We start from the raw sequence: 72,089 nt of genomic DNA on the forward strand, positions 1-72,089 counted from the left end.
TATAGTCAAGGTTATGGTTTTTCCAGTAGTCATGTATGGATGTGAGAGTTGGACTATAAAGAAAGCTGAGTGCCAAAGAATTGATGCTTTTGAACTGTGGTGTTGGAGAAGACTCTTGAGAGTCCCTTGGACTGCAAGGAGATCCAACCAGTCCATCCTAAAGGAAATCAGTCCTGAATATTCATTGGAAGGACTGATACTGAAGCTGAAACTCCAATACTTTGGCCACCTGATGTGAAGAGCTGACTCATTTGAAAATACCCTGATGCTGGGAAAGATTGAGGGCAGGAGGAGAAGGGGACAATAGAGGATGAGATGGTTGGATGGCATCACTGACTCAATGGACATGAGTTTGGGTAAACTCTGGGAGTTGGTGATGGACAGGGAGGCCTGGCTTGCTATGGCTCATGGGATCACAAAAAGCTGGACGGGACTGAGTGACTGAACTGAACTGAATAAACAGTATCTTTTCATGTGCCTATTGGACACCTGTGCACGCGTGCTCAGTTGCTTCAGTCTTACTATTTTTTGCAACTCTATAGACTGTAGCCAGGCTCCTCTGACCCTGGGATTCTCCAGGCAAGAATACTGGAGTGGGTTGTTGTTTCCTCTTCCAGGGGACAGTTGGTCTATCTCTTGACTAATTGTTCCCTTTCATTATATAATGATCTTCTTTCTCTCATGTAACAGCTTTGGCCAGTGAATTTTCCTGATATAGTGTAGCTAACCTGGTTTTTGGTTTCCTTTTCCATTAAATATATTTGGTCGTCATTTCACAAGCCTACTTGTGTCCTGAAGTCTTAAACATGAATCATATTATGATTTTTAAAACTCTGTGGGACAATATCTATGTAGGGGTGGTGGGATATTTTTACATTCATCTAGATTCCCACATCCACTGATAGGATGGCATAGGAAGAGTTTTCATTTTAGAAATATTACTCTGACTGTCTTGAAGGTTACATAAGATGGAGTCCTCTGATTTACAGAGGCCAATGAAGAGACAATTGCAGGCTTTGGGATAGACTAAAATTGGATCAATAGGAAGGGAGAAGCATGAACATGGAACTGGGATTTGAGCTAGGTAGGGTACATGACGGAGAAGGCAATGGCACCCCACTCCAGTACTCTTGCCTAGAAAATCCCATGGATGGAGGAGCCTGCTAGGCTGCAGTCCATGGGGTCACAAACAGTTGGACACGACTGAGCGACTTCCCTTTCACTTTTCACTTTCATGCATTGGAGAAGGAAATGGCAACCCACTCCAGTGTTCTTGCCTGGAGAATCCCAGGGACGGGGGAGCCTGGTGGGCTGCTGTCTATGGGGTCGCACAGAATCAGACACGACTGAAGCCACTTAGCAGCAGCAGCAGCAGGGTACATGAACTTTTTTTTTTTTTTCAGGACTCCACAACTGAAGCTCAGCTATCAGGCAATAGCCAAGAGGCTTCAGGAGACTCTTACCCTGACGCAATGGAAGAGCTTGAGGCATTTTTCCAGGAACTCAATGACACATATGGGACAGAAACCTCAGCAGCACCAGAGGCAGAACTCTGTGTACCCCTGACTGCTCATGAAGAGGACAACCAAAAGGAGCCCATGCAGAACCAGGTGAAGAGGCTTTGGACTCACAGTGGTGATTTATATGTGTCCTAACATCCCTCAGACGCTTCTTGTGCAGAACTAACATCAACCCACGTTAAAGCCTGTGATTTGCCCCGTGGAAACTTAGGCAAGATCCTTTTTGACCCAAGGTGACCTCTTTTGAGGACAGTAGACCAGCAGTAACATCCCAGATGTCAGATGTCACTGACACCCCAAACACATCCTGAGCTTTTAGAGGCTGGATGCAGACCTAGAGCTGGGGGAGTGAAAATCAGAAATCTTTCATTGAGTCCATTTTCTCTGAGGTCCTCACAGTTATATCTGTCAGAACTCACTATGGAGTTCTCTATTCTTGAGGAGCTTTCAGTTAAGTAATGGAGGAAGGGAAGCAGACTGGCATGACACTATTTCAAGAGTGAGAATGGGAGGAAAGGAAGTGCCAGATTAAGGTGTCATTAGAAGTTGACTTTCCACGAGGCCTTCATCTCTGAAAATCCATAAGTTTCCATGGTCCTTCTTGGTGGAGTGTCTCCATGGTGACATTGGCCTCATGAGCATATCCTATTTCTACACCTCCAAGTGACAGTGGCCTTTGCTCCACTGTGGCTGGGAAATTTTCACTTAGGTTCAAGCATGATTATACATAAAAGTTAAATTTAAGGCCATCTCTCATTTCTATGGATTTTGTTCAGAAGAAGACTTGAGAATGTCCTCAGCTTACTTATTCAATGGATGTATCATGATAAGTTTTGATTATAGTCCCTGGGCGAATCAGCATAGCTGTCTCTCTGCTCTGAGAGTCAGGACAAGGTGGAAGAGTCTGGGCTTTCTTGGCAGGGATGAGAATGGGAGATCATATTTAGTAATACAGGCTACAGTCACTGAGACAGTTTGCTGAGAGAGGCAAACTGAGAAAGGGACCAGACGGGGATATGGCAAAACTGAGCAGACTGATCAGAGTACGACAAGAGCTGCAAGGAGGCACACAGGGTGAAAAGGTGTGAGACTACTGACATTGTGGCTTTTGGCAGTCAGTTGTAAACCTTCTACCAGATGTTTAGGAAACCTATATGCCCAGTGATGGTGGGTGTGTAGAATTAGAATTTGAACTGGGTACAACATCTGACAGGTGGCTCATTCGGTAAAGAATCCGCCTGCAATGTAGGAGACCTGGGTTTGATCCCTGGGTCAGGAAGATCCCCTGGAGAAGGAAATGGCTACCCACTCCAGGATTCTTGCCTAGAAAAATCCCATGGACAGAGGAGCCTGGCAAGTTATAGTCCATGGGTTTGCAAATATTGGACATGACTTAGTGACTAAACTACCACCACCACAACATCTGAACTTCTAATTCTTTTTTGCAGAAACCCACAACTGAGGATCTAGTTCAGTTATCAGGCAACAGCAAAGAGGCTTCTATGACATCTTACTTTCTGACACTTGAGGACATTGAGGAGTTTCTCCAGGAGGTCAATGAGACACATAAAACAAGAAGCCCGGCTGCACCAGAGTCAGACGTCTGTGTACCTCTGACTGCCCATGATGACGTCAGCCAAAAGGAGTCCCTGCAGAAGCAGGTGATGAATTTTTTGAGGCCCACAATGATGATTTATGCATGTTCTGTCATCCCTGGGACAGTTTTTGTCCATGTTAAAGCCTTACTTTGCCCCTTGGAAACCTAAACTGACTTTCTTTTTGACCCCAAGGTGACGTCCTTTGATGAGAGAAACCCTGCAGCAGCATCCCAGTTGATGGATGTCACTGACACTCTCAAGACATTCATCACTGATTGTCAAGCAACAGCCGTTAATGCAAACAAGTTGACAGTCCCCAGTGAGAATAGCCAGATGAAGACCCTCAGTGATGACCAGAGCCTCTATGGAGGCCAGATGACCTTCAGTGGGGTCCAAACTGCCTATCTGGGTGAGATGAAGAAACTCAGTGATGAAGACACTCCCCACCGAGTCTATATGATGCCACTTTCCTCAGCATCACTGCTATATCCTAGAATTCTGTATGTTGCCAGTTCTCATTTGATCCAAGGACAACCTGTAGAAACGCAGAAGTGGAATCCCAAGATTCAACGGTGTCCATTGCAGAAGAGGCCTGACATTTTGAGGCCCTACATCTGCACCTATAAGAACTGTGGGAAAGCGTATGCCAAATCTTCCCACCTGCGGATCCATGAGTGTGTGCACACAGGTGGGTACAGACTGAAGGATGGGGGTGTCAGGAAAATAACTAAAGGCCTCTGCCTTTACAAAATGTTGGGATCATTTGAGATCATTGCCACCTCCCTCTAAGTCTGGGACCCAGAAGACTCTAGAAAAGGTTGGCCAATCTGAAAGGGTATAAAAAGCAGTCCTAAGAACAGACTCTAGTTCTGCTCCAGAGGCAACCTGGCTGCAGCATTTTGTGGTGTTGACTGCCTGGGATGATGGAAGAAGTGGAGGGCTTTGTTTGAGCTCTTAGGATGGTCCTGACCCTACCTCTTCTGGGACTGTCTCTTTATGCACTCCCATAGTCCCAACAGATGACCCCCACTCAACCTTCTCTACCCACCACTACCTTCCTGCTTTCCCTCCTACTTTTCTTTTTCTCTTCCTCTTCCTCCTTCAGCCCTCTAGCCTATCCTGCCCTCCTCCTCTTCCTTTCCTGTACATACCTTCCAGTCCTGTCTTCTGTCTCTCTCTGTCCCACCCCAACATGCCCAATGTTTTTCTTCTCCATTCTTTTCCAACTTCCCTGTCCCATGCTACCTTGAATCATGACAAGTCTCCCTTTCTTTCTTGGTTCCAGGAGAGAAGCCCTATAAATGTAACGTGAATGGATGCACATGGGCATTCTCCCGTTCGGATGAGCTCAACAGACACAAGAAAAGGCACACCAGGGAGCGGCCCTATCTGTGTACTATATGCGACAAAGCCTTTGCCCGATCTGATCACTTAAAGCAGCATCAGAGAGTCCACAGATGAATTTCTCCCATGATGACGAACCCAGCAGCCTTTGAGGAAAGGACTTGAACTGAAAGAATCTCCCTGATAAGACTTTGCTAGGCACCTAGCACTGTGCCAGCACATAATAGATGCTTAATATTAGTCGTAAATTTTAAGGTTTTCATTAATTTTTGTATAAATGTAATGTATAAAGAATATGTGTACGCATTTCAGTAGAATCAGAAGCACTCTACATTTACTTTTCTGTACATAGTGAATGTTTTCATCAGTGTGTTATGAATCCTTGTGTAAATCCTTTATTTCTTTATTCCTTGTTCAGTTCAGTTCAGTTCAGTCGCTCAGTCGTGTCCGACTCTTTGCAACCCCATGAATCGCAGCACGCCAGGCCTCCCTGTCCATCACCAACTCCCAGAGTTCACTCAGACTCACATCCATCGAGTCAGTGATCCCATCCAGCCATCTCATCCTCTGTCGTCCCCTTCTCCTCCTGCCCCTAATCCCTCCCAGCATCAGAGTCTTTTCCAATGAGTCAACTCTTCGCATGAGGTGGCCAAAGTACTGGAGTTTCAGCTTTAGCATCATTCCTTCCAAAGAACTCCCAGGGCTGATCTCTTTCAGAATGGACTAGTTGGTTCTCCTTGCAGTCCAAGGGACTCTCAAGAGTCTTCTCCAACACCACAGTTCAAAAGCATCAATTCTTCGGTGCTCAGCCTTCTTCACAGTCCAACTCTCACATCCATACATGACCACAGGAAAACCATAGCCTTGACTAGATGGACCTTTGTTGGCAAAGTAATGTTTCTGCTTTTGAATATGCTATCTAGGTTGGTCATAACTTTACTTCCAAGGAGTAAGCATCTTTTAATTTTATGGCTGCAGTCACCATCTGCAGTGATTTTGGAGCCCCAAAAAATAAAGTCTGACACTGTTTCCACTGTTTCCCCATCTATTTCCCATGAAGTGATGGGACCAGATGCCATGATCTTCATTTTCTGAATGTTGAGCTTTAAGCCAACTTTTTCACTCTCCACTTTCACTTTCATCAAGAGGCTTTTTAGTTCCTCTTCACTTTCTGCCATAAGGGTGGTGTCATCTGCATATGTGAAGTTATTGATCTTTCTCCTGGAAATCTTGATTCCAGCTTGTGTTTCTTCCAGCCCAGCGTTTCTCATGATGTACTCTGCATATAAGTTAAATAAGCAGGGTGACAATATACAGCCTTGACGTACTCCTTTTCCTATTTGGAACCAGTCTGTTGTTCCATGTCCAGTTCTAACTGTTGCTTCCTGACCTGCATACAGATTTCTCAAGAGGCAGGTCAGGTGGTCTGGTATTCTCATCTCTTTCAGAATTTTCCACAGTTTATTGTGATCCACACAGTCAAAGGCTTTGGCATAGTCAATAAAGCAGAAGTAGATGTTTTTCTGGAACTCTCTTGCTTTCTCCATGATCCAGCAGATGTTGGCAATTTGATCTCTGGTTCCTCTGCCTTTTCTAAAACCAGCTTGAACATCAGAAAGTTCACGGCTCACGTATTGTTGAAGCCTGGCTTGGAGAATTTTGAGCATTACTTTACCAGCATGTGAGATGAGTGCAATTGTAGAAATCCTTTATTCCTTTAATAGAAATCCTCTATTTCTATTTGTACATGTAAAGATGTCTTATGTAGATAATTGTAATGCATGCATAGTTGAAATGTGTTAAGAAATTAGCATTTCAGTGGGAGGTGGGAAGGAGGTTCATATGTCCACCTATGGCTTGTATGGCAATGTATGGCAGATATCAAACCAATACCTTCAATTAAAAAGAAAGAAAGAAAAAAAGAAGAAAGAACGTAGCATTTCATATCTGAGCACCTCATTTCTTTCTTTGGAGGTCTATTTCTACGGAGTTACAAGGAAAGGGACGCTTGGTCACTTCCAGTGTCAAGTGGTCTCGTTGAATGAAACTCATTTGGATGAACTTCATTAAAGAGTTGAACTTCCTGTCTTGGCTGTTTTTCTCTAAGGCAAAGTGTCTCTTTTCCCCTACTGCTTTCTCAGGATACAGCAGGTGGGGGTGTTGGAGGAGGAGGACTGCTCAAGTGCTGGCTGCCAGGGGAAAGATGTTTCCTTTCCATGGGGCCTCAGGCTTCTGCTGACATGTCTGCAGCTGCAGTGACCTGGGGTCTGTTGCTCTTGTCCTGGGCATGACTGAACACCTGCTCCTGAGGAGCTTAGCCATCTTCATCTGCTGTTTAGGTCCTTCTCCCACCTCTTGCAGGCCCTGTCCTCTTAGGTCTGACTTGAACCCTCATCCAAGTACCAGTTTGAATAATATTCCTTTGAGAAAGTGTCTGGGTAAGCCCTCCATTTATTTCCAAGTTTGGGACCACTCAGAAAGGCACTTTCTACTGCAAGACTTCAAAAAGCAAACTGAAAATCCCAGGGCTTCAGTTTGCCCTGCAGCATTTAAAGTTCTATTTGACCCACCCACTCTCACTCCAGAGGCCCCAGGAGCTAGATTCCTGGGTCTTTGAGGTCTCACATTAATTATCTCATGGTATTAAATATGATATGAATTAATATAAGTAGAAAAGTAAACATCTGTGAGAGCCCATCACCCAATGGCCTGCACTCAGGTACTGAGATGATCAATCAGGACAATGAGCCAACCTGAAAGTAGAGATCAAGCCTTTATTCACTTACTGCTGGAAAGTGAGCAGGGAGCCAAAAGAAGAGGTGGCAGCTCTCCAACGTTCCTTCTTTACTTGTGAAACACCAGGCAAGGGTTACATTACATACAGTTATGGGGGAGTTCTCTCACTGCCTCCAACAAAAGACCCCTACCATTTTGTGGAAGGGAGAGAGAGGTGGGAAAGGGGAATTCTAGGAGTGGAAACATATTGAGTCAGATGGGAAAAGAATGCTTCAGCCAAGACCCCTAGTAAGGAGGTGTGGGTGTCCTTGCAGCCACTTGCTTCAGAGATTTGCACTGCAGGGATCTTCCCCAGGTCTGGTGTAGGGAGGGGAGCTTCCAGCATGAAGCCATCCATAGTCTTGTAATGACCTGGCCCAAAAGATCACAAATAGGTATTGACCTCCTGGAATTGCACTCCTTAATTCAACCCCTGGGTCCTTTAGGATCTGAATGAGAAGCAGAGGTTACACCATCAGGTCCTCTGTGAGCCAGACATTGAGGGGGTGTGACCATGCTGACTGGTGAGTACGAGGGCCATGATCTAAGCCACTCCAAGTCGAATGATTAGGCCTGCCTGGAGGAGTGAGTGAGGCCATGAGCCCCCATGTTTGTTAAGCAAGATAAAGATGGCCTATAACCCATTAGGGTCTATTCCAGAGGGCCAGAAGGACTTCTGTCTCAGCCTCCTAATGGACTGGTCTAATTTGCCAGTTTTCTTGATCCAAGTGTTGGCAATGGCACAGATCCCCTCCTTGACTGGGCAGCTGGAAGCCAAGGACTAAGCAGTTAGCCAACACTACTCAGGCCAAGGAGTGGGGGCTGTTCTGTTGTGCCTCCAGTGCTCAGAAAGTATCACTAATAACTTCAACAAGGGCCGAGGGCAGGTTGCATAGAACTTTTTAATAATTAGAGGCTTCCAGCAGGGAGAGAAACTACCAGTCTGGGCAGAGTAGGAGAGTAGGAAGCAGGCCACCACTAGTGTGGCCAAAATTCTCTGGTGGTGGGTCTTCCACTGCTCTCCCAGATGTTCCAGTGGCCTCCTTCTCTGACAGGAGTGAGCTCACATTTAGGGAGGCGTTTTGCTCCTGCAGAATCCAGTTGCATCAACAAAGAATGTCACACTGATGGTGCTGGTGCACTTGAGGTACTAGAAAGGCCCTAATTGCCTATCAAAGGAGATGCACTTTTCAAACAAATCAGAGTTGATGAATCCAAAGCCAACTAACACAACTGGCCTATGACACTGTTCTCCTGCCCTAGATTCCAACTGGTGATCTTGAAGATTGTGGAGACATGTAAGACAAGAGTAAATGTGAATAAAGGGGTCCCAGGAAAAGGGTGACTGGGTGGGCCATTGGATGGCTTCCTCGCATTTCATTGGTAGAGTCCCACTCTAAGGAAGCAGCCTTTCTGGTAACCCAGTAGACAAATACCACCAAGATCCCCAAATGGGTCAGTGGGAGGGCACCAGTTCCAAAGCCTCCCACCAAATACTGGCCCCTCTCCTCTCCTTTTGTCTCTTCCTTCCCAACCAAAGTGTACTGTGTCAGGGCACTTTGAAAGAGGGGGCCTGTGGCAATGCACCCCATTTTTAGATGCTCCATCACAAGGTGTACGAAAATAATCTTTGTCATGGTAGAGGCAAACTAACCAAGTCTCTATCTAGGTCTCTTTGAATTACTATAGAAAGTGATCCTGAAGGACTTTACCTTCTTTTCTGGAAACCATGAGCCTCAATAACACATGAGTTGCAGAAAGTCTACCAACACCAGGGACCTGCTCACAGTCACCAACAGTCACTGCCTGCAACTAGAAAGCTTGGCTTTGGCTTCTCCAACATCCACCGTGCACCTGCTTTAACCATAGGTGAAGAAAATGCATCGTCCTGAAGTAAAAAGAACATCTGCTTTGAGGGTAGGGATCAATGCCACCTTCCTATGACACCGATGCTAGAGCTCCCTGAAAGAGTCCCTTCCCAGATGCCAAGGCCATACTGACTTACCATATGCATGCTAATTTCTTTCTTTTGAAAACTTGAAGGAATATTTGTCATGTTTGATGTATGCTTTTGTTCTGAGAGATATAAAACTGTGCTGAATGCCACGTACCTCCGGAGCACTGTCTTCCTTGGTAGAGACTGAACTCCCAGACTAGTCCTCAGTATGGCTGAAATAACACTCTCTTCTACTCCTTATGTCAGACTATGTAGTGATTATCTGGGTTGACAACCACTCGAATAGTACCAGTCAAGGGTCAGATGTTTGCAGGTAGACAGTGATGTTTTTACTGTTGTGCTTTTGTGTGATCAGACATATATGACTCTTTGTGACCCCCATGGACTATAGCCCACCAGGCTCTGTCCATGGGATGATCCTGGAAAGAATACTGGAGTGGGTTGTTATTCTTCCTCCAGGGGATCTTCCTGACCCAAAAATGGAAACCACAGCTCCTGAATCTACCACTGAGCCACCTCGGGCCCCAGACAAAAGTCTTCTACTTTCTTATGGACCTGGGAGACCCAGAGAGGAAGAGGAAAAAGGGCTAGATATGGAGAGATATGAGTCATAATGAAGAAATGTGCCTCACCAATGCCTCTAGTTAAAGAGGCTTATGGATGGAAGTGAGCAGGCAAGAAACAAATCTTTCATCAGCCTGTCTGATCTTAGGGGCCATGGGTCAGCTTCAGAAAGTGCAATGCCCTGCTATGCACCACATCCCATGTGGGGAGGGTAGCTTCCCCCAGGAAACCAGCCAAGGACAGCCTTAGGGTCAGCCCTGAAAAAAAATCATGCATAGGGCTTGGACTTGAGCCAGAATCCTCACCTAATTTAAGAATTGGAATATTACTGACACTTTTTGTATCTACTCATGTGCTTTTCCCATCTAACCCTCTGTCTATCATCTAGGAATAACTACTACTCTGAATTTTGCATATATATATATATATATATACACACACACACACCTCCCCTTGATTTACCTTCTATGGATTTAGTACAAATGTATGTATTTTAAAAATGTATAGCTTTGGGAACTGGCTATCTAGTGGTTAAGACTCCAGGCAGCACAGATTTTATCCCTGGTCAGGGAACTAATGGAGAAGGAAATGGAAACCCACTCCAGTATTCTTGCTGAGAGAATCCCGTGGACAGAGGAGCCTGGTGGGCTGCTGTCAATAGGTTTGCACAGAGTCGGACATGACTGAAGCGACTTAGCAGCAGCAGCAGCAGCAGCAGCAGGGAACTAAGATTCTGAGTGCTGTGAGGTGTGGCCAAACAAACAAATAAACAAAAGACCCTCGATAACAACCACCAAAAAAAAATTTAATGCGTTATCAACACACTGGGGTGGGAAGGAGACCAAAGAAATATGAGCATGCACTTGAGTCTTTTATCAAGTGCAACCACCATAAAGAGAAAAGATAATACACCATTCTTCATTATCCAAATTTAATCTGCTGGACAGTGAATTTTTAGACATTAACCTAAATATGAAAAACAGTAACACATTCCCACCCCATTAAAAACCCCAGCCATTTTCTTGAAATTTCACTACAACTAAAATCCATTAAGGATTTTACATTATGTCAAGCAGTGGAATGCGAAGTCAAGTGGGCCTTAGGAAGCATCACTATGAACAAAGCTAGTGGAGGTGATGGAATTCCAGTTGAGCTATTTCAAATCCTGAAAGATGATGCTGTGAAAGTGCTGCACTCAATATGCCAGCAAATTTGGAAAACTCAGCAGTGGCCACAGGACTGGAAAAGGGCAGTTTTCATTCCAATCCCAAAGAAAGGCAATGCCAGAGAATGCTCACGCTACTGCATAATTGCACCCATCTCACATGCTAGCAAAGTAATGCTCAAAATTCTCCAAGCCAGGCTTCAACAGTATGTGAATCGTGAACTTCCAGATGTTTAAGCTGGATTTAGAAAAGGCAGAGGAAACAGAGATCAAATTGCCAACATCCGTTGGATCATCGAAAAAGCAAGAGAGTTCCAAAAAAACATCTACTTCTGCTTTATTGACTATGCCAAAGCCTTTGACTGTGTGGATCACAATAAACTGTGGAAAATTCTGAAAGAGATGAGAATACCAGACTACCTGACCTGCCTCTTGAGAAACCTGTATGCAGGTCAGGAAGCAACAGTTAGAACTGGACATGGAACAACAGACTGGTTCCAAAACAGGAAAGCAGTATGTCAAGGCTCTATATTGTCACCCTGCTTATTTAATTTATATGCAGAGTACATCATGAGAAATGCTGGGCTGGATGAAGCACAAACTGGAATCAAGATTGCCAGGAGAAATATCAATAACCTCAGATATGCAGATGACACCACCCTTATGGCAGAAAGTGCAGAGAAACTAAAGAGCCTCTTGATGAAAGTGAAAGAGTAGAGTGAAAAAGTTGGCTTAAAACTGAACATTCAAAAAACTAAGATCATGGCATCTGGTCCCAACACTTCATGGCAAATAGATGGGGAAGCAGTGGAAACAGTGACAGACTTTATTTTTTTGGGCTCCAAAATCACTGCAGATGGTGACTGCAGCCATGAAGTTAAAAGACACTTGCTTGCTCCTTGGAAGAAAAGTTATGACCAACCTAGACAGCATATTAAAAAACAGAGACATTACTTTGCCAACAAAGGTGCATATAGTCAAGGCTATGGTTTTTCCAGTGGTCATGTATGGATGTGAGAGTTGGACTATAAAGAAAGCTGAGCGCCAAAAAATTGATGCTTTTGAAGTGTGGTTTGGTGAAGACTCTTGAGAGTCCCTTGGATTGCAAGGAGATCCAACCAGTCCATCCTAAAGGAAATCAGTCCTGAATATTCATTGGAAGGGCTGATACTGAAGCTGAAACTCCAATACTTTGGCCACCTGATGTGAAGAGCTGACTCATCTGAAAAGACCCTGATGCTGGGAAAGATTGAGGGCAGGAGGAGAAGGAGAAAACAGAGGATGAGATGGTTGGATGGCATCACTGACTCAATGGACATGAGTTTGGGTAAACTCTGGGAGTTGGTGATGGACAGGGAAGCCTGGCGTGCTGCAGTCCATGGGTCGCAAAGAGTCGGACAAGACTGAGCGACTGAACTGAAAGCAATGGAAGAATAAAATACAGAATGTAATAAAAGAGTAACTCTAAGATATAAGCGAACACTATATGGGACTCAAGGGCTGAAAGAGGACAAGCTAAGGAGTAAAGGCAAGCTTGGAAGATGAGCCCTCTCTCTGAGATTGGGGTTCAGATCTCATTGAAGAAGGTATAGCTGCAGAAGGTGGATGGCAGACAAGTTTGCAGGTTTGTAGTCATTGCAAAAGCAGAGCTGGTCCATAGTCACTGATCAAGCAGGAAGGAACCCTCCAGGATTCAGGTGAGCTGTAGAAAGGGGCTGGGTGCCTGAGAGGGAATAGAGGCGCTAGTGTGGGCTGAGGCACAGAATACAGTGTCCATGGTGGGAGGGCTGTGGTGTTGGGGGAGTCAGAGGAGACAACCCTGGGAGTTAGCAGAGGGCCTGAAGGCGGTGATGTGGGTGGGAGGCCTGCGGTGTGCAGCGTCTGCATTGACAGGGCTGCGGGAGGGTGATCACCGGGCTCTGCTCTATCTGCAAGGTCAACAAATAGTAATGTGGAGCCAGAGGATGAAGAGACAGACCAGAGGGATAAAATAGAAAACCTATAAATAGGCACAAGGACATATCAGAAATAAGTACAAAAGTGACAAATCAATAGAAGAAAGATGAACTTTAAGAAATTGTGCTGGAGGAGTTCTGTGGTGGTCCAGTGGTTAGGATTCTGGGCTTTCGTTGCTGTGGTCTGGGTTCAATACCTGGTCAGAGAACTGGCTGCAGTGCAGCCAAAAAAAAAAAGAAAGAAAGAAAGAAAATGTTGGTATAGTTGTTTAACTTAGTAGCGAAAGCTGAAATTAAATCTGTAATTCATTCCGTATGTAAAAGTAAACACAAAGGGATCAGGTATTTAAAAGTAAAACATGCAACCATATGGGCAACTGAACAACAAGCACCAGAAAAAAAACAGGTGAATTCCTCTATGTTGCTGTCCAGTCAATAAGTCGTGTTCCACTCTTTGCAAGCACGCCAGGATTCTCCATCCTCCACTATCTCCTGGAGTTTGCTCAAGTTCATGTCCATTGAGTTGGTGATGCTATCAACCATCTCATCCTCTGCTGCCCTCTTCCCCTTTTGCCTTCAATCTTTCTCAGCAGCAGGGTGCTCATTTTCCATTGAGTTGGCTCATATAACCAGAATTTATAGAAAGAATTCTAGGACTCAGGTCCAGATGCAATAAAAGAAGAGAGTTGGTAAAACTGTCTTTATGAAAATAAAAATCTTTCACAGGGCAAACAATAGAGAGATTAACAGGCAGACAGATAAAACCAAGAGACAACTGGCAAACTCTAAAAACTGAGGGGAAAATATACCAAAACCCAGAGGAAAATATGGACAAAATCACTGAATAGACAATTTACATGAAAATATACTTTAATAGCCTGTAAATATATGAAAAGAAATCTATCATTTATAATTTGAAGGGTAAAAATGAAAACTACAATTAAAGAATGAAGGCAGTGAAAATGGTGAAGGACCTTCTAAAATTCTCTCCTCCATAAAATAATGACAATGGATTAGAATAAAAAATTTTAAACTCAAGAAATTCATCACAGACTTGAGACTGGGGAGCATTTATATGAGAAAAATGGCTGACATGAAAAGAACAACAAGCTCTGTGGTATTTCAGCTTGTCCTGTTTCCATCCATCAAAGTTCCTTGTGGACTTGAAAACTAGCAGCCTGGCAGCCACTGGAGAGGACAGAACAAGGCTGGAATTCCTGTAAAGCACCCCTTCCCAGAGAACTCTCATTATTTGACCTATCTGGTGGGTCCCTGGAAGACCCCAGTTGCAAAACTGACAATATTTGACCAGACTCAAAGTTTGCCTGGGGCAAACACCATTTTCTCTGGGGGCATTTATTAAAAATCACTCTAGGTATTTTTTGAACATCACATCTGCCTGAGGCAGTGGGTAACAGATCTGATACTTCACACACTTCTTCCTAAAAATCAAACAGAGAATTGAGAGTAAATAAAAACAGCTCTGGCGGCGCTGGCCTCAGAGGCTGAGGAGAGCTGGAGGAGGTAGCGGCAGCGGGAAGTTGTTGCACTTTGGTGTCAACTGCGATTCATTAGAGATCCTTTCTCAGACTCCAGCTAGAAGTGAGTGTTCATGTAAGCGAGGCCGCCATTCTGCTTTGAACACCTCAAAAGGGGAGAACGAATTTATCAGGGGTGAAAAACAAGAGCTTGCTAGAAGCCAAAGAAAATAATAAAAAGTCCAGCACTAGGGCCCTTCCAAATTGGGAAAGGAGTACATCAAGGCTGTACATCGTCACCCTGCTTATTTAACTTATATGAAGAGTACATCACGCGCAATGTCGGGCTGGATGAAGCACAAGCTGAAATCAAGATTGCTGGGAGAAATATCAATAACCTGAGATACGCAGATGACGCCATCCTTATGGCAGAAAGCAAAGAACTAAAGAGCCTCTTGATGAAAGTGAAAGAGGTGAGTGGAAAAAGTTGGCTTAAAACTCAACATTCAGAAAATGAAGATCATGGCATCTGGTCCCATCACTTCATGGCAAATAGATGGGGAAACAATGGAAACAGTGAAAGACTTTATTTTGGGGCCTCCAACAACAATGCAGATAGTTACTGCAGCCATGAAATTAAAAGACACTTGCCGCTTGGAAGAAAAGCTATGACAAACCTAGCTGCTGCTGCTGCTAAGTCGCTTCAGTTGTGCCTGACTCTGTGCGACCCCATAGACAGCAGCCTACCAGGCTCCTCCGTCCCTGGGATTCTAGACAGTGTATTAAAAAGCAGAGACATTACTTTGCCTACAAAGGTCCATTTAGTCAAAGCTATGGTGTTTCCAGTGGTCTTGTATGGATGTGAGAGTTGGACTATAAAGAAAGCTGAGCGCTGAAGAATTGATGCTTTTGAACTGTGGTGTTGGTGAAGACTCTTGAGAGTCCCTTGGACTGCAAGATCAAACCAATCAATCATAAAGGAAATCAACACTTAATATTCACGGAAGGACTGATGCTGAAGCTGAAGCTCCAATACTTCAGCCACCTAATGTGAAGAAATGACTCATTGGAAAAGACCCTGATGCTGGGAAAGATTGAAGGCATGAGAAGGGGACGACCAAGGACAAGTTGTTTAGATGGCATCACCGACTTGATGGAAATGAGTTTGATCAAGCTCTGGGAGATGGTAAAGGACTTGGAGGCCTGGTGTGCTGCAGTCCATGGAGTCACAGAGAGTCAGATACAATCGAACAACTCAAAAACAGCAACAAGGGCTCCTTCTACCAAATGCAGCAACTGCTCTGATGAGAAGTCGAAGGGTCGCTCTAAAGATAAATGGGCCTCCAACGAGTCAAGCGAGAAGGAAAGACGGTGGAAGAGGTTCCGTGCTTCTGGTGGTGGTAGCACCAGGCCCAGCTCCAGCCACTCCAGAAGTCCCAGCACCTCCCGTGGCTCCAGCTCCAGAGGCTCCTCAGGCTCTCCGAGTCCTTCTTGAGGCAGACAGGACAACAGACGGCATTCTTGTTACAAATCCCAAAAGGGATGAAAAGAGAAGGAAAAGGAAGAGCCCTTCCCCTAAATCCACCAAAGTCCACAGTGGGAGGCTCACCAGGAATGTGACCAAGGGTGACGTCATGGAGATATTCTCCACCTGTGGAAAAATTAAAATGACTGACATGTCTACCAAAAAGATGCACCCCTGTCTGTCTAAAGGCTAGGCTTATGTGAAGTTTGAGAATCTGGATGAGGCTGGGAAGGTTCTGAAAGCACATGGACAGAGGAAAAATCGATGGCCAGAAGATCACTGCTACCGCTGTGCTGGCTCCCTGGCCTCAGCCATCCCCCAGGCAAGTCAGCCCTCCCAGGAGAATGCTCCCATCGACTCCCACGGGGTGCAGGTCACCCATCACCCCCTCGGATGAAGGAGGTTGCATTCCCCCCATCCTCCACCTAAGCCCCTTGCCACTCCCTCTATATGAGCCATTCCATCTCCAACACCTCTGGATAAGCAGGGCCACCAAAGTTCTGCCCCTGTGACTTATATCTCATCCAGCTCACTTTTGCCTCTTTCGCAGCTGAAGGAGGATCCATAGGAAATAACTCCCTCCCTCCCTCTGAGGTAGGCTTCCAAGGTGAAGGCAGCAATTGAGATGTTTCCCAGGTGGCAGGGTTCCAGCTGCAGAAGTGTTGTTGGTTTGGGATAATGCTTGTAAAGATGCAAGGATGAGCAGAGGGTTCTAGGTGGTGGTACCGTCCCAACCTGGGAGCATGTTTCCCCATTCCACAGATGACCTGAGTCCTATCTGGTTATCTGTGTGGCGGAATCCCACAGGGAAGGGCATGCCTAGCTGTCCTTCCTGGTAGCCTGGCCCTGCTCCCCTGCCTGAGTCCTCTTCTGACCTCTGGATCTAAATACCCTGTTATCTGCCCCAAATGGTTCTTTTCACATGTATTCACATGCATGCATACACACGCACACACACACAAACATACACACGTCTCTCTCTCTCTCTGAAATTGGTAAGTTGACAATGATAACTGCCTGGTCATCTCAGAACTCCTTTTGTGTTGGTATTCATGGTATTGGTGCAGGTTACCTTAGCAACATGCACACTGCTTTTTTGGCTTTTATTGTACAGTCAGTACTATGAATTTTGTTTTGAGTTTTGTAACTTTGCAGCATTTTAGATAATATTGTGTTTTTACTTTGTTGGGCAGAGTAAAAGAGTTCTGTTGAATAAACGTATGATTAGAGAAGGCAATGGCAACCCACTCAAGTACTCTTGCCTGGGAAATCCCATGGATGGAGGAGCCTGGTAGGCTGCAGTCCATGGGGTCGCTAGGAGTTGGACACGACTGAGCGACTTCACTTTCACTTCCACTTTCATACATTGGAGAAGGAAATGGCAACCCACTCCATTGTTCTTGCCTGGACAATCCAAGGGACGGGAGAACCTGGTGGGCTGCTGTCTATGGGGTCTCACAGAGTCAGACACGACTGAAGTGACTTAGCAGCAGCAGCAGAATGCAAAAAAGAGAGAGGGGGCACCCTAGAAGACAGTAGTGTTTCCAGGAAGCTTAAGCAGATGATGAAAGAAGGAAGGAAATAGCTCAGAATAAAGATTCTACTTAGAGAAGATCTAAGAATCAGAGAAAACAATCAGAAATAAAAGTGCCATGTACTAAAGAAATGGCTCTACACTGTGCAAATAAAAGAGGACAGTCTTGAACTGAAAATTACTTTTAATACCTAAATTTCCCCACCTCATACACCAGAAATTCCTTTCAAATAAATGGTCCAGAAAAACCCAACACATTCTAAACATAAACAAGAAAAATCAAACCTTGATACAAAGATATAAGAATTGTTAAAAATGAGAAGCAATTATTTTTGTCAGACAAAAAGACAATTAAAAAGTCCCTCTCATGTGCTTAGTCTCTCAGTCATTTTTGACTCTTTTTGACCCCAGGGGCTGTAATCTGCCAGGGTCCCCTGTCCATGGGATTCTCCAGGTAAGAATACTGGAGTGGGTTGCCATGCCCTCCTCCAGGGGATTTTCCCCACCCAGGGATCAAACCTAGGTCTCCTGCATTGCAGGTGGATTCTTTATTATCTGAGCCACCAAAGGAAGCCCCTCGAAATTCCCTGGCAGAGGAAAGTTGCAAAAGAAGAACCCAACCTGAATCTCAAATACTTAAATAGGCAATTGTCAATATGGGGGAAGGGGGTCACAAGAAACAAAGATGCAAAAATACAAAAATGGACCAAACTAAAGGATCATATTAAATGTGGCTTACTTAATAAAGCAAGAAATAGACTGAAAAAGACAAAGTGATCTCAGAAATGAAAATTAAATTACAGGGTGTCAGTGAGAATAAATAAGATGGAAATATAATAAAGGGTATAGAGAACAAAACGAAAGGAACTCTAGTTGTGCAGAGCCAGGGCTACTTCCTACTTGTGCTGTCTAGGCTTCTCATAGCAGTTGCTTCCCTTGTTGCAGAGCACTGACTCTAGAGTGCTGGCTTAGTAGTTGAAAAACACCAATACCATATACTAACACATATATATGGAATTTAGAAAGATGGTAACGATAATCCTATATGCAAGACAGCAAAAGAGACACAGATATATAGAACAGTCTTTTGGACTCTGTAGGAGAAGGCAAGGGTGGGATGATCTGAAAGAATAGCATTGAAACATGTATATTATCATATGTGAAACAGATCACCAGTCCAGGTTCAATGCATGAGACAGGGTGCTCAGGGCTGGTGCACTGGGGTGACCCAGAGGGATGGGATGGGGAGGGGGGTGGGAGGGGGGTTCAGGATGGGGGACACATGTAAACACATGGCTGATTCATATCAATGTATGGCAAAAACCACTACAATATTGTAAAGTAAAGTAATTAGCCTCCAAATAAAATAAATAAATTAAGAAAAAAAAAGTAGTTGTTGCCCCAAGGCATGTGGAATCTTGCCAGACCAGAGATCAAACTTGTGTCCCTCACATTGGCAGGCAGATTCTTAGCCACTGGACAACCAAAGAAGTCAAGGAACTAATTTTTTAAAATTCTAATTCAAGAAAACATTTGACGTTAAATAGGATTCATCTGCATATATTTAAAAGGCACCATCTTTACCTAGAGAAATCAACTTAGTACAGTTAACTCTGAGATGTATCCTCATAGAATTCTTAAACTTTAAAAGTAAAAAATAATTCTTCCATAAGAAGAATTTTTTTCTCCTTTTCTTCAAGCAGAAAGACTCAAGTGGAAGCAATCAGTTTGAAATCATGCTCTTGATGTAAATAATCAGTAAAAACAACAACAAAACAACAACAACAAACAAACAGTGGAATAACACCTACACAAGGAAAGAAATTGTGGAACGCTTTACCTATAATATCAAGGCTGTTGGAAAGCAATTTTAAACAGGCCAGAATTTAGGGAATATTGTTCCCATTAGCTCTTCCTGAAAGGAGGTGGAGATTGAGCTGCAGAGGAGCGAAATTTTCTTATGTTTTTGAAGTTAAGCTAGTATAATTTCAAATTAGAGTATAAAACTTTATAATGTGAAACCTAGTCCCGGTGGTAGGCACAAGTTAATGGCTATACGATATATACAAAAGAAAGGAATTAAACATACCAAAGGTCAACTAAATATAAAAGAAGACAGTAATAGAGGAAGTGAGGGACAAAAAACACTAGGAAGCATATAGAAGAAAACAGGCAGCAAAGTGGTAGAAGTGAATGCCCTCTTGGCAGTAATTACTTTCACTGACTAAACACTCCAAAGACACAGGTTGGTAGAATGAAGTAAAAAAACATGATCCAACTAAATGCTGTCTACAAGAGAACCCATTTAGATCCAAGTACACAAACAGATTGACAGTGAAAGAATAGAAAAGATAGTCCCCACAAATAGTAGCCCAAAGAGAAGTAACTATGCTGATGGTAGACTTTAAATCAAAACAGTTTACAAGAGACAAAGCACTTTATTACATATTTTTTAAAAAGGTTCAATACAACAAGAAGGTAATTATAATTACAAACATTTAAGTACATAATCGGAGAAGGCACTGGCACCCCACTCCAGTACTCTTGCCTGGGAAATCCCATGGGCAGAGGAGCCTGGTAGGCTGGAGTCCATGGGGTCGCACAGAGTTGGACACGACTGAAGTGACTTAGCAGCAGCAGCAGCAAGTACGTAATAACAGACCACCAAAATATATAAAGCAAAAACTGAAGGAAATGAAGGAAGAAATCGTCCTACAATAATATAGTTGGAGATGTCAATACCACACTGTCAATAATGGATAGAACCAGACAGAAGTTAAGTAAGAGAACTTAAACAACACATAAAACCAATGAGTATTAGCTAGAGAACCAACAACAGAATAGACATTCTTCCCACCTCCACATGGGACATTCTCTAATGCACACAATTTAGTAAACCACAAATCAATTCTCAATAGATTTTTTAAAAGATGGATACAGTTACCAAGTATTTCCTCTGACTATAATAGAATGAAGTTAAAATCAATAACAAAAGGGAAACTGGAAAATTCCCCAAACTGTTTGAATTAAACAACCAACAGGTCAAGAAAGAAATCAAAACAGAAATAAATACCTAGAGATAAATGGAAATTTAAAAAAAACTTTTTATTTCCATAATAATGAAAATACACAATGAAAATTTGCAAGATGTTATAAAAACAGTACTAAGAGGGAATGCTCACTTTAAAAAGGAAGAAACATATCAAATCAACAATCTAAATGTTTACCTCAAGGAATTAGAAAAGAGCAAACTAACCCAAAGACAGTTTAGGAATAAATAAATATTAGAGCAGAGATAAATGAAACAGAAAAAGAATATAAGAAATCAATGAAACCAAAAGCTGATTCTTCTAAAAGCTTTACAAAATGGACACACATTTAGCTAGAATGCTTAAGAAGACTATTTGAATTTTGACAGGTTTTCCACTATTGTTTTGTTTGTTTAAAATTCCAGTCCAGGATCCCATATTGCATTAATCAACGTGCTTCTTTGATCCTCTCCAATCTATGGTAGTTTCTCTATTTCCTTGTTTTTCCCCATCAGGACTTTTTTTTTTTTCCTTTTTCAGTTTTTTAAAAATATAAATTTATTTATTTTAATTGGAGGCTAATTAATTTACAATATTCTATTGGTTTTGCCATACATCAACATGAATCCACCACGGGTGTACACGTGTTCCCCATCCTGAACCCCCCTCCCACCTCCCTCCCTGTACCATCCCTCTGGGTGATCCCAGTGCACCAGCCCCAAGCATCCTGTATTATGCATTGAACTTGGACTGGCGATTCGTTTCATATATGATATTACACATGTTTCAATGCCATTCTCCCAAATCATCCCACCCTCTCCCTCTCCCACAGAGTCCAAAGGACTGTTCTAGACATCTGTATCTCTTTTGCTGTCTTGCACACAGGGTCATCATTACCATCTTTCTAAATTCCATATATATGCGTTAGTATACTGTACTTGTGTTTTTCTTTCTGGCTTACTTCACTCTGTATAATAGGCTCCAGTTTCATCCACCTCATTAGAACTGATTCAAATGTATTCTTTTTTAATGACTGAGTAATACTCTATTGTGTATATGTACCACAGCTTTCTGATCCATTCGTCCACTGATGGACATCTAGGTTGCTTCCACGTCCTGGCTATTATAAACAGTGCTGTGATGAACACTGGGGTACACGTGTCTCTTTCAATTCTGGTTTCCTCAGTGTGTATGCTCAGCAGTGAGATTGCTGGGTCATAAGGCAGTTCTATTTCCAGTTTTTTAAGGAATCTCCACACTGTTTTCCATACTGGCTGTACTAGTTTGCATTCCCACCAACAGTGTAAGAGGGTTCCTTTTTCTCCACATCCTCTCCAGCATTTATTGCTTGTAGACTTTTGGATTGCAGACATTCTGACTGGCGTGAAATGGTACCTCACTGTGGTTTTGATTTGCATTTCTTTGATAATGAGTGATGTTGAGCATCTTTTCATGTGTTTGTTAGCCATCTGTATGTCTTCTTTGGAGAAACGTCTGTTTAATTCTTTGGCCCATTTTTTGACTGGGTTGTTTATTTTTCTGGAATTGAGCTGTAGGAGTTGCTTGTATATTTTTGAGATTAGTTCTTTGTCAGTTGCTTCATTTGCTATTATTTTCTCCCATTCTGAAGGCTGTCTTTTCACCTTGCTTATAGTTTCCTTTGTTGTGCAGAAGCTTTTAATTTTAATTAGATCCCATTTGTTTATTTTTGCTTTTATTTCCAATATTCTGGGAGGTAAGTCATAGAGGATCCTGCTGTGATTTATGTCAGAAAGTGTTTTGCCTATGTTTTCCTCTAGGAGTTTTATAGTTTATGGTCTTACATTTAGATCTTTAATCCATTTTGAGTTTATTTTTGTGTATGGTGTTAGAAAGTGTTCTAGTTTCATTCTTTTACAAGTGGTTGACCAGTTTTCCCAGCACCACTTCTTAAAGAGATTGTCTTTTCTCCATTGTATATTCTTGTCTCCTTTGTCAAAGATAAGGTATTCATAGGTGTGTGGATTTATCTCTGGGCTTTCTGTTTTGTTCCATTGATCTATATTTCTGTCTTTGTGCCAGTACCATACTGTCTTGATGACTGTGGCTTTGTAGTAAGCCTAGAGTCAGGCTGGTTGATTCCTCCAGTTCCATTCTTCTTTCTCAAGATTGCTTTGGCTATTCAAGGTTTTTTGTATTTCCATACAAATTGTGAAATTATTTGTTTTAGCTCTGTGAAAAATACCGTTGGTAGTTTGATAGGGATTGCATTGAATCTATAGATTGCTTTGGGTAGTATACTGATTTTCACTATATTAATTCTTCTGATCCATGAACATGGTATATTTCTCCATCTATTAGTGTCCTCTTTGATTTCTTTCACCAGTGTTTTATAGTTTTCTATATATAGGTCTTTAGTTTCTTTAGGTAGATATATTCCTAAGTATTTTATTCTTTTTGTTGCAATGGTGAATGGAATTGTTTCCTTAATTTCTCTATTTTTTCATTGTTAGTGTATAGGAATGCAAGGGATTTCTGTGTGTTGATTTTATATCCTGCAACTTTACTATATTCATTGATTAGCTCTAGTAATTTTCTGGTGGAGTCTTTAGGGTTTTCTATGTAGAGGATCATGTCATCTGCAAACAGTGAGAGTTTTATTTCTTCTTTTCCAATCCGGACTCCTTTTATTTCTTTTTCTGCTCTGATTGCTGTGGCCAAAACTTCCAAAACTATGTTGAATAGTAGTGGTGAAAGTGGGCACCCTTGTCTTGTTCCTCACTATAGGGGAAATGCTTTCAATTTTTCACCATTGAGGATAATGTTTGCTGTGGGTTTGTCATATATAGCTTTTATTATGTTGAGGTATGTTCCTTCTATTCCTGCTTTCTGGAGAGTTTTTTTTTTTAATCATAAATGGATGTTGAATTTTGTCAAAGGCTTTCTCTGCATCTATTGAGATAATCATATGGCTTTTATTTTTCAATTTGTTAACGTGGTGTATTACATTGATTGATTTGCGGATATTGAAGAATCCTTGCATCCCTGGGATAAAGCCCACTTGGTCATGGTGTATGATCTTTTTAATGTGTTGTTGGATTCTGATTGCTAGAATTCTGTTAAGGATTTTTGCATCTATGTTCATCAGTGATATTGGCCTGTAGTTTTCTTTTTTTGTAGGATCTTTGTCAGGTTTTGGTATTAGGGTGATGGTGGCCTCATAGAATGAGTTTGGAAGTTTACCTTCCTCTGCAATTTTCTAGAAGAGTTTGAGCAGGATAGGTGTTAGCTCTTCTCTAAATTTTTGGTAGAATTCAGCTATGAAGCCATCTGGACCTGGGCTTTTGTTTGCTGGAAGATTTCTGATTACAGTTTCAATTCCCATGCTTGTGATGGATCTGTTAAGATTTTCTATTTCTTCCTGGTTCAGTTTTGGAAAGATGTACTTTTCTAAGAATTTGTCCATTTCTTCCACGTTGTCCATTTTATTGGCATATAATTGCTGATAGTAGTCTCTTATGATCCTTTGTATTTCTGTGTTGTCTGTTGTGATCTCTCCATTTTCATTTCTAATTTTATTGATTTGATTTTTCTCCTTTTGTTACTTGATGAGTCTGGCTAATGGTTTGTCAACTTTATTTATCCTCTCAAAGAACCAGCTTTTGGCTTTGTTGATTTTTGCTATGGTCTCTTTTGTTTCTTTTGCATTTATTTCTGCCCTAATTTTTAAGATTTCTTTCCTTCTACTAACCCTGGAGTTCTTCATTTCTTCCTTTTCTAGTTGCTTTAGGTGTAGAATTGGGTTATTTATTCGACTTTTTTCTTGTTTCTTGAGGTATGCCTGATTGCTATGAACCTTCCCCTTAGTACTGCTTTTACAGTGTCCCACAGGTTTTGGGTTGTTGTGTTTTCATTTTCATTCATTTCTATGCATATTTTTTTATCTCTTTTTTGATTTCTTCTGTGATTTGTTGGTTATTCAGCAGCGTGTTGTTCAGCCTCCATATGTTGGAATTTTTAATAGTTTTTCTCCTGTAATTGAGATCTAATCTTACTGCATTGTGGTCAGAAAATATGCTTGGAATGATTTCAGTTTTTTTGAATTTACCAAGGCTAGATTTATGGCCCAGGATGTGATCTATCCTGGAGAAGTTTCCATGTGTGCTTGAGAAAAAGGTGAAATTCATTGTTTTGGGGTGAAATGTCCTATAGATATCAATTAGGTCTAACTGGTCTATTGTATCATTTAAAGTTTGTGTCTCCTTGTTAATTTTCTGTTAGTTGATCTATCCATAAGTGTGAGTGGGGTATTAAAGTCTCCCACTATTATTGTGTTATTGTTAATTTCCCCTTTCATACTTGTTAGCATTTGTCTTACATATTGTGGTGCTCATATGTTGGGTGCATCCCATCTGGACATTTTTGAAGGGCACTGGCCAGATATTTTATAGAATGTTCCTCAGTTAAAGTTTTTCAGAAGGTTTCTATGACTAGGTTGGATTTGTGCCCTTCTTAACCACAGAGGTGAAGTGTCCTGTTAGGGTATATGACATGAACATGACATTACTCCTGGGTAGAGACAACCTGATGGCAGCCCTGACATTTTTCTTTTTGTCTTAACAATCTTTTTCACACTGTGGGAATAACAAATCAAAGCAGTTTTTACCATACTGTTGAGCCACTCTGGAAGAATTAGGAGCCTCATAGTTTTTTTTTCTAAAATTCCTTTTGGGGTGCATTGCCTCAGGATGCCCAAGCAGATGGGCAGCAAACCTTTGGTGATATTCAGTGTCTCTCTGGGCAGTCTCACAAGCAAAAATAAAAATAAGTTCAAAATAGTTGCCACAGAAATAATCTGGATGCAAAAGAGAGCAGGATCCAGCAGAAAGCTAAGATTAAGTCAAAAGTGCCAGAAAAACTGGTTAGTTCACAATCATAAGAGCAAAGGTGACTGAGAATGAGAAATGGCTATATCCTTGCCTATGTTACTAATTAGTTAGAATATTGTATTATATCTCACCCAAGATAGATGAGTCATGGTGGAGAGTTCTGACAAAATGTGGTCCACTGGAGAAGGGAATGGCAAACTACTTCAACATTCTTGCCTTGAGAACCCCATGAACAATATGAAAAGGCAAAAAGATATAACACTGAAAGATGAACTCCCTAGGCCAGTAGGTGTCCAATATGCTACAGGATAAGAGCAGAGAAATAGCTCCAGAAGGAATGAAGAGGCTGAACCAAAGTGGAAACAACGCCCAGTTGTGGATGTGTCTGGTGGTGAAAGCAAAGTACAATGCTGTAAAGAACAATATTGCGTAGGAACCTGGAATGTTAGGTCCATGAATCAAGGTAAATTGCAAGTGGTCAAACAGGAGACAGCAAGAGTGACCATCGACATTTTAGGAATCAGTGAATTAAAATGGACTGGAATGGGTGGATTTAATTCAGATGACCATTATATCTACTACTGTGGGCAAGAATCCCCTAGAAGAAATGGAGTAGCCAGCATAGTAAACAAAAGAGTCTGACATACAGTACTTGGATGCAATCTCAAAAAGGACAGAATGATCTCTGTTCATTTCCAAGGCAAACCATTCAATATCACAGTAATCGAAGTCTATGCCCCAACCACTAATGCCGAAGAAGCTAAAGTTGAACAGTTCTGTGAAGACCTACAAGATCTTCTAGAACTAATACCAAAAAAAGATGTCCTTTTAATCATAGGGGACCAGAATATAAAAGAAGGAAGTCAAGAGATAATTGGAGTAACCGGCAAATTTGGCCTTGGAGTACAAAATGAAGCAGGGCAAAGGCTAACAAGAGAATGCATTCTGCCAAGAGAATGCATTGGTCATAGCAAACACCCTCTTCCAACAACACATGAGATGACTCTACACATGGACATCACCAGATGGTTAATAATGAAATCAGATTGATTATATTCTTTGCAGCTGACAATGAAGAAGCTCCATACAGTCAGCAAAAACACGCTGGAGCTGACTATGGTTCAGATTGAAAGTGAAAAGTGAAAGTGAAGTTACTCAGTCGAGACCGAATCTTTGCGACCCCATGGACACCAGTCTCCTCCATCCTTGGGATTTTCTAGGCAAGAGTACTGGAGTGGGTTGCCATTTCCTTCTCCAGGGATTCTTCCCAACCCAGGGATCAAACCCAGGTCTCCCACATTATAGACAGACACTTTACCGTCTGAGCCACCAGGGAAGTCCATGGTTCCTCTTGCCCTCCACTCACTCAGAGGCTACAGCTCTCTTGGGATCACCACTGTATAATCCTAAGGGATTTGATTTAGGTCATACCTGAATGACCTAGTGACCCTACTTTCTTCAATTTAAGTCTGAATCTTGCAATAAAGAAAGTAGGGTCACTAGGTCATTCAGGTATGACCTAAATCAAATCCCTTAGGATTATACAGTGGTGATCCCAGGAGAGCTGTAGCCTCTGAGTGAGCGGAGGGAAAGAGGACTGGAGATGCCCAGGAGGACAGGTCTTCCAGCAGCCTGAGCAGAAGCAAGGATCTAGATGTCGGCCCAAGAACCCAGGAAGGCTCCTTCTGCCTTTCGGCTCAGGTGAAGGGACGTGTGCTGCTTGCTTTTTAAATTTTAAAGACCGGAGGCTGGAGGGGCGCCCCTTGAGCAGGTCTATGAATGGTTAAAGCCTGGGTGCTTGTTATAGGCAGTGGGGACCAGACGCGGACCTGGAGCGGAGTTGCAAGAGGGTCGGAAGTCACGCAGTGATCCAGAAGTGGATCACTGCGCCGGGATGAAACAAGTTAAAGTGACACTTGGGGATGGGGGAGGGGAGATGGAAATTATTTCTAGGTGATCTCATCAAATCCAGGATTTCACCCTGGAGGTACTTCTGATTCTGTTTACAGCCAAGAGATGAAACTCAGAACTCAGTGGCTGATTGGATCCTGGGTTGACACCTCTGATGTGTTTAAGGACCTGGATTACAAACACTAAACCTTTTGAGTTCAAATCTAGAACATGTGACTGACTCTCGGTGTGACCTCGGGCAACCTGTTTAACCTCTCTGAGCCTCACTTTCTGCATCGTATGCTGACAGTTATAAATTCCACCTCATAGGACTATGGTAAGGATTAAATACGTGAATTGTGTAACTCATTTACCCCACACTGTTTGAACACCTGGCAAAGACTAAAAATGTCCCGAAGTGCCTTGTGGGTAACCTAATCAGGTAGGTACCCTAAGAGGTCGAGAATTCCCAAGTGATTGGTTTCTGAGGGTTGGGATCCACCCAGCGGGGCGTGGCCAACCAAAGAATGTTGGTCTGGGACCCCAATACATCCCTCCCAGGCCCTATAAAAGGCCAGGTGCTCCAGCCAGCAGCCCAGTCCTGGCAACTCTCGACCCACCACACTGAGGTCCCTGAGCACATGATGGATGCATCAATGGTAAGTTTGAACCTGCCAAACAGAGGGGCCAAAGTCTGTGCACTGGGGTGGAAGGTCAGCAACTCCTAGGTGGACAGTCATGAGCCCTAGCAGGGGACTAGGACTTGGGGAAGAGGAACCCAAATATTCGAAATGGTTCATTTCTTTGGGGCCTTGTTGACTGGGCAACCCTGCATGCACGCACTGCCCAGGGGGTGCCCTGGTCCAGACAGTCCCATTCCTGCAGAGTGGACAGTGTTGAGACTTGTCCAGTTGGCTCTGGTTCCCAAACGCCCCTTGAAGGCAAGGCTGCCACCTGGATGGTCCCCAGAGTCCCCAGATCACTGCGTGGTACAGAGTGGCTGCAACCTCTGTGGGAAGGGTAGAAGGATGTGCAAAATACATAGCCATGTGTGGAGGGGCCTGGGTGAGTTCTGGTAGAAACTGGAAAATCTAGAGAGGGAGTTATAATCCACGAGGGGGCATTGATTTCTCCTTTCCTTGAAAAAAGATTGTTTTTTAGCCCAGATTTATTGAGGTATAACTACCACCCTTATGGCAGAAAGTGAAAAAGAACTAAAGAGCCTCTTGATGAAAGTGAAAGAGGAGAGTGAAAAAGTTGGCTTAAAGCTCAACATTCAGAAAACTAAGATCATGACATCCGGTCCCATCACTTCATGGCAAATAGATGGGGAAGCAGTGGAAACAGTGAGAGACTTTATTTTTGGGGGACTCCAAAATCACTGCAGATGGTGACAGCAGCCATAAAATTAAGACGCTTACTCTTTGGAAGGAAAGTTATGATCAACCTAGATAGCATATTCAAAATCAGAGACATTAGTTTGCCAACAAAGGTCCATATAGTCAAGGCTATGGTTTTTCCAGTAGTCATGTATGAATGTGAGAGTTGGACTATAAAGAAAGCTGAGCATTGAAGAATTGACGCTTTTGAACTGTGGTGTTGGAGAAGACTCTTGAGAGTCCCTTGGACTGCAAGGAGATCCAACCAGTCCATCCTAAAGGATGGTGTTCATGGGAAGGACTGATGTTAAAGCTGAAACTCCAATACTTTGGCCACCTAATGTGAAGAGCTGACTCATTTGAAAAGACCATGATGCTGGGAAAGATTGAGGGCAGGAGGAGAAGGGGCAACAGAGCATGATATGGTTGGATGACATCACTGACTCAATATCTATGAATTTGGGTAAACTCTGGGAGTTGGTGATGGACAGGGAGGATTGGCATGCTGCGGTTCATGGGGTTGCAAAGAGTTGGACATGACTGAGCGACTGGATTGAACTGAACTGAACTGACAAACTCCCATAGTTTTAAAGTGTACAACATGCTGATTTGATGTATGTATATGTTGTGAAATGATGATCACACTCAAAGTGGTTAACACAATCATCACCTGGTGTGGTTACCTTTCTGATTTGGGTGATAATGCTCCAGATTCACTGTCTTAGCAAATCTCTAGTATCCAATACAGCATGATTAACTATCATCACTGGGCTGTACCTTAGATCCTCAGAACTTAACTTGTCTTATGACTTGTGTGCTCTTTGACCAGCATCTCCAATTTCCCCGACCCTTAGCCTCTAGCAACCAACACTCTTCTCTCCAATCCTATGCGTGTAAAGTTGTTGAAGTTGCATCTGACTTTTTGGGACCCTAGAGAGCCTGCCAATGGCACCCCACTCCAGTACTCTTGCCTAGAAAATCCCATGGACGGAGGAGCCTGGTGGGCTGAAGTCCATGGGGTCGCTAAGAGTCGGATATGACTGAGTGACTTCCCTTTCACTTTTCACTTTCATGCACTGGAGAAGGAAATGGCAACCCACTCCAGTGTACTTGCTTGGAGAATCCCAGGGACGGGGGAGCCTGATGGGCTGCCGCCTATGGGGTCGCACAGAGTCGGACACGACTGAAACGACTTAGCAGCAGCAGCAGCAGGGAGCCTGCCAGACTCCTCTGTCCATGGGATTCTCCAGGCAAGAATACTGGAGTGGGTTGCTATGCTCACCTCCAGGGAATCTTCTCTACCCAGGGATTGAACCCGCATCTCTTATGTCTCCTACATTGGCAGGCTGGTTCTTTACCACAAGCACCACTTGGGACACCCTTTTCTTATTTTACCTATAAGTAATACCATGAAGTTCATGTTTTTCTCTGACATTTCATAGAATTATGCCTTCTAGGTTCATCCACGTTGTCACAAATGTCAGGCTTTCCTTTTTTTTGATGGCCGAATAATGTTCTGTAGTATATATACAGGCTTTCTCTGCTCTCAGAAAGTGGCACATTCCTATGAAAACGTGTGTAAGCTGAAATGGCATACAGCAATGAGGCAGTTAGTTTAGGACACTTCTTGCACAAGGATTAGCAAAACAAATGGAAATAAAGCACAGATGGTCATAGACAGAGTTCAATGCTGTGCTGCTAAGGAGATGCTGGGTGTACTTCCCCAGGGAGGGGCTGCCACTCTACTCAAGTTCACTGCAAAACAAATGATGAGCACTACTTTCATTTTCACCCCTTTTTGTAAAAGCAAAAATTCTTTCTTGGGTTTTTCTTTCTTTTTTTTTTAGATTATTGAAAACAGATACTAATGTAGGTTTTCCACAAAAGCAAAATGGCATAAAATAAACTTTCCAAAAACTCTGGATACCTAAAGAACACATTTTCTTTATCATTCATCCTGTGGACAGACACTTGTTTCCGCATCTTGGCTGCAATGAACCTCTGAGCATAGATCTCTTTCCCGATATAAATTTCATTTCCTTTCAACATCCAGCAGTGGAATACTGGATCATATAGTAGTTCAGGACTTCCCTGGTGGCACAGATGGTAAAGCATCTGCCTACAATGCAGGAGACCTGAGTTCAACCCCTGAGTTGGGAAGATCTCCTGGAGAAGGAAATGGCACCCCACTCCAGTATTCTTGCATGGAAAATCCCATGGACGGAGAAGCTTGGTAGGCTACAGTCCATGGGGTTGCAAAGAGTCAGACATGACTGAGAGACTTCACTTTCATAGTAGCTCTAGTATTAAATTTTTCAGAAAATTCCGTACTGTTTTCCACAACAGCTGCAAAAATCTGCAGTGTACAAGAACCCCTTTTTCTCCACATCCTGCCCCAAATTTATATCTTCTCTTTTTGTTAATATCGCTATTCTAACAGGTATGAGGTGCTATCTCATGGTGGTTTCTGTTTGCATTACTCTGATGATTAGTGATGATCAGCATCTTTTTATGTGCCTATTGACTGTCTGTATCTCTGCAAAAATGTCTATGAAGGTCCTTTGTCCATTTATAAAAGCAAGTCAGATTGTTATTTTGCTATGGAGTGGTATGGTTTCCGTATGTATTTAGCTATGAACCCCTTCTCAGGTAAATGGTTTGCAAAGGTTTTCTCCCAGCCACAGGCTGTTTTTTCACTTTGTTCATTGTTTCCTTTACTGTGCAGAAGCTTTCAGTTTTATGGAGTCCTGATTGTTTATTTTGGCTTTTGTTTCCCATGCTCCTGGTGTCAGATCCAAAGTAATCAATGCCAAGACCAATGTCAAGGAGATTTTTTTCCCCATGTCTATTTCTAGAAACTTCATGGTTTCAAATTTTATATTTAATTCTTTGGTCTATTTCAGGTCAAATTTTTGTAAGTTCTATAAGTTAGGTATCTAGTTTCATTCTTAAGCCTGTGTGAATCTAGTTTTGCCAAGACCCTTTATTTCAGTGACTATCTTTTTTGCATTGTGTCTTCTTGGTACCCTGGTCAAAGATGAGTCGATCGACATGCATAGGTTTATTTCTGACTCTCTATTCTGTTTCATTCATCTATGTGTCTGTTCTTCAGCCAGCACCATATTGTTTAAATTACTATAGCTATTTAAGTTTGAAATCAGGAAGTGCTATGCCTCCAGCTTTTTTATTTTCTTTCTCAAATTGCTTTTGTAATTCGTATCTTTGATGGGTTGAGTTGAACTTCTTGTTCAACTCAATTGTTCTTTTTCTATTTTGTGAAAAAGGCCATTGGAATTTTGATAGGAATCCCTTGATTGTAGATCAACTTGGGTAATGTGGACATTTTAACAATATTAAATTTTTTCAGTCTAAGAAGAGGGGATATCTTTCCACTTCTTTGTGTCTTCTTCAATTTCATCACCATCTTATAATTTTCACTGAACAGATTTTTCACCTCTAAGGCTAAGTTCATCCCTAAGTATCTTATTGTTTTGATGCCATTGTAAGGGTTTTTTTTTTTTTCAAAAAAAATTCTCTTTCTGAGAGTTCCTTGTGTATAGAAACACTACTAATTCTTGTATGTTGACTTTGCATCCTGCGAGTTTTAATAAGGGCATTTATCAATGTACACTTCTCTTCTAGAACTGCTATTGCTGCTCTCCTAGGTTTTGGTATGTTATATATATTTCCATTTTCATTTGTCTCAAAATGTATTCTTTTCTTTTGATCTTTTCTTTGATACATTGGCTGCTCAGGAGTGTTGTTTAATTTCCACACATTTGTGAATTTTCCAATCTTTCTGTTTAATTTCTACTTTTTCACCATTTTGGTAAGAAAAGATACTGGGTATGATCTTAGTCTTAATAAATTTTTAAGTCTGTTTTTGTTCTGTGAAATTTCATGATGATCTATCTTGGAGATTCTTCTACGTGTAGCTGAGAAGAATGTGTATCAGGTGCTGCTGGATTGAATGTAGTGAGTATGACTGTTAGGTCCATAGGCGCTAACAGGCAGTTCAAGTCCAACATTTCTGTATTGATCTTCTGTCTGGATGATCTATCTGTTGTTGAAAGTGGAGAATGAAGTCCCTGACTACTTGTGTCATTGTCTATTTCTGGCTTCAGAACTGTAGTATTGTTTAACACATTTATGTGTTCTTAATGTTGAGTCCATTAATTTATAGTTGCTATATCTCTTGATTAATTGTTTCCCTTCATTACGTACTGACCTTCTTTGTCTCATGCAACAGCTTTGATTAGCAAAATTTTCTGAGGCAGTATAGCTACCCTGGTTTTTGGTTTTCATTGCCGTGGAATATATTTCGTCTTCATTTCATTTTCAGCCTATATGGGTCCTGAAACTTTAAACATCAAAATTATGTTACAATGTATTAAACTCTGTAAGGCAATATCTCTGCAGGGGATTGTAGGGTATTCATGCATTTATCGAGTTTCCCACCTCCACTGATGATAAAGGTAGCATAGGAAGAGTTTTCGTTTCAGAAATATTACTCTGACTGTCTTTGGAGGCTACACAAGATGAAGTCAACCTCTGATTCACAGAGGACAATTAAGAGGCAATTGCAGGCTTTTACTTTGGCCATCTGAGCAAAGAGCTGACTCATTTGAAAAGACCCTGATGCTGGGAAAGATTGAGGGCAGGAGGAGAAGGGGCTGACAGAGGATGAGATGGTTGGATGGCATCACCAACTCCATGGACATGAGTTTTGGTAGGCTCCGGGAGTTGGTGATGGACGGAGGCCTCGCGAGCTGCAATTCACGGGGACGCAAAGAGTCGGACACGACTGAGCAACTGAACTGAACTGAACTGAGGCAAGCAATGATGGTGGGCTAGACTAGAATTAGGTCATCAGAGATGGAGACACATGGTGTGTGGAATTGGGATTTCAGCTAGGTAGAGAACATGAACTTCCAACTTTTTTTTGCAGGATTTCACAACTGAAGACCAAGTTTATTGGTCAGGCAATAGTGAAGAGGCTTACCTTGAAGCAATAGAAGAGCTTGAGGAATTTTTACAGAAACTCGATGAGACACATGGGACAAGAAGTCCAGCTGCACCTGAGGCAAAACCCGATGTACCTCCGACTGCCCATGAAGAGGACCGCCGAAATGAATCTGTGCAGAATGAGGTGATGGATCTTTTGACCCACAATGATTATTTACGCATGTTTGAACATCCCCGGGACACTTTTTCTGCAGAACTAACATCAACCCATGTTAAAGCCCTTGATTTGCCCCCTGGAAACGTAAGTGAGGCCTTTTTTTTTTTTTTTTTAAACCCCAAAGTGAAATCTTTTGATAAGAGTAAACCCAAGTAACATCCTAGATGGCAGATGTCATTGACACCTCAAACACATTATGAGACTTTAGAGGCTGGATGGGGACCTAGAACTGGGAGGTGAAATCAGAAGTTCTTCACTGGATCCCTTTTCTCTGAAGACCACCCAGCTAGCTCTGTCAGATCCTTCTAAGGAAGAAGTAGAGCTCTCTAGTCTTGAGGAGCTTTCAGTCCAGTGGTGCAGGAAGGGGAGTAGACAGGCAAAACACTATTTCAAGAAAGGAAATGAGAGAAGAGAAAGTGATCCCTTGCATTGGCAGGTGGAGTCTTAACCAGTGGCCCACCAGGCAAGTCCTGAATTCTTCTTTAACAGGGTCTAAGCATGGCTCCTGTTTCTGGGGTCATTGTGTGAATCAAATGAGATAATGTGTTTGGACTTCCATTGATTTAACCAAATCTCCAGTAGGATGTCTGGGAGATGGGGCATCTTTGGAAAAGTCTCTCTGGGGATTGGAGGGGAGGAAATACAGACAGAGGGGATTAAGTGTTACAAACTCTTATGTGTTTAATAAGCTACAAGGATATATTGTATAAAACAGATAGCCAATATTTTATAATTACTAAAACTGGGTATAACTTTTAAGTTCTGTGAATCACTATATTGTACCCTGTGACATATAATATCACCCACCAGTATACATCAATTTAAAAAATAATCTGTGGGGCAAAGTCTCTGCAGGGGATGGTGGAGCACCTACACAATCATCCAGAGGCCGGTCTCCACTGATAGATAAGTGTAGCATAGGAACAGTTCTCATTTTAGAAATATTAGTGTGTGTGGAGGGCATATGAGCTAGAGTCAACTCCAAATTCACAGAGGCCAATTAAGATGCAATTATGGACTTTGGGCAACATATGTTGGTGGGCTTGACTAGGATTGTATCAGCAGGGATGGAGAAGAAGGGAGTGTGGAACTGTGATTAGATCTGGGTACGACCCATGAACTTCTTTTTCACAGGATCCTACAATTGAAGATGCAGTTCAGGTATCAGGCAACAGCAAAGAGGTGTCGAGGTACTCCTATCTTCAGACGGTTGAGGAAATTAAGGCATTTCTACGGGAAGCCAATGAGACACATAAGGCACGGACCCCAGCTGCCCTGGAGCCAGAGCTTTGTGTGCCTCCGACTGCCCGTGAGGCGGATGACCAAAAGGAGTCCATGCAGAGACAGGTAATGAATCCTTTGATGATTTGTGCATGCTTGAACATCCCTGGGACAGTTCTCAACCAGAACTAACATCAACCCATGTTAAAACTCTTGATTTGCCCCTGGAAACCTGTGAGACCTTTTTTTGACCCCACTGGGAACTGCTTTGATGAGAGTAAATCCAAGTAACATGCCAGATGACAAATGTCATTGACATACCAAATACATCCTGAGACTTTAGAGGCTGGATGTGGACCGAGAGCTGGGAGGGCAAATCAGAAGTCCTTCATTTGGTCCCTTTACTCTGATGTACGTCCAGCTGGATCTGTCAGACCCTTATAAGGAAAAAGTAGAGTCCTCTAGCCTTGAGGAACTTTAAGTTCAGTGATGGGGGAAGAGGAGCAGACAGGCATGACACTATTTCAAGAGTAAAAATGGGAGGAAAGGAAATGCCAGAGTAAGACATTATTAGAAGTTGACTTTCAATGAGGCCTTTATCTCAGAGAATCTGTAGGTTTTGATGGTCCTGGTGGAGTGTCTCCACAATGACATTGGCCTCACGAAAGTATCCATTTCCACACCTCCAAGTGACATGGCCTCTGCTACACTGTGGCTTTGAAAATTCCACTTCTTTCACAGTGTGATTGTAGATAACAAATGTAAGCCCGTCTATTTCTTCTATGGATTTTGTGTAGAAGAAGATTTCAGAGTGTCCTCAGTCTACCATATTCAATGGCTGCAGAGTCATAAGTTTTGAATATAACCTGGAAAGAATTGTGATATCTGTCTCTCTGTTCTGAGAGTCAGGACAAGGCAGGGTATCCAGGCTTTGGTGGCAGAATGGGAATGGAGGTCGTATTTGATAAGACAGGTTATCGTCACCGAGACAGTTTGCCGAGAGAGGTAGGCTGAACTCGAGACAGGGCAGGGATGTGGCAAAACTGAGCAGACTTCTCTGCCTAGAGTATGACAAGCGCTACAAAGAGGCACACAGGGTGGAACCTGGGAGGCTACTGACATCATGGCTCTTGGCAGTCAACTGCAAACTCTACCGGATGTATAGGAATCTAGAAGCGTAAGGATGGCTACTGAGAAGAGAAGCATAGAGTCTGGGCATGTGCACATTAAGCCTCTGCCTGTAGAGTAGCTTCTTCCCGGATTGGTTTCCAGAAGCTGATGCTTTCCAGGATAGTTCTCAGGAAGCTGCCATGCCAGAGGGAATCCCAGGAAGATTCAAGGGTATTTTCCATAGTGGTTCAGGTCAGTGAGCACCTAGAGCAAGATAGGTCCAATTCAAGTTAAGTCATTTCACCTCTTCAAACTTCTGTGAGTTCTTCTTTAATAGGGTTTTATCATGGCTCCTCTTTCTGGGGTAATAATGGCAATAAAGTGAGATAATGTGGTTGGAAGTTCATTAATTTAACCAAATGTCCAGTAGGATATCTGGGAGATGGGACAGCTTTGGAAAAGTCTCTGCGTGGAAACAGGCACAATATAGAGTTTAAGAGATACAAACTATTATGTATACAGTAAGCTACAAGGATGTATTGTACAAAACAAGGAATATAGTTGATATTTTATATAAACTAAAATTTGAGCTTCACCTTTAACTACTGTGAATCACTATAGTGTACACCTGTGACATATAATATGGTACATCAAGGGTACATCAATTTTTAAGAAGGCTGTACAGCAAGATCTCTGCAGGGAATAGTGGGGTGTTTGCATTCATCTAGATTCCCACCTCCACCAATAGATAGGAGATGCAAAGGAAGTGTTTTCATTTTAGAAATATTACTCTGTGTGTGTGGGGCTGGGGGCACACAGGGTGGAGTCAACTCCAGATTCACAGAGGCCTACTAAGAGGCAATTGGAGGCTTTTAGCTAAGCAGTGATGGTGGGTGTATGGAATCAGAATTTGAACTGGATAGGGTATCTGAACGTTAACTTTTTTGCAGAAACCCACAACTGAAGATCTTGTTCAGTTATCAGGCACCAGCAAAGAGGCTTCCATGACTTCTTTCTTTGTGACACTTGAGGACATTGAGGAGTTTCTTCATGAGATCAATGAGATACATGAGGCAAAAACCCCACCTGCACCAGAGTCAGAGGTCTGTGCACCTCTGACTGCCCATTATGAGGACAGCCAAATGGAGTCCATGAAGAACCAGGTAATAAATCCTTTGAGGCCCACAATGAAGATTTATGCATGTTCTCACATCTGGACAGTTCTTGTCCAGAACTAATCACAACCCTTGTTAAAACCTTGATTTGTCCCTTGAAAACCTAAAGTGACTTTCTTTTTGACCCCAAGGTGACCTCCTTTGATGACAGAAACCCAACAGGAGCATCCCAGTTGATGGATGTCACTGACACCCCAATGACATTTATCACTGATTGTCAAGTAACAGTTGTTAATGCAAACAAGAGGACAATCTTCAATGAGGGTAGCAAGGTGAAGACCCTCAATGATGACCAGAGCCTCTGTGGAGGCCAGATGACCATCAGTGGGGATCAGACCCTCTATGGGGGTCAGATGAAGAGCCCCACTGTATGCCAAAATCTCAATGGAACCCAGATGACCTTCACTGCAGACAAGACCATCTATGGGAATCAGATGAAGACCATAGATGAAGACCAGATCCTCAGTGTAGGACAGATGAACTTCAGTGGGGACCAGACTCTCTATGGGGGTCAGATGAAGACAGTCAATGATGACACTCTCCATGGAGTCCATATAACGCCACAATCCTTATCATCATTGTCATATCCTAGAATTCTGTATGTTGCCAGTTCTCATTTGATCCAAGGACAACCTGTAGAAATGCAGAAGTGGAATCCCAAGATTCAGAGGTGTCCGTTGCAGAAGAGGCCTGACATTTTGAGGCCCTACATCTGCACCTATAAGAACTGTGGGAAAGCGTATGCCAAATCTTCCCACCTGCGGATCCATGAGCGTGTGCACACAGGTGAGTACAGACTGAAGGATGGGGGTGTCAGGAAAATAACTAAAGGCCTCTGCCTTTACAAAATGTTGGGATCATTTGAGATCATTGCCACCTCCCTCTAAGTCTGGGACCCAGAAGACTCTAGAAAAGGTTGGCCGATCTGAAAGGATATAAAAAGCAGTCCTAAGAACAGACTCTAGTTCTGCTCCAGAGGCAACCTGGCTGCAGCATTTTGTGGTGTTGACTGCCTGGGATGATGGAAGAAGTGGAGGGCTTTGTTTGAGCTCTTAGGATGGTCCTGACCCTACCTCTTCTGGGACTGTCTCTTTATGGACTCCCATAGTCCCAACAGATGACCCCCACTCAACCTTCTCTACCCACCACTACCTTCCTGCTTTCCCTCCTACTTTTCTTTTTCTCTTCCTCTTCCTCCTTCAGCCCTCTAGCCTATCCTGCCCTCCTCCTCTTCCTTTCCTGTACATACCTTCCAGTCCTGTCTTCTGTCTCTCTCTGTCCCACCCCAACATGCCCAATGTTTTTCTTCTCCATTCTTTTCCAACTTCCCTGTCCCATGCTACCTTGAATCATGACAAGTCTCCCTTTCTTTCTTGGTTCCAGGAGAGAAGCCCTATAAATGTAACGTGAATGGATGCACATGGGCATTCTCCCGTTCGGATGAGCTCAACAGACACAAGAAAAGGCACACCAGGGAGCGGCCCTATCTGTGTACTATATGCGACAAAGCCTTTGCCCGATCTGATCACTTAAAGCAGCATCAGAGAGTCCACAGATGAATTTCTCCCATGATGACAAACCCAGCAGCCTTTGAGGAAATGAACTGAGTCTCCCTGCTAAGACTTTGCTTGGCACCTAGCACTGTGCCAGCACATAGTAGATGCTTAATATTAGTTGTAAATTTTAAGGTTTTCATTAATTTTTGTATAAATGTAATGTATAAAGAATATGTGTATGCATTTCAGTAGAATCAGAAGCACTCTGCATTGAATTTCCTGTACATAGTGAATGTTTTCATCAGTGTGCTATGAATCCTTGTAGATCACTATCTGTGTATTTACTTCTATTTGTACATGTAAAAATGTTTATATGTAGAGAATTGTATTCATAGTTCAAATGTGTAAAGAATGTAGCATTTTATCTCTGAGCTCATATTTTTTTTGAAAGTCCATTTCTATGGAGTTAAGAGGAGGGGGACACTTGGTCACTTCAGTGTCAAGCAGTCTCAGATTAAATGAAGATTATTTGGATGAATTTAATCTATTAAAAAATGGAACCTCCTCAACAGTTGTCTCAACTGTTTTTCTCTTAGGCAAAGTGTTTTATTTTTCCCTTCTGCCTTCCCCAAATGCTGTCAGGACACAGCGGTGGTGGTGTTGGTGTCAAGGGCTGGCTGCCAGGGAAAGGATGTTTGCTTTCTTAATGTGGTCCAGTGGTTAAGCATTTGCCTTGCAGTGCTGGGACACCAGTTCAATCCATGGTCTGGAAGATCCCACATTCCACGAAGCAACTAAACGCACACGCCACAACTAGAGAGTCCATACGAAACAGCCAAAGACCCAATGTGACGAAATGAAGATTCCATGTGCTACTACCGAGATCCCGTGCAGCCAAAGAAATGTTTTCTAAAAAAACAAAGTAGGTAAACAGCAAGGACTTACTGTATAGCACAGGGAAGTATATTCAATACCTTGTAATAACCTACAATGGAAAATAATCTGAAAAGAAATACATACAGATAGATATACATACAGATATCTGAATCATTTTTCTGTACACCAGAAATGAACACATTGTAAGTCAACTTCAATTTTTAAAAAAGGTCAAGAAGTGCAGTTCTCCCCCACATCCCTGTTGAACCTTGATCTTGACCTAGGGTTTCGATCCCTTGTGGTGACAGAGGGACCTTAGCATGGCCCATAATCTTGTTAATTTAATTTAATTTTTTTTTAACGTCAAGAGGTCCAGGTAAGAGTGGAAATACTCTTCATCTCCCGGATCCACAGGAGCCCCCACATCAGGTGACCCACGGCCAGCACTTGGTCTGGGTTTCCTTGGCCTAGATCAGTCTCCTTTGAGACTGTCAGCAAAGAATCAAGTTTAGGGAGCTTTCTGAGGAGGGCTTAGCCCAGGTTGCCCAGGAGAGGGCGCCAGGTCATTACTCTAACACCTGCTCTCTCCATCAATCTTCTCTATTTTGGCAGTGGCAGCTTTTTCCACATCTAGGAATGTGTCAGATAAGACTTGAACTGTGTCTTGGACCAACTGCCCACGGCCAACTCAAGCAGCATCTACAAACCTGGAAATCTGAATCTGGCTAAGTCTTACCACCTACTGTCCTCAATCCCTTATTGTTGGTTCCCTTAGGACCACAGGGATGGCGGTAAGGAGGCTCTAGCCTCTGCAGGTGTAGTCCAGAGGAGGAACTTGTCACGAGTGGCTCAAACCTGAGGGAGCCAAATAGCAACTGGTAGAAGACGGAGGTCTCAGATGGTTGGGCCGTCTCCTCTTCATCTTCCTCATGCTTCCCAGCCAAAGCGAACACTGTCAGGGCACTTTGAAAGAGGGGTCTGTAGTAACGCACCCCAAAACAGACTCTCCACCACACAGCTTATTTATTTGTTTTGGCTGCAAGGCATGAGGGATTTTAATTCCCCCACCAGGGATCAAACCTGTACTCTCTATGGTGGAAGCGAGGAACCCTAACCACTGGACAGTCAGGTAGATCCCTCCAGCACAAAATTTAACAAGATGATATTTGCCATGGTGATGGCAGACTAACCAAGTCTCCAGGTCTCTTTGAGCTGCTGAAGAAAGTGCCCCTGGAGGAGTCTATACTCTGACAGAAACCATGAATCTCAATTTTTGTTTTTTGGCAACCCACTCCAGTATTCTTGGCTGGAAAATCCCATGGACAAAGGAGCCTGGTGGTCCATGCAGTGGCAAAAGAGTCGGACGTGACTGAGCACACGCCCGCACATACTACTACTCTATGAGAATCGATAACACACTGGGTTGCAAGGCTTATCTTGGCACCAGGGACCTGCACGGGTTCCAAAACAGTTACTCCACAGAGGGAGGTGTCTCTGACAGTTGTTGGTCCCAGAACCATGAGCAGTGGCCAGGGAGCTGCTTCCCTAGCTTTCCCAGAGCCCCTCTGTCGGCTTGCTCATTTGACCTACAGGGAAACTCAGCCAAGGAGTTCAAGACCAACAGTTCCTCTCAGAACTAAAAGTTGCCACACCTCATTCACTAGTGCTCCCAAGGCCCATTTGCAGAGCTATGGAAATGCCCATGGAACCCTCAGGCTTTTTATTCTTCCAGAAAGCCTTAGGGCTCAATGGAGCACCCTGCCGGCTGCATCAATCTGTTGAGTTGCCAGGTGCCAAGATGGTTAATCAAGACAACAAGTCAAACTGCAGGTAAAAGTCAAATATCTACTCACTTCCTGTGACACTGCAAGAAGAGGTGAAACAGAGAGGTGCTGGCTCCCTGATGCTCCATTTTCCAAAATGGAAAAGGTTTTCACCCATTGGAATGTGGGGAAAGCATTCTGGCATATGCAACATTTGGCCTGAACTTTTTGTGGCTACAGCAGCCTGGCTTTTGGCCAAACATCCATTGTACATCTGCTTTAAGTCTAGAAGAGCAGCATGCATTGTCTAGAAGTGAAAAGAATGTCTTGAGAATAGGGATCACTGCCACCCTTCCCATGACACCAATGCTAGTACTTCCTGGAAGATTCCCTTCTCAGGTGCCAAGGCCACTCTGACGCCGCATGCTAGTTTCTTTCGAGACCTTGAAGGAATATACTCATGTCATGTTTGATGTATGCTCTTGTTCTGAGAAGATATAAAACTGTGCTGAATGCCACCCACCCATCTCCAGAGCACTTTCTTTCTTGGTGGAGACTACACCCCCAGGCTAGTCCTCAATATGGCTAGAATCACACTCTCTTCTATTCCTTACTATAGACTGTTTATTGATTATTTGGGTTGACACCCTCTCAGAACAGCACCAGGCAAGGGTCAAATAATGCAGGCCGACTGGAATGATCTCACTGCCAAAGATCCACAAACAAACACTTCCTGTCTTTTCATGCACTTGGGGAGTCTGGGGAGGAAGGGGAGGAAGGGCTAAGACTAGAAAAGTACTGGGTCATAGTGAAGAAGAATGTCTCACCAGGGCTCCGGTAAGAAGGCCTCTGGATGGAGGTGAGCAGGCAAGAAACACAACCATGCATCAGCTTGTCTGCTCCAACGGACCCTGGGTCCTTCATCTCCCTTCAGAAACTGCAGTGCCCTGCTGTGTACCATGTCTGGTGTGGAGAGGGCAGCTTCCCCCAGGAGACCAGCCAGGCACAGCCTTAATTAAGGTCAGCTCTGAAAAAAAATCATACATGGGGTTTGGACTAGAGTTAGAATCCTCCCCAATTTAAGAACTGGAATATTATTGACACTTTTCTATCTACCCATGGGCTTCTCCCATCCAACTGTCTATCACCTAGGATTAACCACTACTCTGAATTTTGTATATATAAATTTCCTTGCTTTTCTTTATATCAGTTTATCACAAATGTATGTATTAAAAAAAATGTATAGCTTTTCGGGGCACTTCCCTGGCTGTCCAGTGGTTAAGACTCGGTGCCTCCGCTGCAGGGGCCATGAATTCCGTCCCTGATCAAGGAACTAAGATTTTGAATGCCAAGAGGAAAGGCCCCGCCTCCCCTAAAAATCTTCAATAACAACTGCCAAGGAAAATTATCAACTCACTGGGGTGGGAAGGAGATCAAAGAGATATGAGAATGCATTTGGATCTTACGTCAGTTGCAACCACCACAAAGAGAAAAGATAATACAGCTATCCCTCATTATCCAGAATTAACCTGCTGGACAATGAATTCTAGACATTAACCTAAATATGAAAAATAGTAACACACTCCCACCCCATTAAATATCTCAGATACTTTCCTCACATTTCACTAAAACACTCGTATAATAACCCATTAAGAATTTCATATTATATGAAGCATTAAAACCACTAATTCCATATTTATTTCTAATGTAATAAACTAATTAGTAGACATAGTAGTATGCAGTAGGCAATGATACTGTCCAGCATGGGATACTAACTGCATTTTCCTTTCACAGCAAAAAAACATGCTCTGTGACTGCACCATTCTGAGTCCAATCAGGAGACAGTAAACACAGTGATTTACACAAAAGAAGTTTGATGTACAGAAGGAATAAACTGTAATAAAAGAGAAACTCTGAGATAAAAGGGAACACTATATGGGACTCTGAGACTGAAAGAGGAGAAGCTTTCAGTTCAGTTCAGTCGCTCAGTCGTGTCTGACTCTTTGTGACCCCATGGACTGCAGCATGCCAGGCCTCCCTGTCCATCATCAACTCCCGGAGTTTACTCAAACTCAAGTCCATTGAGTCAGTGATGCCATCCAACCACCTCATCCTCTATTGTCCCCTTCTCCTCCCGCCTTCAATCTTTCCCAGCATCAGGGTATTTTCAAATGAGTCAGTTCTTTGCATCAGGTGGTCAAAATATTGGAGTTTCAGCTTCAACATCGGTCCTTCCAATGAATATTCAGGACTGATCTCCTTTAGGATGGACTGGTTGGATCTCCTTGCTGTCCAAGGGACTCTCAAGAGTCTTCTCCAACACCACAGTTCAAAAGCATCAATTCTTCGGCGCTCAGCTTTCTTTATAGTCCAACTCTCACATCCATACATGACTACTGGAAATACCATAGCCTTGACTAGATGAATCTTTGTTGGCAAAGTAATGTCTCTGCTTTTGAATATGCTGTCTAGGTTAGTCATAACTTTCCTTCCAAGGAGCAAGCATATTTTAATTTCATGGCTGCAGTCACCATCTGCAGCAATTTAGGAGCCCCCCAAAATAAAGCCTGTCACTGTTTCCATTGTTTTCCCATCTATTTGCCATGAAGTGATGGGACCAGATGCCATGATCTTAGGTTTCTTAATGTTGAGCTTTAAGCCTACTTTTTCACTCTCCTCTTTCACTTTCATCAAGAGGTTTTTGAGTTCCTCTTCACTTTCTGCCATAAGGGTGGTGTCATCTGCATATCTGAGGTTATTGATATTTCTCCCGGCAATCTTGATTCCAGCTTGTGCTTCTTCCAGTCCAGCGTTTCTCATGATGTACTCTGCATAGAAGTTAAGTAAGCAGGGTGACAATACTCCTTTTCCTATTTGGAACCAGTCTGTTGTTCTGTGTCCAGTTCTAACTAGGACCTTTTCCTATTTGGAACCAGTCTGTTGTTCTGTGTCCAGTTCTAACTGTTGGTGAGGACAAGTTTGCAGGTTTGTAGTCATTGCAGTAAGCTGATAAGTCACTGATGGCAGCTGAGCCCCCTCCTGAGGTTGAGGTTCAGATCTCAGGAAGAAGGTATAGTGTGGGCTGAGGCAGAAGGTGGATGGTGGGAGGGCTGTGGTGTTTGCAGGTTTGTAGTCACTGCAGAGGGCTGAGGCTGGTCCACAGTCACTGATCAAGCAGGAAGGAACCTCCAGGGTGCAGGTCAACAAATAAGTAATGTGGAGCCAGTGGATGAGGGGCTGGGTGCCTGACACAAGGATATTGGGGAAATAAGTATGAAAGTAACAAATCACTGGAAGAAAAATGAACTAAGAAGTTCTGGGAATGGAGGGAAGGGAGGTGCTAGTGTGGGCCTGAGGCACAGAATACAGTGTCCACGGTGGGAGGGCTGTGGTTTGGGGGGAGTCAGAGGAGACAACCCTGTGAGTTAACAGAGGGCCTGAGGGTGTTCTGGTGACCCAGTGGTTAAGAATCTGCCTGCCAGTGCAGGGAACACACGTGCGATCCTGGGCCCGGGAAGATCCCACCTGCTGTGGGGTAACCAGCCTGTGTGTCACAAGTTCTGAGCCTGTGCTCTGCAACAGGATAAGTCACTGCAGTGAGGAGCCCACACTGCAGCTAGAAGGTAGCCCCTGCTCAACGGAACTAGAGAAAGCCTGCGAAGCAACAAAGACCCAGAGCAGCCAAAAATCAATCAATCAGAATTTTTTTTTTTAAAGAGGGACTTCCCTGGCAGTCCAGGGGTTAAGACTCTGGACTTCCAATGCAGGGGGCATGGGTTCAATTCCTGGTCGGGGAACTAAGATCCCACATGCTGAGCAGTATGGCCAAAATAAATAAGAAGAAAGAAAAGAAACTGTTCTGGGATAGCTGCTTAGCCTACTAGCAAAAGTTGATATTCAATCTATAGCTGATTCCATAAGTAAAAGTAATCTCAAATGGATTGAGAATCTAAAAGTAAAATATTCAAGATAAAATTACTAGGAAAAAAAACAGGTGAATTCCTCTATAACCAGAATTTAGACAAAGGGTTCTAACTATGACTCAAATCCAGATGCGATAAAAGTAGGTGAGGAAAATTGATTGCATGAAAATAAAAATCTTTTACACAGCCATAAGTTTATAAATTGAGGGTAGATAAAATCAAAAGACAACTCAAAGTCTAAAAATGAGGGGAAAATACACCAAAACCAAGAGGAAAAAATGGACAAAATCATGAACAGATAATTCACATCAAAGAATAATAGACCATAAATGTGTTAGTTGCTCAGTCATGTCTGACTCTTTGCGACCCCATGGACTATAGCCCGCTAGAAACCTCTGCCCATGGGATTCTCCAGGCAAGAATACTGGAGTGGTTGCCATTCCCTTCTCCACGGGATCTTCCAGATGCAGGAATCGAACCTAGGTCTCCTGCATTGCAGGCAGATTCTTTACCATCTGAGCCACCAGGGAAGCCAGCGAGGGTAAAATAAAAGGGTTCAATACTAAAGTAACTGAATGCTAAAATATATGAAATATATGAAAAGAAATCTAGTTGTCATTCATTATTTGAAAGTTAGAGTGGCAGATTTTATTTTCTTGGGCTCCAAAAATCACTGCAGATGGTGACTGCAGCCACAAAATTGGAAGACGCTTGCTCCTTGGCAGAAAAGTTACGAAGATGGCTGCATTACAAAGAATTGATGCTTTTGAACTGTGGTGCTGGAGAAATATTCTTGAGAGTCCCTTGGACTGCAAGGAGATCAAACCAGTTAGTCCTAAAGGAAATCAACCCTAAATAGTCATTGGAAGGACTGATGCTGAAGCTGAAGCTCCAATACTTTGGCCCCCTGATGAGAAGAACTGACTCACTGGAAAAGACCCTGAAGCTGAGAAAGATTGGCAGCAGGAGAAGAGGGTGACGGAAGATGAGATGGTTGGATGGCATCACCGACCCAGTGAACATGAGTTTGAGCCAACTCCAGGAGATAGTGAAGGGCAGGGAAGCCTGGTATGCTGCAGTCCACAGGGTGGTCAAAAGTCGGACACAACTGAGCGACTGAACAACAACAAAGGGAGAAAAATAGTAAGCCTCAAAGAGATCCAACTAATTCCAAGTAAAACTCATGCCAGAAATAAAAGCTAACACCACACTTACAGGAATAAAACAATCCAACAATCAACAGTGTAAATTCACAATTTTCTGACATCCAGAAAATAAACTGTCAGCCATTTGAAGACTGAAAAAAAAATTGAGTATTACTGATCTTTGGGGCAATGCTTCCCAGGTGGCACTAGTGATAAAGAACCCATGTGTCAATACGGGAGACACTAGAGATGCTGGTTCAGTCCTTGAGTTGGCAAGATGCCCTGGAGAATGGCAAGGCACCCCACCCCAGTATTCTTGCCTGGAGAAACCGATGGACAGAGGAGCCTGGTGGGCTACCCTCCAGAGGGTCGCAAACAGTCGGACACGACTACAATGTCCGCCTTTGTTGGACTGTGTGTCTGTGTGTCAGAAGGAGAGGAGGGGTGACAAAAATCGACAAAACAATGGCCAAATTTTTTCCAAATTTTATTAAGACAATAAAACTTTAAAGAAGCTTCAGTTCAGTTCAGTTCAGTTCAGTCGCTCAGTCGTGTCTGGCTGTTTGTCACCCCATGAATCACAGCACGCCAGGCCTCCCTGTCCATCATCAACTCCCGGAATTCACTCAAACTCACGTCCATCGAGTTGGTAATGCCATCCAGACATCTCATCCTCTGTCGTCCCCTTCTCCTCCTGCCCCCAATCCCTCCCAGCATCAGAGTCTTTTCCAATGAGTCAACTCTTCACGTGAGGTGGCCAAAGTACTGGAGTTTCAGCTTTAGCATCATTCCTTCCAAAGAACACCCAGGACTGATCTCCTTCAGAATGGACTGTTTGGATCTCCTTGCAGTCCAAGGGACTCTCAAGAGTCTTCTCCAACACCACAGTTCAAAAGCATCAATTCTTCGGCGCTCAGCTTTCTTTACAATCCAACTCTCACATCCATACATGACTACTGGAAAAACCATAGCCTTGACTAGATGGACCTTTGTTGGCAAAGTAATATCTCTGCTTTTCAATATGCTATCTAGGTTGGTCATAACTTTACTTCCAAGGAGTAAGCATCTTTTAGTTTCATGCTGCAGTCACCATCTGCAGTGATTTTAGAGCCCAAAAAAATAAAGTCTGACACTGTTTCCCCATCTATTTCCCGTGAAGTGATGGGACCAGATGCCATGATCTTAGTTTTCTGAATGTTGAGCTTTAAGCCAACTTTTTCACTCTCTACTTTAACTTTCATCAAGAGGCTTTTGAGTTCCTCTTCACTTTCTGCCATAAGGGTGGTGTCATGTGCATATCTGAGATTATTGATCTTTCTCCCAGCAATCTTGATTCCAGCTTGTGTTTGTTCCAGTCCAGTGTTTCCAATGATGTACTCTGCACAGAAGTTAAATAAGCAGGGTGATAATATACAGCCTTGATGTACTCCTTTTCCTATTTGGAACCAGTCTGTTGTTCCATGTCCAGTTCTAACTATTGCTTCCTGACCTGCATAGAGGTTTCTCAAGAGGCAGGTCAGGTGGTCTGGTATTCCCAACTCTTGAAGAATTTTCCACAGTTTATTGTGATCCACACAGTCAAAGGCTTTGGCATAGTCAAAGCAGAAATAGATGTTTTCCTGGAACTCTCTTGCTTTTTCCATGATCCAGTGGATGTTGGCAATTTGATCTCTGGTTCCTCTGCCTTTTCTAAAACCAGCTTGAACATCTGGAAGTTCACGGTTCATGTATTGCTGAAGCCTGGCTTGGAGAATTTTGAGCATTACTTTACTAGCGTGTGAGATGAGTGCAATTGTGTGGTAGTTTAAGCATTCTTTGGCATTGCCTTTTTTTGGGACTGGAATGAAAACTGACCTTTTCCAGTCCTGTGGCCACTCCTGAGTTTTCCAAATTTGCTGGCATATTGAGTGCAGCACTTTGACAGCATCATCTTTCAGGATTTGAAATAGCTCAACTGGAATCCCATCACCTCCACTAGTTTTGTTCATAGTGATGCTTTCTAATGCCCACTTGACTTCACATTCCAGGATGTCTAGCTCTAGGTAAGTGATCACACCATCGTGATCATCTGGGTGGTGAAGATCTATTTTGTACAGTTCTTCTGTGTATTATTGACATGTCTTCTTAATATCTTCTGCTTCTGTTAGGTCCATACCATTTCTGTCCTTTATCAAGCCCATCTTTGCATAAAATGTTCCCTTGGTATCTATATATCTATAATTTTCTTGAAGAGATCTCTAGTCTTTCCCATTCTGTTGTTTTCCTCTATTTCTTTACATTGATCACTGAGGAAGGCTTTCTTACCTCTTCTTGCTATTCTTTGGAACTCTGCATTCAGATGCTTATATCTTTCCTTTTCTCCTTTGCTTTTTGCTTCTCTTCTTTTCACAGCTATTTGTACGGCCTCCCCAGACAGCCATTTTGCATTTTTGCATTTTTTTCCCAGGGGGGTGGTCTTGATCCCTGTCTCCTGTACAATGTCATGAACCTCATTCCATAGTTCATCAGGCACTCTATCTATCAGATCTAGTCCCTTAAGTCTATTTCTCACTTCCACTGTATAATCATAAGGGATTTGATTTAGGTCATACCTGAATGGTTTAGTGGTTTTCCCTACTTTCTTCAATTTCAGTCTGAATTTGGCAATAAGGAGTTCATGATCTGAGCCACAGTCAGCTCCCAGTCTTGTTTCTGCTGTATGTATAGAGCTTCTCCATCTCTGGCTGCAAAGAATATAATCAATCTGATTTCGGTGTCGGCCATCTGGTGATGTCCATGTGTAGAGTCTTCTCTTGTGTTGTTGGAAGAGGGTGTTTGCTATGACCAGTGCGTTCTGTTGGCCAAACTCTATTAGCCTTTGCCCTGCTTCATTCTGTATTCCAAGGCCAAATTTGCCTGTTACTCCAGGTGTTTCTTGACTTCCTACATTTGCATTCCAGTCCCCTATAATGAAAAGGACATCTTTTTTGGGTGTTAGTTCTAAAAGGTCTTGTAGGTCTTCATAGAACCATTCAACTTCAGCTTCTTCAGCATTACTAGTTGGGGCATAGGCTTGGATTACTGTGATATTGAATGGTTTGCCTTGGAAACGAACAGAGATCATTCTGTCATTTTTGAGATTGCATCCAAGTATTGCATTTCGGACTCTTTTGTTGACCATGATGGCTACTCCATTTCTTCTGAGGGATTCCTGCCCACGGTAGTAGATACAATGGTCATCTGAGTTAAATTCACCCATTCCAGTCCATTTTAGTTCGCTGATTCCTAGCAAACTAAATCACTCTTGCCATCTCCTGTTCAACCACTTCCAATTTGCCTTGATTCATGGACCTGACATTCCAGGTTCCTATGCAATATTGCTCTTTACAGCATTGGACCTTGCTTCTGTCACCAGTCACATCCACACCTGGGTATTGTTTTTGCTTTGGCTCCATCCCTTCATTCTTTCTGGAGTTATTTCTCCATTGGTCTCCAATAGCATATTGGGCACCTACCGACCTGGGGAGTTCCTCTTTCAGTGTCCTATCATTTTGCCTTTTCATACTGTTCATGGGGTTCTCAAGGGAAGAATACTTTGGCCTAGTATAGTCACCTTCAGATACTTGTCCTCACAGCATGCTGTACATTTCCCACCTCCCTCCTCTACGAGGCTGTGACCTCCAAGGGTGGAGGCCTGTTTTTCCCACCGTTGCAGCATACGTGGCACATTCTTGCCCACTCTGGTTCCTACCTGCTCCCATTCCTCAGTGAAAGTGATGGGTCACCAACAGATCTCTCTTGCACCTCAACAAGCAACCTGTCCTGCTGACCCTACCAGCAGGGATGCCAAGAGACCAGCCCTGGCCCACTAAGTCTGGGATGCTCCACTCCATGGAAGGGACCCAGTGCTCAGGTGGAAACCAAAGGGACTTCGGATACCTAAGACTCCTGTCCTTGGGGCCAGAAATTGGTCACAAAAGATTGCCCTCTGCCCCAATTTTTAAAAATCAGATCCATTACCATGGCTCACAATTGGGGTGGAAGCCACCAGGATGCCAGGCCCAAGTATGAGTGAGTCACTTAGGAAACAGACCAAGGTGTCCTGCAGGACAGGGTCAGGGTGGAAGGGAGAGAGGCAGGCACAACCAAGGCCATGAGAATGCCCCCAGATGCCCAGAAGAAATCTGAGTCCACAGAGGTTTGACTCTTCTCCTTGGCAGCATGGAGCACTTTCAGAACTTTCGTCCATGATCTTTCTGCCCTCCAGCAAGGCACTGTCATTCTCTAAGTCCTTACTGTCCAGCACAGAGCATAATCAAAGGCAGACATCCAGGAAATGGGAGACCCAACTAGCCCCCATAAACCCTTTAGGTCTGACTCAGGCACCTCTTTTGAGAAGTCTTTCTTCCTTGACTCATCCTTTCGTTTTCTCTGTGCCCCTCACTATGAGTTGTTCCTCACAGCCGTGGTGCTGTCTGTATTGTGGGTTCTTTCATGAACATGTGTTGAATGAAAGGAAGCTTGCAGGTTGACTGTCCTCAGAGCAGATTACCAGATCCAGCTTCCCTCTGCTTGGAATTCTCTTCTTTCATCTGATGGGTTTATTTCAACACTAGGGGGTTACTAGATGTTACGTACCCTTGCTTACTGAGCTCATGGGTCACCTCCTCCAGAAAGTCTTTGACCTTCCCCCTTCAGGTATTCCACCTCTCCATGGCCACTGCACCAAGATGGACCTCTCAGCTTCTAGATCAAGATGGTCCCTGGGCCACAAGAACCAGACCTGACTCATTTCACTGTGGCCATCTCCTGGAAGTGCTGGGCCTAGGAGATACCTGTAGAATATATCACCTCTAAGGTAAGAGATCCACCTCTGAAGTGGACAGCTACTGACTGGGATCCCAGCTCTGCTACTTGAGGACTTAGGCCAGTTCCTATTAGTTTGCTGGTCAGTAAAACAGCCAGCTGAGGTACAGAAATGAGGTTCTGAACTAACTGTGGTTGAGTTGCCAGGGGAGTCATTATGCCCTTAACGCCATGGGAGGGCCAGGGCAGAACAGGCCCTGTGATAGCTGATATTTAGGAGTCCAAGTACCTGGGCTTGGTAGGGGGCAGAGGGGAAATTACAGTGGGGTTCATCCTTCTCTGTCCCAGTCTAATGTCCTCCACCCACGAGTCACCTAGAAAACAGAGCCTGGAACATGAACTAAGTATCAATGTTTTATTTGGGTGACAAAAACCCAGGGCATTGAGGATGAGAAAAGGGACACAAGGTAAGGAAGAATGGGAGGTAATGCAAGGTGATAGCACACAGTCTGCTTCATGACAAGCCTGGAAGAGCCACAGAAGCTGTGTGCACTGGCTTCCAGGGAGGTCTCCCCACTGGGAGAAATCCTGCATCAGTTCAGGGAAGGGAGGGAAGAAGAGGGAATTTATCCGCCTGGATTTCTCCCAACTCCCAATAGTCAAACACTACGCCTGGAGCATTAACTCTTCCACACTCCTGGGTTGCTAGTGGGCTACTTGAGATGTCAGATCCCATGTCCTGTGGGGAGCATTTCATCCAGGTCTGGAAATGATGGGAGGAGACAAATTGGATATGTGGCTAACGAGTGCCAGAGAGCATTTGATATTGTACATAAGACGTGTTCACAACAGTCCAATACTGTTTTTCTCATTTATCAGAAGAGGAAACCTGGCACAATGGTCAAAAACCTTTCCCAAGGTCACATGGCTAGTAAGTGGTAATTCAGGATTTGAACATAGTCTGGCTCTGGAAACTGTCAAAGACCAAGATAAGGAACTTGGATTTTGTGTAGCAGGCAAAGGAGAGTCGCTAAAGGGTTTCAAGCTGGGAGTGACATAAGATAAAGAGCTTTTGACTAAAGCTCCCATTCTTTACTTTGCTCCATCTCCCCATGTGGCTGAACTTGGCACAAGGAGGTGGCCCCAGAGATGAGAGGACATCCAACAGTTTCTGAGGAGCGCTGACTGGGTCCAGAGCTCATACGGGCTTCACCATTGCCTCATAATCTTAGTGTCTTCATCAGAGCCTACACCCACCAAAGAGACTAGCTGGTCAGAGGCACGCAGGATCTGGGTGGAGAAGCCAAAATGAGGGGATGAGCAGATTGACCTAAAGACCAGGAGTAGGAGGAGGACCAGCCATACATCCATTGTCAGCAGGTGGGTCTGGAGATCTTGGCGTCCGCATATGAGTCCTTTGGTGTTGCCTGAGATGGTCAGATCTCATGAACTGTCGGCCGCACTGGTCACATTTATGTGGTCGATGTTTGGTGTGTATCCGAGTATGCCTTCCAAGTTCATCAGAACGGAAGAAGGACCAAGTACAGGCTGCCCACGTGCATTTATAGGGCCGTTCACCTGGGGAATGACAAGGGGGAGAAGGAATTTAGAGGAACAGGCTAGCAGGTAGGAAGAAAGGGGTCTGACTTGATGAAGCAGAGCTGTCAATGTTGAGGAATCAGAAGGAAAAATATAGGAAAGCAGTGAGGAGATGGCATAACTAGCAGTCTCCATCATCTCAGCACAGGCATACCAGACTGTGGGAAAGCAGGTCAGTGGGGCCACCAGAGCTTGATCCCAAGCTTTAAGGATGATGGGCTAATTCCAAACCATTACAAACCACAAATCTAAAACCAGAGATTTCTCCACCCACCCTACATGTCTGATATTTCATTTACCTGTGTGTTTGCGTTGGTGACTCACGAGGTGGGAGCGCTTAGTGTAAGCTTTTTCACAGTTCTCATAGTTGCAGCGGTAAGGCCTTAAAACTGGGGATCTCCGCTTGGGAGCCTTTTCCTGGGTCCTGGAGTACTGCTGCTCTGCTCTTTGTGGAGCAGATATGGGCTGCTTAGGTAGGAAGGGGTCTTCTTGGGAGACTGGCTGGTTCACAAAAGAGCCCTGGGATTCCAAAGCCAGCAATAATGGAGGTCCACCTGGGGGCATCCCAAAGTTGTGGGGCTGTCTAGGAGGCAACATCTGAGCCACAGAAGGGAGCATTGCTTGGGCCTCAGTGGAAGGCACGGTTGGATTTAATAATGTTTTAGGTGGTAAAGGGTCTCTGTTAGAAGCTACTGTTGGGAGGCCAGGATAAGACATTGTTCGCATTCTGATGTGGGACATCATTGGGATTCCACTGGGAGGTGAGGCTGGTGGCCCATTAAGGGGCATCCTTAGATTCCCACCAAAGGTCATGGCCATCCCTGGAATATTGGGCTCTCCTAAGGGCATCATCTGGGGTTCCTTGAAAATCATCATTCCTGGCTGTGAAGGAGACATTCCTTGAGTGAAAGTCATCTGGGAAGGGGTGAAAGTCAGTTGGGGGCAGTAGCTCACACGGTGGTCAGGCAGTGCCATACTGAACTGTGGCCCCATTTCACTGGCATTCTGCCTGGGTGCCTCAGCAGAAGCCAAGGGGATCCTCTGCAGCTCTGTGCACTGAGGGATGTGTTGAATGTCTAATGGACTATGGTTCCAAGAGGTATGCATTTCACTGCTTCCGGGAGATGAAGACATGTTCAAGATGGACATTGACTTCTCAGCATCCTTGGAGAAAGAAAGTCAGGGGAGATTCACCATAGCTTAAACCACACTTCCACATGTCCCCATTTCCAGACCCCCCCTTAATCCAAGCCTTCATCATCTCTTGTCTGAATTATCACACCTTCAGGCCATTCTCCAGTTTGGGTTTTCTAAAATGCACGTCTCGGGGACTTCCCCGGTAGTCCAGTAGTTAAGACTCCTTGCTTCCACTGCACGGAGCTTGGGTTCGATCCCTGTTCAGGAAACTAAGATCCCATATGCCACACAGTGTGGCAAATAAGTAAATAAAATGCCAGTCTGGCTGACAGAAGCATGGTGGAAGCCCAGAAGTGACTCATGCCACTCTACCTGCTTGTCATGCTTTTAGTTTTATTTCATAAAAAGTATAAAGAGCAAATAAAATATTCCACAATCTGTACTTTCAGCTGAGACTCTTGAGAAAACTCTCAAATTCCAGATTATGTTTAAGTGTGAGGGTTAAAGATCATCCCAAACTATCAGAACAGGTTCAGAAAACCATAAAGGTAAGAAGAATGGAGGGTTCAGATAGGTCTCAGCTTTGGCAAAACTTAGAAACCATTCACAAATATTTACCTACAGAAGAGGCTCTCAGGAATTCCCTGATGGTCCAGTGGTTATGAATCCACCTGCCAATGCAGGGGACACAGGTTGGATCTCTGGTCCAGGAAGATCCCATATGCTGCAGAGCAAGTAAGCCTGTGTGCCACAGCTACTGAGCCCACTCTCCTAAAGCCTGTGCTCCAGCAGGGGAAGTCATTGCAATGAGGAGCCCACTCACCACAACTAGAGAAAGGCTGTGGGCTGCAACAAAGACTCACCACAACCAAAAATAAATTTAAAAACTTTAGAAGTACTAATTTAGGGGGAAAAAAAAGAGGCTCTCATCTGAGTAGGAATGCAGTGGTTAAGTCTGAGATCAAGCATTGGAGGAAGTAAAGAAAAGGGGAAGACTTAAGAGCCCTTTTTAAAAGGGTGGGGGATTGTCTTGGAAGGCAAGGGCACTATTCCTTGACTGACTGATATTAAGGGAAAAGAGAAGAGATTGGTGGTAGAATTTCTTGAAACAGGACACAATCCAAGAATCATATTTTTTAAAGTTGTCAACTACTGTTGCAATAGAGAGAGCTCTTGATCTGAGAAACTGGGAACACAACCCCAGTATCTCTCCAGAAAAGACCAATCCATTCAAACATGAAAACCAAAACATGAGTAAAATACAGTATCCACAGAAGATGCTAAAACACCAAAACAGAAATTGAAGATTGTAATTTCTCAAAAGAGAAAGAAAATTCACCAGAAAAGTGTTGCTGAAGATCAAGGGAAAATTAACAACCTTCAAACATAAGTTAAAAAAAAAAAAGAAAAGGAAAACAAAACTTAAGAAAGCAATTGCAGCTTTTACCAATTACAGGAACACCACAGGGTAGACAGAGGAATTCAAAGAAATTATGTCCAGACAATAGGCTATGAGTAATAATAGAGCGAAAGGAGACAAGGAGACAATGATAAGGGAAACCATAGGGGCTTCCGTGGTGCTAACAGTGTTTCAAAGGTCCTTATTCTGTAATAATCTGTTAAACTGTGCACTTACATTCATACTTTTGTTTGAGTGCCTTTTATCACAATAAAAAGGTTTTAACATAATACTGTGAGAAATCTGGATTTTCAGCATAAGTGAAACTATAAAAATCAGACACAAAAATAATGCTTATTGAAATAGGAAATATTTTATACAAGCACAAATCCCTCATGCTCAGATTTTTGCCTTCAATTCTATTCCTTACTAAAAGGAAGAGTCGGGAGAATTTCCTGACTCCAAGTCTGGAGCAAGGAATGAATAAATGAACCTGGGGCTTCTTATTGTGCCAGAAAATAAGGGAACTTGCCAAGATAATTAGGACTGTGTCAAACGGACACAGCTGAAGTGACACCAGGGAAGACAGTAGAGTAGGAAGCACTAGGAATTCACGTCTCTGACTGCAGAATTTGCCTGATATGATTACTTTGGAACAATGGAGTCTATTAAATGCTTGTGACTTCAAGGGAAGGTGTGAAAGGTAGGCTGCAGTTAATTTCAGTCAGTTTCAGCTCTTTAGGTAGTTAGTGGCTATCCCCAAACATCCTGGGTCCCATACAAGGAAGCTGTGCACACATTTCTGGAGCAGCCTGCCTCAACTTGTGGGAACCAGAGTGGGCAACGAAAACTTTGTGCTCCAAGTAATGGGTATTCTGTGTTCTAATTACCAACTGCTGCTTCTGATCATGAGCTGCAGAAAGAGGTGGGAAGCCACTGTTCCAACTCCCACTGCAATCGTCACAAACCTCCTCTTCCAAATGGCAGAACCTACAGGGTATTTAAAAGGACTGGCACCTATTTCTCTCTCTCTCTCTCTCTCTCTCTGGCCATGTTGCATGGCTTGCGGGATCTTAGTTCCCAGACCAGATATGGAAACTGTGCCCCCTGCAGTGGAAGCACAGAGTCTTAACCAGTGGACTGCCAGGGAAGTCCCTGGCATCTGTTTTTTTCTCCCTTCATTCTTCCCTTTTTCACATTTTGGGAACCATATATTTAAGAACTAGTATAGTTAAAAGTTTCCCGGGTGGTTCAGTGGGTAAAGAATCTGCCTGCAATGCAGGAGACACAGGAAAAGAGGGTTCAGTCCCTGGATCAGGAAGATACCCTAGAGGAGGAAATGGCAACTGCTCCAATACTCTTGCCTGGAGAATCCCATGGACAGAGGAGCCTGGTCTGCTACAGTCCTTGGGGTCGAAAAAAGTCAGACACAACTGAAGCGACTGAGCACGCGTGCACACACACACACACATACTCAAAAGTAACCACATATATGGAAAATTTAGAAAGTTACCACACATACCTAAGAAAAGATCCAGACTCATCAAATATCTGGGAAACCTTAAGCTTACCTCTCAGGCTGATGCTGTCACAGAGACAACAGACCCCAATTTAAATAAACTATAAACAAAATCAGTAAACCCCAAGGAAGAGGAAGAATTTTATTTCCAGAGTTCCTACATCATAAAATTCAAATGTCCTGTTTCAACAACAAAAAAATCATGAGTCATAAAAGGACAGCAATGTTATGACCCATTCAAAGGGGGAAAAAATAAACAGAAATGTCTAAGAAGACCAGATGGTGAACTTCCTACACAAAGAATTTAAAACAACTGTCTTAAAGATGCTCAAAGAGCTAAAAGAAGATGTGGACAAAGTCACAAAACTGATGTATGAACAAAATGGTAATTTTGATAAAGAAGAAAACCTAAAAATAAACTAAAAAGAAATTCTGGAGCTTAAAAATATAATAACTAAAATAAAACTGACTAGAGGGATTCAAAAGCAGATTTGAGTAGGCAGAAGAATCAGCTAATTTGAAGACAGGACAATTGAAATTGTCAAGTTGAGGAACAAGAAGAAAAAAAGATTGAAGAAAACTGAAATGAGCACTGAAAGGACCTGTGGGACAACATCAAGCAGATCAACATATGCATTGTGGGAATCCAATGAGAGAGAGAAAGGAGCAGAGAGACTGCCTGAAAAAATAATGGGTGAAAACATCTCAAATGTGATGAAAGGCATGCATATAGCCCTCCAAAGAGCTCAGTGAACTTCAAATAGGATAAAATCAATCAAGGAAATCCTCGCTGAGACACATTATAATCAAACTGTCTAAAGACAAAGAGAATCTTGAGAGCAGTAAGAAAGTAACTCATCACATATAAGGGATCTCAGATGAGATTATTAACAGATTTCTCATTAGAAACCTTGGATGCCAAAAGGCAGTGGGTTGATATATTCAAAATGCTGAAAAAAACTGTCTAACCAAAAATCTTATAACTGGCAAAACTGTCCTTCAAATATGAAGGAAATATTAAGTTATTTCCAGATAAATGCTGGAAGAGTTTATTACCATTAGAGCATCTTTTGTTCTAATGAGGTGACTCCTGGTGACCTTCTGGATAGGGGCTGGTCACCAAGAAAGACCAAGCCATCATTAGAAGCTTGGAATTTGGGCCGTATCCCTCATTCTCCAGAGACAAGAGAGGGCCTATAAAATGAATTAATAATTGATGATGTCTACATGATCAAGTCTCCATAAAAATCCCCAAAGTACAGAGCTCAGAGAGCTTCTGGGTTGTTGAACATCTGGAGGTGCTAGGAGGGTGGTGTACCTAAGAGAGGGAATGGAAGCTCTGTGCCCCTTTCCCATACCTCACCCTCTATGTAGCTCTTTATCTGGCTGTTCAATTGTATTCTTTAAGACATCATTTTGTAATAAATCAGCAATAGTAAATAAACTTTTCCTGGGTTCTGTGAGCTGCTCTAGAAAATTATCAGATCTCAGGAGGAGGTCGTAGAAACTGGTCCCAATTCACAGACAGTTGGTCAGAAGCCAAGGTGACAACCTGGACTTGTGACTGGTGTCTGAATCAGGGGGTGAGGACTTCCCTGGCTGTCCCTTGGCTAAGATTCAATGCTCCCAGTGCAGAGGGCCTGGGCTCCATCCCCAGTGAGGAAACCAGATGCCACATGCCACATGCCACAAGAGTTCCCATGCCACAACTCAAGGTCCCACATGCTGCAACTAGAGAGCTTGTATGTCTCAACTAAAAATCCTGCATGCCACAACTAAGACCCAGCACAGCCAAATAAATAAAAATGACGGGGTTTCCCTGGTGGCTCAGTGGTAAAAAAAATCCGCCTGCTAATGCAGGAGACATGGGATCTGTCTGTGGCTGAGAAGATCCCACATGCCATGGAGTAACTAAGCCTGTACACCACAACTACTGAGCCTGTGTTCTAGAGTCCAGGAGCTGCAACTGCTGAGCCCACGTGTCACAACTACTGAAGCCTGAGCGCCATAGAGCCTGTGCTCCACAGAGTCCACTGCAATGAGAAGCCTTCAAACTGCAACTAGAGAAAAACCCACACAGCAACAAAGACCCAGCACAGCCAAAAATAAATAACATAAGTAAATAAAATTATTTTTAAATTTAAAAATAAATATTAACAAAAAGAGGAAATAAGGGTAGGGGGCCGTCTGTGGGATTAAGCCCTTAACCTGTAGGACTGGGCACTAATTCCAGGCAGTTAGTTTTTTATTGCAGAAAACCCACATAGCTGATGTCATAAGTGTTGAGAATGAGAATGAAGGAAAACAGTTTTCTTAGGTACCAATGCATAAAAAATGTACTAGTTTGTATTTTTGTACTCGTAATACATAAAGATGTAACTTTGTGACATTAATAACTGAACTGAAATGGGGACAGGACAGGATGGAGCTTTTATTTTAATCACATTCAGTGGTATAAATTCAAATTAGTATGTTATAATTATGGGATGTCAAATTTAATCCATATAGTGAACACAAAGAAAATAGTTGTATGATACATACAAAAGGAAATGAGAAGGGAATTAAAGTTTCACTACAAACAAAAATCAACACAAAAGATAATAAAGGAAACAAGGGGCAAGAAAGCTAAATGCATACTGAAAACAAAGAGTGAAATGACAGAAGTCCCTCCCTATCATTAATTACTTTAAATATAAACAGTTTAAACTCTCCAATCAAGACAGAGGTTGGAAGAATGGATTCAAATAAACATGGTCTAATTATATGTTGTTTACAAAAGACTACTTTAGATCCAGAGACAAAAATAGGCTGAAAGTGAAAATATGGGAAAAGATATTCCATGGAAATAGTAAACAAAAGAGTTGGCATGGCTATACTAGTGGCTATCAAACATAATAGACTTTAAATTAAAAAAAGTGTCAAGAGACAAAGGATATTATATATCAGTATATTAATAAAGGTTCAACATAGCAAAAAGATGCATAATTATAAAGATTTACACCTATTAATAGGTCAAAGTATCTGAAACCAAAGCTGACAGAGTTGAAAGGACAAATAAAGAGTTCTAAGTAACAGCTGGAGATGCCAATATCTCACTCTAGATAATAAACAGAACAAGCAGACAGAAGATGAATAGGGAAACGGAAGTTGAACAAAACATAAACCAATTAGATACAACAAACATATACAGAACACTCTACTCAACAAGATACACGTTCTTCTCAAATGCACAAGGTACATTCTCAGAATAGATCATATGTCAGGTCACAAATTAAGGCTCAAGAGATTTTAAAAGACAGAAATCACTAATAACAACATTGCTGGAAAATATCCAAATTTATGGAATTAAACAACATGCTCTTAAAAAACCAACAGGTCAAAAAAGAAATCACAAGGGAAATTAGAAAATACTTAGACAAACAAAAATGAAAACAACACTAAAAAACTTTCAAGGTACAGCAAAAGCAATGGTAAGAGGGAATTTATAACCATAAATGCTTATAATTTTAAAAGATCTCAAACCTAGCTTCAGGCCTTAAGGAACTAGAAAGAGAACAAATTAACCCAAAGTTAGCAGGAAAGAAATATTAGAGAAATATTACTGAAACCAAAAGTTGGCTTTTGGGAAAGATTAACAAAATTCCAAACCTTTAGCTAGACTGATCAAGAAAAAGGGAAGACTCAAATTACTGATGGCAGAAATGAAAGTGAAGACATTACTACGAATTGTATAGACATGAAAGTTTTAAGAATAGAGTACTATGAACAGCTGAATGCCAACAAATTGGATAATCTAAATGAAATGGATAAAATCATAGAAAAACAATACATACCAACACCAAATTATGAAAAAATAGAAAATTTGAATACACCCACACCTAGTAAATCAGTAACCAAAAGCTTCCAGGACAAAGAAAGATCCTGAACCTGACGGCTTCATGCCTACACTAAACATTTAAAGAAAAATGTCAGTGCTTCTCAAATTCTAACAAAAAATCGCAAAGGGGACTTCCCTGGTGGTCCAGTGGCTAAGAACCCACCATACAATGCTGGGGATCCGGGTTCAGTCCCTGGTTGGGGAATTAAGATTCTATACTCTGCAGGGCAACTAAGCCTCCGTGCTGCATCTCCTGAGCCCACGCTCCACAACCAGAGATCCTGCATGATGCAAGGAAGATCCCAAGTACCGCCAAGACCCAATGCAGCTAAATACTTTTTTTTTTTTAACTGGAAAAAAGGAGACTACTTCTTAATCCAATCTATGAGCTAAGCATTGCCCTGATACCAAAGCTAGAGAAAGATATTACAAGTAAAAAAAAAAATCTATAAACCAACATTTTTATGAATATAGGTACAAAAATCCAAAAAACAACAACAAAAAAAGCAAAACCTATTTTTGGCATTAAGAACAGACCAACAGAAAGGAAGAAAGCCAAGAAATAAATCCTTACATATATGGTCAAATGATTGTCAAAAGATGACAAGACCATTCAACAGGGGAAAGGACAATCTTTTCAATAAATGGTGCTGGTATAATTGGTTATCCACATGCAAAGAAATGAAGTTGGACCCTTACCTAACACCATATACCCGGATCTCCCTGGTGGTGAATGCAGTGGATAAGAATCTACCTGCCAAGGCAGGGGACTCGGTTTTGATCCCTGGTCTGGGAGGAGTCCACATGCCTCAGAACAACTAAGCCCATGCACCGAAACTGCTGAAGCCCCAGTCTGGAGCCCATAAGCCACAACTACTAAAGCCAGTACGCTCCAGGGTCCACAAGCCACAACTAATGAGCCCCTGGGCTCCAACTATGGAAGTCAGAAGGCCTAGAGCCTGTGCTCCACTACCACAGAAGAGATCACAGCCAGAGAGTAGCCCCTGCTCTCTGCAACTAGAGAAAGCCTACATGCGGCAATGAAGACCCCACACAGCCCAAAATAAATAAATAATATATATAAATTAATAAATACAGCAGTGTGTACATGTTGATCTCAGGCAAGGGTTTAAAAAAAAAACATATAAAATTAACTCAAAATGGATAAAAAATCTAAATGTAAGAGCCAAACTATAAAACTCTTGCGGAAAAATCAGAAAAGTTTCATGATATTGGATTGGCAATAATTTCTAAGAGATGATACTGAAAGCACTGGTAACAAAAGAAAATACGGACAAAATTAACTTCATCAAAGTTTAAAACTTTTGTGCATCATAAGACACTATCAAAAGAGTCTAAAGGCAACCCATTTGAAAGCAAGGACTGGAATAGATATGTTATACACATATTCAGAGCCGCATTATTCACAATAGCCAAAATGTGGAAGCAAGCCAAGTGTCCATCAACAGATAAACAAAATATATATGCTGCTGCTGCTGCTAAGTCACTTCAGTCGTGTCCGACTCTGTGCGACCCCATAGACGGCAGCCCACCAGGCTCCACCATCCCTGGGATTCTCCAGGCAAGAACACTGGAGTGGGTTGCCATTTCCTTCACCAATGCAGGAAAGTGAAAAGTGAAAGTGAAGTCGCTCAGTTGTGTCCGATTCTTCGAGACCTCATGGACTGCAGCCTACCAGGCTCCTCCGTCCATGGGATTTTCCAGGCAAGAGTACTGGAGTGCCATTGCCCTCTCCGAGATATATATATATATATAGTAGAATATCATTCAGTCTTAAAATGGAAGGAAATTCTGACACAGGCTTCAACATTAAGACATTAAGCCAAGTGAAGTAAGCCAGTCAAAAAAACAATGTATGATTCCATTCATGAGATACTTCAGGAAGTCAAATTCAAGGAGACAGAAAGTAGTAATGAAAATGTGTTTAATCCCACTGAACTATATAAACATAACTACATATAATATTTTTATGTTATACAGATTTTACCATAATTTTTTAAATGCTTAAGAAGGGGCACAGAAGGGGTTCCCACTGGCCACATTTGTAACAATTTGAGAATCAAAAAGAACAATTGTTGATTTTAATAGATTAAATCTATGAAAATTCATGAATCAAAAGTGACAAGGAGTCAGCTATTATCCCAGCTCTGAACATTGTGAACTGAAGTGAAAAATTAAGCATTTATTCTGTTTGATAGGAAACTATTACTTCAAATTCACCTAATGATTCCAGTTGTTTAAGAAAAATCCTCCTTTACAGAAGAGTACAAACTAATACAGAAGGAATGGTGGAACTGGAAAATCAATTTATATCCTCTAAGGGGACTTTTAGGTCTTCCTTGTAGCTCAAAGGGTTAGAGTTCTCCTGCAAGGCAGGAGACCAAGGTTTGATTTCTGCGTCAGGAAGATCCTCTGGAGAAGGGACTGGCAATCCACTCCAGTATTCTTGCCTGGAAAATCCCATGGACAGAGGAGACTGGTGGGCTACAGTCCGTGGGGTCGCACAGAGTCGGACAAGACTGAGCAACTAACACTAAGGGAACTTTTGGTTAAGGAAAAATTAGTATTTGTTTAAATGAAAGTGAATGATAAGTGGGGAGGGGGACATTGGATGGATCCAAGGTAAAATTACAAATTACTTTATGACAATAAAGCTGAAATATAAATTCAAATAGGTCAATGAGGCTTTTCTCTCCCCAAATTCAAGGGCCACAGCTAATGTCACCAAAGGTGGGAGCCAGATGTATCTCTGGATAGTACCTTTGAGACATCCTTACCCCAAATCAGGAATCCAATTGGTTTTAACATCTTTAGAGGGAATATAGTATATAATAATTTAGATCAAGCTAAATCATAATGATGAAAGTGGAAGAGGAGCATGAAAAAGCTGGCTTAAAGCTCAACATTCAGAAAACTAAAATCATGACATCCGGTTCCATCACTTCATGGCAAATAGATGGGAAAGCAGTGGAACAATGACAGACTTTATTTTGAGGGCTCCAAAATGACTGCAGATGATGATTGAAGCCATGAAATTAAAAGACGCTTACTCCTTGGAAGGAAAGTTATGACAAACCTAGACAGCGTATTAAAAGCAGAGACATTACTTTGCCAACAAAGGTCCATCTAGTCAAGGCTATGGTTTTTCCAGTGGTCATGTATGGATGTGAGAGTTGGACTAGAAAGAAAGCTGAGTGCCAAAGAATTGATGCTTTTGAACTGTGGTGTTGGAGAAGACTCTTGAGAGTCCCTTGGACTGCAAGGAGATCCAACCAGTCCATACTGAATATTAGTCCTGAATATTCAGGACTGATATTGGAAGGACTGATGTCAAAGCTGAAACTCCAATACTTTGGCCACCTGATGTGAAGAACTGACTCATCTGAAAAGATCCTGATGCTGGGAAAGATTGAAGGTGGGAGGAGAAGGGAATGACAGAGGATGAGATGTTTGGATGGCATCACCAACTCAACGGACATGAGTTTGAATAAACTCCGGGAGTTGGTGATGGACAGGGAGGCCTGGTGTGCTGCAGTCCATGGGGTCGCAAAGAGTCGGACATGACTGAGTAACTGAACTGAACTGAAATCATATCACAAGAAAGCAATCTGATAAGTCCACAAGGAGGAATAGTCTACAAGGCAAAAGTTAATATGATGAAAAATGAAAGGTCAGTAAGGAAAAAAGAAAACTCTTCTAATTTCAAAGAGACTTAAAGTAGATTTTGGTTTGGACACACTAACTGGAAAGGACATTTTAGGAGCAACTAGGGAATGTGAATAAGAATTACATCTAAACAAACAAGTTGCTACTATATAGCACAGTGAACTATATATAATATCCTTTAATAAACCGTAACAGAAAAGAATATGAAAAAGAATATGTAAGTGTGTATGATTGAATCACTTTGCTGTACAGCAGAAATTAACATGACATTGTAGATCAACTGTATTTCAAAACAATTTTTTAAAAAATTTTGAAAGAATTACATCTAAGATGATATTTAGAAATTATCGTTCATTAACTCTGAAGATGTGATAATGTGTTTTGACTATGGAAGAAAAGAAATTGCCATCCTATCCGTTTTATCAAAACTTCATCCATTTTATTCACCACTTACACTCAGTAACTAACATAAAGTAGGCACATAATAGGCGCCAGAGATCTATCTACTGGATGGGTATTTCTGGGGTACACAGCCACTTTTCCCTCCCTTTTCCTTTACTGATTCTTCTTAGGCAAACTTCTTTGGGGATGTCTACAACACTTTACCACTATCTCAATTTACTTTTCCTCCAAGTTTGGTCTGGCTCCCATTTCTCCACAGAAACAGCGTTCATAAAGGTCACTGACGATCTCCATGTTATCAAGTCCAAACACGTGTCAGAGTCCTCCCCTGCTTGACCTGTCACAAGTTTCTGAGACTACTGGCCATTGATCTCTTTCTTTTTTAAAAAATTTATTGGAGTATAGTTGATTTACAATGTTGTATTATTTTCTGCTGTATAGCAAAGTGAATCTGTTATGCCTGTATATATACATATACCTGGAGAAGGAAATGGCAACCCACTCCAGTATTCTTGCCTGGAGAATCCCAGGGACAGAGGAGCCTGGTGGGCTGCCATCTATGTGGTCGCACAGAGTTGGACATGACTGAAGCGACTTAGTAGCAGCAGCAGCAGCAGCACACATATACCCACTTTTTTTTAGATTCCTTTCGCATAAAAAGAATAATGGCCATTGTTTCCTTAAATGGTTTCTTCCCCTTGGCCTCTGGAACACAGGGACACACTCGCCAGGTTTTTCTTCTTCCCTTCATTCTGGCCTTCCTCCTCAGTCCTCTTTTGCATTAAGCTACTCTCTGGGCAACCTTTCTCATGTTAATACATCCACTTCTGTTTATAGTCAATTATTCTTAAATCAATAGCTCCAGGGCAGACCTGTTCAGAATCTTCCAGATGCTTAATGCTCAGTCTATTTGGATAGCCCAAAGGCATTTAGTTTTTGGACTAAGTCCAAAACCCAGGATCAGCTTTATCCACTCACCCACCCCCCAACCTACCCCCAGGAGAAAAAAACTATTATTCCTGTTCGGTCTCATCCTTTGGTCCCAGAAAATGTCGCCAATCCAAGTTAATTACCAATTCTTGTGATGTCTACCTCCAAAACGACTCCAAGATCTATTCCATTTTCTCCACTCTCATCTTTCTAGTTCAGCCACCACTTTGATTGGATTATCATGATAGCTTTCTAATTATTGCCTTGAATTCTGCCCATACCCACCAGGACATAAATCACGTGTCATTTATTCAGTTAATAGTCTCAGCATTGGGTGCTGGAATTAAAGAGATTTCAGGTAACTTCTGATAGAGATTTTTGAGTATTCAGGGAAGAAGACAAAGTTGTAAAGTCAGCAAGAAGCAGATAGGGAGGAAAAAATGACTAATTGGCAGGCCTTTGACAGATACTGGAAGTACAATGGTAAGTTTACCATCGTATATTTTACCATTTATTAATCAGTATTTTTTATTAAAAAAAAAAACAAATTTAATTGTGATTGATCATACTTAAACTCTTCAATGGCTTTCCCCTGCTTTTGGAACAACCAACTCAAGCCCAGCAGGACTTAGGTGGTTCCAGAGTCCCTGCCTCCCCTCCCCTTGACCACTCTCCCATCACTCTCTTGGCCTTGGTCTCTTCCTGCATCTTCACTGCCTCCAAAGTGGAGCATTCTGTCTCTGGGCTCAGGACCTGCCAACCCTTCACCTAACCATTTCTCTGCGGTCCCAGAATGAATACTCAGCTGTCTTCTCCACATCCTAAATCAGATCAAACACCTCTACTCTACGTTACCGTGGCCCCTATATTTCTTCTTTACAGTTATTTCTACACTTCCAATCATCTGGCTATTTATTAATAAAACAATCGATGAAATATCTAATGGTAAACTCACTATCCTATTCCCAGGGTCTGTCAAAGCCCTGCCAATTAGTAATTTTTTCCTCTCTGCTTCCGCCAACTTTCTTTGTCTTCTTCCCAGAGTACTCAAAAAAGTCTCTATCAGAAGTTATCTGAAATCTTTACTCCCAGTATCCAACCCTAAGACTACTAACGGAACAAACGACACATGATTAATGTTCTCTTCCTCGCATCCCTTCCCTTCCCAACCTATTCCTCGGACCCCTAATCCTCCCGATTTCTGCTTCCCTCGACTACCCCAACCTCCATGCCCTCAGCCCCCACGCGGTGTCCTGGGAAGGCCTGACTCACCTCTGTGAACTGGTGCGAAGCCACATGCCACTGATTCAGGCCCTCGGCCCCCTGCTCCATTTGAACTTGGGATGGGTTGCACATTGACCCTGCGCTAGGGTCCTGACCCACACCCGAGCAGAGCTGAGACCCGCGGCGCGTCGCAGGTCTGGTACTACCACGCCACAATCACCGCGCTCAGCTTCTACTTCTCACCGCGCGGGGGGGCGGAGCCAAGGGCCACACCCACCGACCCACCCAGCAGCCGCTGCCCCACCCTGCAGCGCTTCAGCCTGGCGCTGCCTGCCCTAAGGCAGCAGGGTCACTAACAGGGGACCTCAAGACTTTCATTACTTGTGTCTCACGTCTTCACCACCCTACCTACCCCACCCGCCTTTCTGAGCATTTGTATTTGGCCTAAGTGAGGGTGGAGACCCCAAGGTTTCAGACTTCGGTCAGGCCATGTGGACTTTATGGAGGCTGAAGAGAACAGCAGGTCAGGGTGTAGGGCGTCTGCAGACAGGAGAGCTTCCAGCACCACCCCACCAGCTCGGGGTTCTTGCCGTGGCCTCCGCTATAGGCCAGGTACCGATGTCCTTGAGTGTACCAGCTGAAGACTGGGAGCTCTTGGAAACAAAGCGTTTTTTTCTATGGTACTTCGGGACTACCCACTGTGTGTTGGGCGCTATCTTTTGGAACTAGGGATACAATGACAAACGAGACAGAACCAAGTCCTTAAGCTCAGGGAATTTTCATCCTAAATGGGCAAACAGGAAAAAAATATAATAAAATCAGTAGTCAACATAATTTTAGATGGGGGTGAGCACTGTGGAGAAAACAAAGCAGGACCAGTAGGCTATTCTGTTTCAGGCACTAGGTTCTCAGGTGAGCTGAGAACCAAGTGCCTGAAAGGAACCAGACATAGGAAGATTGGAGGAAGATGGAAGAAGAAAGAGCTTGGGAGGCCAGTTGGGCAAGGGAGGCCCAGGTGACCTCAGTGATGTGAATAAAGGGGGAGGATGGAATGACATGAGAGCAGAGATAAGCAGGGTCTTGGAGACTGTGGAAAGTAGTTTGGATTTTATTCTAGGGGTGAAAAATCCACTGAAGGATTTTTAAGCAAGAAATTGGTATGATCTAAGTTTTTAAAATAATTATTTTAAAATAACAGACCTACTGTATAGCACAGGGAACTATATTCAGTATCTTGCAATAACCTATCATGGGAAAGAATCTGAGTCACTTTGCTCTACACTTGAAACTAACATTGTAAATTAATTATACCTTGATAAAAGGAAATAATCCTTCCATTCCTTTGAGGCTTATGGACAAGAGAGAAGCAGGGACACCAATTAAAAAGCTAAAGGAGGTCTCCAAGAAAGAGAAGTCACTGTTCAGTGGTCAGCAGGGGTGGGGGGGGGGGCTGATGATGGTCATTAAAGAATATTTTAGAATTTTAAAAGGTAGGACTTGGTAGTGGATTTGAATGGTAAAGGACTGGGAGGAAAAGAAGAATTAAAGGTGACCCTTAGATTACTGGGGAAGCGACCAAGTGCTGACTGCACCATTTGGTAACACTGAAAGGAATTTGGGAAGATATAGAGGCTGCTGAGACAAGAATTCCACTTTAGACATGTTGACTTCGAGATGACTTTCCTGGTGACTCAGAGGTAAACAACCCACCTGCCAATGCAGGAGACATGGGTTTGATCCCTGGGTCGAGAAGAGTCCCTGGAGAAGAATATGGCAACCCACTCCAGTATTCTTGCCTAGGAAATCCCATGGACTGAGGAGCCAGGTGGGGCTACAGCCCATGGGGCTGCAAAAGAGTCAGACATGACTTAGCAACTAAAACAAACAATAAACAAATATGTTCAGAGAGAGATCAGGGGTGTAAATGTAAATTTAGGTGTTGTCAGCATAGAAACGGTGGTTTTAAGGTCATAAGAATGGATGATATCAACTAGGAAGATAACAGGACAGAACCCAAATTCACCCTACATTTAAGATCAGGTATAACAGTGAGGTCATCCAAAGACATTGAGAAATAACCACCAGAGAGAAGAAAAGTCAGGAAATTATATTTCAAGCAGCCAAGAGAGGGAATTCCCTGGCAGTCCATTGGTTAGGACTCTGGGCTTCCACTGTAGGGGGTCCAGATTCCACAAGCCATGTGGTAGGAGAAAAAAAAAAAAATCCAGAGAAACATGTATGTAAAAGAGGCAATGTTAAACTACATCGAATATTGCTAAGAACCAGGTAAGAGCCTATGAGATTTGACAAGGTTGGAGATCCTTGGTGACTTTGACTATGACTTTGGCAGTTACAGAGGAGACGGTAGCCAGACTGGAGTGGGTAAGAAGGGAACAGGTGCTGATAAGGTAGACACACTGTCTGGTAAACAGCTTTTTCCAAGGAGTCTGAAACTGACATTTAAGCAGAGAGAGGGTTTAATTATAGGAATGACAATAATAAGCAGAATAGACAGGACCCAAGGTACAAATAGACAAGAGAGCTTTTGGTGAGAGCAGGGACTTCTGCTCTATTGTAACAGGTGAGATAATAAGTCTTAAGAATCAGTGTCTTCACTAAGAAGGGTGTGACTGAGAGCAGGGACTTCTGCTCTATTGTAACAGGTGAGATAAGTCTTAAGAATCAGTGTCCTTGGAGAAGGAAATGGCAACCCACTCCAGTATTCTTGCCTGGAAATCCCATGGACAGAGGAACCTGGTGGGCTACAGTCCATGGGGTCGCAAAGAGTCGGACACGACTGAGTGACTTCGCTTTCACTTTCAAGAAATAAATAAATGTATTTATATTGCCTAAAAAAAAAAAAAAAAAAAGAATCAGTGTCTTCACTAAGAAGGGTGTGACCTTGAGAAGTAGTGCTCCAATGCTTCCATAACTAACACCTGCTCAGGTATCAGCTCTGGTATCACCTCTTTATGGGCCTTCTCTGACTCCCATGTGAGGCCTCTGCCAGTTACCATACACCTAGTGTTTCTTCTAACATGGCACTTAGAAAATATTTGTGGAATGAAGCATATTTGACAAACAGAGTCGGTCATTTTTTAACACCTCATTCCTCTATAGGACAAAATTATTTTCATAAATCAAATGTATTAATTAATTTCATGTCAATTTCACATCACTCTGGCTTTGAGATTTGTGATCTCTGACTTAATCTTCCTGATTCTCACTATTAGCAACCAGTACTTGAGAGGATTAGCTCTGTGATTCATGAACAATCTATTCATGTCTTTATTTCATCAGCCCCTCCTCCCCCAGGGCAAGGCATAACAGGACAGAGACAACCCACCCTTCAGTCTTTTAATATAGAACATATTTTTGTTGTGGACATCTGGAACACCAGGGACTGGAGAAGAAGAGATTATTCTGGGGTCCTGCCTCCTGCCCCCACCTAAAACTACACTCATGGTCTGCTGACTATCCTAGAGTAATATGCCTCAGGCCTGGGAATGACTCAGGGGCAGGCATGCCACCCTATTTCCCCTCAGCTTGGGTCATTCTGGACTCCGGTCTTGGGTCAGCGACCTGTCGCTTCACCCATTCTACCCCACATCCAAGGTAGCTCTGATTCGTGTTAAATATTCCAAACACACAAAAAAGCATGGTACCAAGCACTGGGCACTGTTATATTGTTACATTTTCATCCTTATCTCTCTTAGGGCTTCTATGATGGCTTAGTCCACCTGCAATTCAGGAGATCCAGGTTCGATCCCTGGTTCAGGAAGATCCCCTGGAGAAGGAAATGGCAACCCACTGCAGTATTCTTGCCTGGGAAATCCCATGGACAGAGGAGCCTGGGGGGCTAGTCCATGAGGTTGCAAGAGTCAGACACGACTGAGCAACTGGACCACCACCACCGCTTCTTTCATCATTCAGAGAGGACTGTCACATCCATTTATACATATTGAGGCTCAGAGAAAAGCAGTCCATCAAATCATAGGAAGGTAATTCCAAAAGCCATATGCTACTTAATGTCTCCAGAACATGTTTCTCTGCTGAGAATATCCTTCCTGCTCGTCATTAGAGCATCTGCAATCTGACTAATTCCTACCTGTCTTGCACCTCCTATAAGGTAGGCTTCCCTGATACTTGGGCTGGGTTATGTGCCTTCTCTGTGCTCCCATTGCCTTGGGTTACCCACGTCTTGGCACAAATAACTAATTGCTTTTTTGTTGATGATGTGGTTATTATTTATTTGCTTAAGAGTCTTTCTTTTCTGCCTTCCCCCCTCTCACTGTGAGGCCCACATATACATACTCCATTCTGCTTGCTCTCTCTCCTCTGTTCTACTCAGAGTGTGGTCCATGGATGACACCAGTTTGCAAACTTAATCAGTCTGCAGTGAGATAGGTACAGGAATCGAGAGAAACATTTATAAACTTTTATAGTGATTTGGCAAGTAATTTCTGTTGATTGAATCTAGTAATGAAAAACTGGGACTGGCATTTTTTATGTCCTTTCTTTCACTTTATTTTTCTAGTAATTGATTTTCATTGTATTCTGTAAAAGAATCCATTCTTTTTAAAAAATATTCATTTATTTATTTGGCTGTATCAGGTCTTAGTTAGGGCACCCGGGATCTTTGTCACATCGTCACGGGGTCTTTCACTGTGGCTCACGGACTCTAGTCGTGCCATGTGGGCTCAGTAGTTGGGGCCTATGGGTTAGTTGCTCCGAGGCATGTGACATCTTAGTTCTCTAGGGATCAGACCGAGTCTCCTACATTGCAAGGTGGATTCTTAACCACAGGACCACCAGGGAAGTCCCAAAAGAATCCATTCTTGATTGGTTGGAAAAAGAAAAAAAGAAATGGTCCTTCACTAGGATAGTTTGAGAAGCACTGGCTTTTGTTTCCCAGAAGCCAGGACAGGTTCCAGTATAAAAAGACACTGAATAAATGCAAAAGTGAATAAAAAGTGAATTCAGTTGACAAATGTGTCTATCCTAAGGTAATAAAATAGACAGAACTTAGTGCTGTGTTAGGTTAATGCTGGGGAAGAG

At 42.8% G+C, this 72,089-nt stretch overlaps 2 protein-coding genes across 2 annotated transcripts; one reads left to right on the forward strand and one right to left on the reverse strand.

Moving 5' to 3' along the window:
• Positions 1-1,472: 1,472 nt before the first annotated feature.
• KLF18 (KLF transcription factor 18) lies at positions 1,473-38,828 on the forward strand. Its single transcript, XM_070362408.1, is given in 16 exon segments — positions 1,473-1,610; positions 2,969-3,181; positions 3,311-3,527; positions 3,648-3,806; positions 4,404-4,567; positions 14,532-14,601; positions 15,622-15,886; positions 15,888-16,119; positions 16,121-16,283; positions 16,432-16,475; positions 33,530-33,847; positions 34,898-35,110; positions 35,894-35,989; positions 37,045-37,257; positions 37,401-38,055; positions 38,653-38,828. Coding segments are annotated over 16 exon segments (3,336 nt in total).
• Positions 38,829-52,587: 13,759 nt separating this feature from the next.
• KLF17 (KLF transcription factor 17) lies at positions 52,588-54,026 on the reverse strand (the record flags this gene model as incomplete). The annotated part of the gene is made up of 2 exons (XM_005906905.3): positions 52,588-52,835; positions 53,156-54,026. Coding segments are annotated over 2 exons (1,119 nt in total), but the record flags the coding sequence as incomplete, so codon positions are not given.
• Between the last annotated feature and the right edge of the window lie 18,063 nt (positions 54,027-72,089).

This window comes from Bos mutus, chromosome 3, assembly GCF_027580195.1.
Source record: "Bos mutus isolate GX-2022 chromosome 3, NWIPB_WYAK_1.1, whole genome shotgun sequence".
In the NCBI taxonomy this organism is placed as follows: Eukaryota; Metazoa; Chordata; class Mammalia; order Artiodactyla; family Bovidae; genus Bos; species Bos mutus.